Genomic DNA, 72089 nt, shown 5'->3' on the forward strand with positions numbered 1-72089 from the left:
TTTGCTGTGTCGTCTCCTGCAGAACATCTGGGCAAACTTCGTCAATTTCGAAATCGCAGAAGAGGTCGATACTTACACCTTTCTTTCTGTCTGATCTATGCCGTTTGTTCCTTGTCCACAAAATATTTAACAGAGGAGTGATCTGAATCACAATGATTGCCTTTTTTTTTTGGTTGTGCACTACGTTTCATTGAGGGGAGGAACGAGAGCACAAAGTGGTTGATTAGTTGTTTGCTACTTCAACAGCATTCAAATTCAAACTCTATGCCGTAGTCATGTTTGCAATGCATGTAGTCTGATTCTCTTGCAGTCATGCCTAGAAACCACTTCCTTGCTCGACACGTGAGCAAAGAGATTTACAAATATTTGACAGGTTGAAATGTAGAGGGGAGGGTATTGCTATAATGCTAGGCATTAGTTTTTAGCTACTAGCTGCTGAATATGTATGGTTTAGTCCTCAAACGGTACTACTCCATCCGTTCCAAATTATAAGACGTTTTGGCTTTTCTAAATTTAAAGTTTTTGCTATGCACCTAGATATATGTTATGTCTAGATACATAGCAAATGTTATGAATCTAGAAATGTCAAAATGTCTTATAATTTGGGACAAAAGAAGTATTTAATAACCGAAGAGGACCAATATGGTCCTTGTTGAAAGAGATTATCCTGGCACATTAACTTTTTCTTTAATTGGGAAAAATATGTAGTGGTAAGTAAATCTTCCGTGGAAACATGGGAACCAAATCCAAAAATTTGTATCAAAATGTCAATTTTTAGGTGCATTTGCACTACTCTTCTAGTACACATGGACCTAAAGTTTGTCATTTTCTGGTTTTTTTTTTAGATTGAGTTTGAATCTCAACTTCTACAGGTGGCTATGGCATGTTCGGCTGGTATTAAAGCCGGCTGATAAGCCGGCTGAAGTTGTGTTGTTGTGAGAGAAAAATACTGTAGATTCTAGCTAATAAGCTAGCTGATAAGTTCAAGCGAACAGGCCTACATGGACGGACTATGATTGTTTCAAGTTTTAAAATTTTTTGAGTGGCCAAAGTACACTTTTCTGAATTGGGTCCCATGTTTTCACTGAAGATATTTTCTCTCTTTAATTACACTGCATGTCTGTCTATAACGAGATGGTGTTGGCTCGTAGTGTCAAGGCTGATGTGGAAGTAAAATTGGGGTTATTGATCACAGAGGCCAAGGAAGCTACCTCGATGCATGAAATGCAGGGTTGTGAAGCTGCAGCTAAGCAAGAAATGGCTGAAAGTTCCAAGACGGCCGTGTAGAAACTCCTAAGAGTTTTAAAGGTGCCATGAACCAACATCAATGTTCTGGGTAGCAGGCATTTGATGCCTTACACAAGATGCCAAAAAAATTTAAGCATTGGCTAACATGTTACTTGAAAAATGTACTTGATTAGGTCATATTCTCTATTGTCCTGGAATGGTTCAACTTGCAATTTCTATCTCTTGAATATTTATTAGCTATATTAAATGGTGATATTGTCTTTCATACATTTAGCATTAGTTAGGTTGAAGAAAGCTGGAGTCGTGTTTGTCCATTCGTTGTTGTTGTGCCCTTTTGATCAAAGGTTATTTATCTGTTCTTTACACGATGTTTCTGAACGAATGACTATTCGTGTGTCCGGTGGCATTGTGGAATCCTAGAGATCCTTTTGCTACTACATGATATGTTATATGATGTGCATTTCCTCACGTACAGAGAAGGCAAATCTAGTATCTCACAAAATGGAGATTAGTGTCCTCAAGGTGTATTTGGGCCTGTGTTGACATGAACACATGTAGTTTCATTAGACCTATTTTTTTCCTTCACTTGTGAACTTTCAATCCAATATCCCATCACTACTGGAAACTCGAATACTCCTGTGGGTGATGAATTTTTCTGTGCGTTTTTCTCTGTACACACAGAAAAATTAGTCATTAATGTGTCGGTTTCAAAAACCCTGACAAAAAAATACAAAAACTCATAGGAAAATTCAATTATTTTTCTGTGCGTGACAATACACACAAAAAAATTATAATTATTCTGTCGATTTTGTTGGAACCTACAGAGAAAATAGCAATTATCATGTCGGTCAATATATTACGCACAGAAAAATTCAATCGCACACACCAGATTTAGGGTTGGCGTCCAAACTTTGGCCTCAGCTCCTTTTAGCCCGGTGAATAGCAAATGCATTATATATAAAAAAAACAAAAAAAAATCCTAAACCTGAACCCACGCACAGAACCACCCCGCCGCCTCTCTTTTCATTCTCACCCGCATGCCACCAGGCTACGGGCGGCCTCTCCCGTCGCCCCAGCCCTAGCCCCACCACGCCTCCCGTGCGCCGCCCCAGATCTGCCTCTTCGCGGCCGGCCCTCTCGGCGCGGCCCCTCCCGTGGCGCCGCCCAAGGTTCACCTCTCCGCGGCAGGCCCTCTCGGCGCGGACCCTCCTGTGCGCCGCCGGCCGCCACCCCAGCCCACCAACGGACATCGCCCCTTCCAGCACGTCCCCCCCCCCACGTGCGCTTCCCCAGGCCCGCTGTCGGTCGAGGCCTATGCCAGATTTGTCGGCGACGCACCTGCACGCGACCTCCCTGCGCCAGATCAGCCGGCGGTCTGCACGCGGCCTCCAGGGAGCGGCCCGTCTTGGCGCCGCCAGGTATGCTCGTCGCTTCTGTTCCCTTCCTTCGTGCAAAACTGAGCACGAACCCCAATTTAAGCTATTTGGTTATCTGTATTCAGAACGGATCTGACGTAACCCCAAGTGTAAAGTGATGTACTTTAATCCTCTACTCTAGTGTAAAAGATGATGTATTATTCATGTTTTAGCTTACTAGTAAAGTAATATATTATAAAAATTGCTTTACTCAGTCCGTTCAATTATGACTATCTATGCTTAATAGATGTCCTAGAATATGACTATCTATGATTTAATATGAGTTGCTGTCCCGCATGCCTTTCTGGATAATTTGATTTGTCTGTTTGGCTGGTATTAAAGCCGGCTGATAAGCCGGCTAAAGCTGATTTGTTGTGAGAGAAAAATACTGTAGATCCTAGCTGATAAGTCGGCTGATAAGTTCAAACGAACAGGCCCTAGAATTGATGTGTAGCTTGACCAGAAAAAGATTAATGCCTTTTAGAATAATCTGGAGTTCTTGTGTTAAGTGAAACAGAATAGCTAAAATTAATGAACAAGTCAGCATTGATGGTTTGACTCTCTGGACACATTAGTATTTGAGATTATTTCTCCTTTTTGTTATTCTGTGTAACACAAGACTTTTTGGGGCTTATTTCTGCTCATATTCTCAGTCTCCGTGCTCTGCTCCGCCACTGCTACATGTTGTTTGAGGCTCCATGTGCTCTTTACGAGTTGCTGGTAAGTCGTGCTTTCACAATAACATGTTTAACTTGCTCTCTTTGTTGCATGTATGGCATTTGAGAATAGGTTAATGTCAACATTTTAAAGCATGGTTTGGTCAGCCAGGAATCATGATCCAAGTTGATTTGGCTAGCTGAATTGCAAAACTATGTTCAATTGTGGTTGTGAAAATGTAGAATTCACTAGTTTATCAGTCTGTGGTACTTTTGGAAAAGTATTGTGGCACTATAAGTGAGGTAGCAGTAGCAACCTTCAATGTCTGTTTTCGTTTTTGTTATCCAAGAGAAAATAGCTTCATATTTCTTATTTTGGAAATTTATTATGTGTTGAAATAGATGTATTGCAATTGTGCTAATAATGATTTAGTGGTGCTTCACTGAATGGTGTGGTAGAGAAATATTAAATATAAATGATTTGCTGTCCTGCATGCATTTTTACATATATTAGAAACAGATTCTTGCCGTGTAATAGTACTGATAGTAACTTTATATTTCTTGTTGCTGGTTCCGTTTTCTTAACTCGCCAACCATTCAGATCATGCAAACAAGTGGGGGCACTACTCTTAGGCTCTAAGGGATGATGAACAAATGCAAGCTGACCATGTGAAATGAAAGTTTTGGGTGAGTATTAAGTATCAGTTTTGCATTTCCTTGGCAGTTTTTATGTATGCAATTGAAGGCTTGTAATTTTTTGGCTCGTAGTTGGACTGCCCAAGAATTGTGAGTATATATTCATTCCACTAATTAGTATATATTCATTCCACTATCAACATGTTTTGTAGCTATCAGATCCATCACTTAGAGATTAGAAGATGGAAAGGAAGTAGAAACTAATTAGTATTTTGTGGGGTACTACTCAGAATGGCCTCATGTTGATTGTTGTATAGCTACTGCATTGAAGTTGCATAGCTATGCAGTGAGGAAGTGGCCTTATGTTGTTTTGTAATGTTTCACACCTTGAAACCAGCAATTTGAACATTTTAAACCTTGTCCAATTCATGGTACCACATTCAAATGACTTTACATCTAATTCAGAGGCTTTGCTAATAGTGTTATATTGTTGGAAGACAATTCCACTTACTGATGTAACTTTATTCACATGCAGGCAACTGGTTCTTCTCATGCTGCCTCAGTCTACCAACACTGCTAATGATGTTGGCCACACCAATGGGGACCTTCATGCTGCAAATGTTGGCAACAATCAAGGTTTCAACAACAATGGAGATCAAGCATCGATGTGATGGTGGTGCTTAGTTGCAAAACATGGATGTGGTGGTGGTTTCTTTTGCAGTGTTGTCCTTTTGCACATTAACTAGTAGGAGGCTCTAATCTGTTAGCTTTGGTTTTAGCTATATGACTCAATGATGCATGCTGGTATTTTAGTTATCTTGGCTGAAACTTGAACTACTAAGATGAGATGGTAATGCTTTTGAATGTATTGATGCCGGAACATTTGGACATCATCTATGTATCCTATGAATGTGCTGAACATTTGGACCATGTTTATATGTATGCTATTGATTATGTTGTGATGTGTCATGAAATTACTGTATGGACAATATATATTTTAATATGTTGTTGCTACTGTTTTAAAATAAATTATTCTATGAGTTCACCTAGACCAACAGAAAAATGCATATTTTTTCTATGTGTTTATTTCCTTTTTTCTGTGGATATCTGCACAGAAAAATTAGTTTTAATCTGGGTGAATATAATTTTTTTGTGCGTGTAAGACCGACGAAAAAACTATTTCTGACGGTGAACCAGTAGAAAAATTTTGTTTGTGTTATTTTCTGTTGGTACATCGTCAAAAAAATATTTTTCTGTGGGTTTTTGCACACAGGAGAGTATTCGAGTTTCCAGTAGTGCATCAAAGTTACATGCCAATAATAGGTTAGCCCACTAGCTCAATAATATATGGCAGGCCGGCCCAATGTCGGAACAAAAACAATTGTTCAAGAACAAGTCCAAATAATCTTGAACAAAATTAAAATGCCGTGGTGCAAATATAATGTCAGTTCAACCAAGGTTTGGGTTGGGTAGGTGGTCTTGACTAGAATAAAATGGACAGATTTGGTCAATCTATCCACTATGGCCCATATAGTGTCATATCCCTTCGAAGCTCGCGTAATCCAAATATAAAGTCCACAACAATAATTAATGTTTCCATTTTGGAATAGGCAAGGGTTGCAGGGTTCCAACCGGTTTCAAATGATTGGCTTTGATGTGCTAACAGACATCGCATCTAGCTAGATTAGCTACCATTTCTCTTTTCATTCTAGTCCACCAGAATCTTTGCTTCAGATCGTGAAACATTTTGGTACTTCTAGGGTGAATGGTGTATCTAGACAAATGTGCCTCATCTAGAATTTGTTTCCTAAGAGAATGATCCAAGGAGACTACTAGACGATGTTTGAACCAGGGAATACCCTCAGAATCCTCTCCATTCTTAAGGCGGTTCTGAATATACTTTATAATCAAATCCTATATGTTGCGAAACTCTAGATACTCAAATCCTCATAATCCTATACTTTAAACCCGAATCCTCTCCATTCTTGAGGATGTTCCCAAGTTGTAGATATCAAAGAGTTATGCAACTTTGTAGTTAACAACTTTTTCGTTTAAAATAATTTATCCAAGGATAATTATGTTTGAATTTCTCACATTTGGAATTCAAAATTTTCAAACAACCTCGGATGGAGAAATAACCAAAACCAAAGTTGCAGTACTCTCAACGATATCTTAGTCTTTGTAGTTAAAAATTTTCATTTAAATTCGTTTAGGATCCCAAATACTTATTTCAAAATTGGGTGAAGTGAATCCGAGGGGAATGGTTGTGCCTTTTAGTCACAATTGATTTTGGAGTAGACTGGTTAGGGTAGTTACACGCGAGGCATGAGGCTGCAGGATCGAACCCCCATGTGGCTTCTTGGTGGGGGCCTCCCCGGGTTAAAAAACATTTTTGCTATTTTTAGGCCCAATTTTTGCTTTCTGTGGGAAAACAATTTATAGTTACATCCGCCTCTGGAAATTGAGTCTAGGGGCGGCTGTTGTTGCAAGACATCTCTACAAATCTTATTTCTAGGGATGGCTGAGCAACTGTCTCTACAAATCCCTTATTTCTAGCATCCTAAGTTTAGAGGTAGTTGGCCCCAACCACCTCTATGGAGCATCTACAAACATCTCTAAAATGGTTGGTTGTAGCAGTGATAGTTGCAATTTTTTCCATTTAAGATAAGATTCCTGAGAAGCCAAAATATTTACTATAAAATTTTTATGTTAATATGAAAATGATAGCATCATATACCTTTTCATGAGTGATTGTGTGGTGTGATGGTAGGGGAAGTTGTCCGTGAGGCAGGTTTAAATCTCATCGGATGCACTTGTTCAAAGTACTTCAGAGAAAGGGTTTGCCATGGCTATAATATTTGTGGCAGCCTTGAAATTTAATTTGACCTTGTCTATAATTCTTTATTTTTAGACGACCATATCCAAAAAAAATCATGGGGTAGTGACGGTGCATGCACCAACGGGCTGGGGCGTGTGGGCCTAGCATGGTTGTCCTGGCCCATGTATAGGCATGAAAAAGTGACAAATGATCACTACTACAAAAAAAACTTTTCCAAAGCGTTTTGAATTGGGCCTCATAGGCGGCATTAACCGAGGCGGTCATTTTTTATTAATCGAGGCGGTCCCAACCAACCGCCTCACAAAATCAATTTACAGAGGCTGTTAAAAAATAACCGCCTCCTAAAATCTATTAACTAAGGCGGGCCTTATGAGGCCTGCCTCAAAAAATACCCCCATTTTTGGTGGCCCGCCTCGGTTAATTGTGGCCAAGCCCACTAGCAATGAGAAAAGCCCAAACCAGCCCAATACACACCCTCAATATATATACAGGGGGAAGTTAGGGTTTCACTCACTCCCTCCGCCGCCCCGGCCCTCAGCCCGACACCACGCCTCTCTCGTCACCCCCACCCAACGCCTCTCTCACTCGCCCACCTCTCTCTCCCTCACTCGCCCTCCCTTCTCTCTCCCTCACAGCGCGGGCAGCTCCCCGGTGACGGCGGTGCCTCTCCTTCTCCCCGGCGATGGCGGCGCCTCTCCCTCTCCTCTTGTGGCGACGCGGGCGATGCTGCGGCGCCTTTCCCTCTCCTCTTGTGGCGGCGGGAGCAGCTACGGCGGCACTGGATCTGGTGGTGGAGCGCTCCTCCACCGGCGGCAGAGCGCCCTCCTCCCCCATATCCTTCGGCTACCGTGGTGGCCGGATCCGCCGCTGGTGGCTGGATCCATGAACGTGGTGACCGGATCGAGCTCCCCTAGTGGCGGGTCGAGGAACACCGGTGGCGACGGCACGCAGACCAGATCTGGGCCCAGACCCGGTTTGGGTTGCGGGCTTTTCCTTTTTTTTGTTTTTTCATTTGATTAACCGAGGTGGGCATTTCAACTGCCTCGATAAAGTTTGATTTAACGTGACCTTTGGTCCGAGGCGGTTGAGATGCCCGCCTCGGAAAATCGTTTTTGCCCGCCTCGGAAATTATTTGTGTCGTAGTGGATGCTAGTCCACATAGTAGAATGACCCGGTTGGCATGTCTTATCTACGTTAATGGAATCCTTTTTTATCACAAATGCGGGCTGCATATATTACCAAGTAAGGAAAACATACAGATACAGATACACATATGTACACATACGCAAAGGAAACATGGGAGCTCCAAACTACACAAAGGCCCTCAGCGAAAAAGAAAATGATAAGGAAGTCCTTGAGAGCCTTCGTGTCCAACGGAGTCGCCACCTTTTGCCAACTACCGGCGTCGACCATGTCGCCGGATAATGCTGAGACGAATAGCCCCCATCCACAGGCCCAGGAGAGCACCATCCCCCAGAGGCTTTGAGAAGAGCCGCAGTAGCATCCCGCAATGAACGGGAAGAAGAGCCCTAGCAAACATCAGCCCGGGATACACCCCGTGCAAACCCGGGCCTGAATCTGGCCATCCCAGCGGAGACCGGGAGAAGAGGGAGCCAGACCGTCATACCTGTCCACCGCAACCCTGACAACTTCCCCGCGAGCCTCCCTGCATAGCGCCGCCAACACCATCACTCTAGAATTCGCCGAAATCTGAAGCTGCAGATCCGGTCGACCTCCACCTCACAAGCCCATCGTCGTCTCCGGAGAAGAAGACAGCAAGGTGGATTGGGACAAGGAGGATCTTATTCCACATAAGTCGCGCCGTTTCCACCAAGCAAACGCCGCCAAGATACAAACCCCAAAAGGGACATAATCTACACCGCTAGACAAGGAGATGTAGACCCCACATATCCGAGGCCAGGAGGCCACCAAAGGCGTAGGAGATCGACGCTACGGCCCGGTAGGAGTACAGGAAGTTGGAGTCGCCCTCTTTCGCCTCTCGCGGGGAGAGGTTTCGCGAGAAACCGTTTCGCGAAATCTCGTATCCTACGTGAATGGAATCTTAACCCCCAGCAAACATTCCACACCATTACCGACAGTTAGCTGATCGAGGTCCTTTAGTGCAGAGACCTTGATTGGCGCAGATGCCGCTTTGTTGTGCTTGTGCAACTGCACAACATAGTATAGATGCCAGTTGCAGTAATTTATGAGGGTGACAACGTGCGTCCGTAAACTTTTATCGCGTAGGATTTGTTGGGCTGCGTTGTGCGGATGTATGTAGCTTTTTGCGGAAATTATTTAATAGCCTCTACCATGACAAGAAAACATTCGAAAGTTCAAAGTATAGGAAAGCTTCACTTAATTTACGAGTATAAGACAACGTGTTTACCAAAAGTTTAGGGGACATATGCCTTACCGAATAAAGTTGGAGCACATGAGCTGAGCAACTTTAGTTTCTAGTGGTTGGAGTCCTTTCGTTTGTCTATAGGCTAATTCCCATGCCCAAACACATGCATGCACGCCATTTTTTGCGCGTGCAGAGCATATTTTGGGAGCTATAGCTAGCTAGTTGCTGCACGTAGCTAGCTGAGAAGAAGTCCGAGATGGCCGCCAGTTGCAGTGAAGGCTAGGCGGCGGTGCCGCTGCTGGAGGAGGAACAGGAACAGCCCACGGCAGTCTACTTCGATGGCTGCTCTGGGTGTATCATCTACCGGGAGAAGGCGGAGAGCAGGGGGATCCGGTACTGGCGCTTCTTCCACATCTGGATCATCAACCTCGTCGTTTGTATGCATGCATATATCCCTCCTCCATGTTCTTTTTCCCTTGGATTTACAATTAATTTTTCCTTTGTTTTGATCTTGATTTGGCAGTGTGCTCAACGATTTATCATTCATCAGTTTGTTATTAGTAGGTTCCTAGTTAGTCCTAGACTCTTAGTACACAGGCCGCACATTCGGGCAACTGCATGCTATGCCAGCGTGAATTTCATAACCGTGTGTTCTTACTTTGCTTCATTACATTCTTTCTTTTCCGCTTTCTAGTTGCTCTCCTGGAGTTGGACTAGATGAAGATGGAATAAGTAATTACTACTTATTATTGTTTCCTTGAAATTAAAGGTCCTAGCCTAAAATCTAATAAGCAATACGTATAATCTATTAATTACACTATTCGGTAAAATAGTCCGATATACATATTTAAGAAGTTCAAGTAGAGAATATTATTTAAAATAACGTCTGATTATTCGACAACATATAACACAACAATAGGACAAATGGCATATTAGGCTTTGATTCGTACTAACTTGCTAAGTAATCCAATTCAGCAAATCTATTTTTTTTTAGATAATACAACCAGGTTTCAGCCGCTACATCCCACCTAGAGGATGTACACAGCCGTTCATTACAAAAACAAGCTCTTGAGCTCACGAAGTCTCAAAGAAAACAAAACAGCTGCACACAGCAAACAAAGACTAGATAAATGGAAAGAACCAAGACTAAGCCTCAATTCCGTTCCTAAACTTCTAATCAAATTTAGCAAACATTTCCTTGATCAGAGTCTCCAAAAAGTCTGCATAATCCTACTTAATATAAAAATCATTATTCTAGCTGAGACAGTGTTTAGGAGCCTGTGTTAGAACACAGGATTCTTCAATGATGAAGAACTCTGTGTTCTATGTGAACAAATATGTTAATGCCCATAGGGATGTGCAGCAAATTGATCTATAGATGACAAATACTTGTCACTTGTTTCTTTTTATTTTTCTGCATATCTCTTCATCCATTCTGCTGCTACCATTACATTCCTGTGTATATTTTTGTTAGTTAAGAATGTTGATCTCTAACTGTTTTGCCCTTTGAATTTCAGGTTTGCCAATATCATCAATATTTCCATTCATATACTTCATGGTATATATCATATATGTTCTTCAAATTTAAGTCTGCCTTTATGTCCGACACCTTGCACGTTGCATTGTCTTTCTGAGTTCTTTCTCTGTTCTAGATTTTGTAGTATCCAATATTTCTCAAAAATAAAATATAATACATTCATTCATGTGTCTTTTATGAACTGTAATAATCATCGATGTTGAAATATATTAGCATATATTCATTCTCATACTATACCTTCCAGACATCAAAGTTTAGTTTTATAGGTACCAACTACATCTGTACTAATGGAAAGATTTGTGTGGTCAAGTTTTTCTCTAAATTTTGACTCTGTAGTGTGGTGTGTGCACGACTCCACATGAACCATGTCATTTTTCTAGTCCTCCTAGTGCGAAGTATCATATGAATCCATATCTGCATGTTGACATGTTATGATATAAGTAGTGTACTAGCTCTTTTTACCAAACATTGCCCACATTGATTTTGAGTTTGTTTCGGACAACAGATAAGAGACCTGCATGTTGCCAAACGAGTAGAAGATACACTACCGGAAATAGTAGGTTTGCCGTGTGCCTCAGGCACTCGGCAAAGGCCACAAAACACTCGGCAAATGATTTGCTAAGTGTAACACTCGGCAAAGAGCACATAGCATCTACAGTACCGGCAAACAGTAGCTTTGCCGAGTGTTTTCCGTCGGGCACTCGGCAAAGACTTTGCCGAGAGCTGAAAACGACACTCGACGAAAAAAAGTACGTGACGGAGGGGAAACGGTCACGGCACGTTTGCCGAGTGTCAACGGTGAGACACTCGGCAAAGATTTACTTTTTGCCGTGTGTCAAACTTGGGGCCCTCGGAAAACTTACTGCTTTTGCCGTGTGCCACAGTATGAGCACTCGGCAAAGGCCGTTCCAATATCGACAGAATTTGACTTCTTTGCCGAGTGTCAAAGGGCTGACACTCGGCAAACATCCACTTTTAAGTCCAGAATGCACAGAATGATGCCGCGTGTCCACTTTGCCGAGTGTTTTACAGCTGACACTCGGCAAAAGAGGTCTTTGCCGAGTGTAACACTCAGCAAAGCTGCCACAAATAATCATTTTTATTGGTTCGGTCACAGCCACGTACCACATTCAAATAAACATCACATCCATCACGAATAGTTCACAATAGACATCACAGGCAATTCATATAGATATATCGACAACACATAGATGCAAATAAACATCAGAATCCACAAATAGTAATCATAGCTCATTCACAACCACAAGTGGTCACAGGTAATCCACAAATGCAAATACAAATAAAATCACAAGTACTTAGGCCACTAGTTCACTGCGACAGGGCTTCACTTGGGCCATGAGTTCCACTGCGATGGGGCTAGGGCATGAGGCTCATTCGATGCCGCCGATTGATGCTGCACAAAGGAGAAGGGATTGGCATGAAGGTCAACATCGGCAAGATTAATATCAAAGTAAACACATATTTTAAATAACTTTACTCTCTTTCAAAGGATACAAAGTAAGATTGATTCTACATAAACTAGATTATAAGGTTGTAAAGCGACTCACAGTGCCTGAAATAGTATTTGGAGCAGGAGGAGGAGGGGCTAGAAACGGTGGTGGAGGTTGACCGATTGCAGCATAAACACCCCTCATATATTCAAACATCTGTAGCTCCATCCTCTGCTGCTCTGCCACCATCTCTGCCTCCATCCTCTAGCGCTCTGCCTCCGTCCTCTGGCGCTCTACCTCCATCTTCGCCTCTAGCTCCTCCCGGTGCCTCGTTTCTTGTTCTAGCTGAGCCTACAATATTTCATCCCAATGTTACAATGCAATGCAAAAGTATGTAAAAATCAATGAACGATAAATAAAACAGAAATAACCTGGAGTGCGTTCATCTGGAACCGTGTAGAGTCTGGCCGTGGGCGTATCGCCGGACTGGAACCCTGCTCCGTGCTCGAATCTGAGAGAGAGTGGGAGTACTGGCCGTGTCGATGGTGCCGTCGCCAATCTAGAACCAGCCATGTTTCTTGCCTCCTCCCGCCCTCATGACCACTTCTCCATCAAGCTCATGGGCGCTCGGATCATACTCTGGGCCATAGACCTCCCTTGCCATCGATGTGTATCCTTCGAGACGGCTGTGGACAGACTCATTGCTGTACGCCGAGGGCGGGTCCTCTGGGTTGTAGGCGACGTCGGACGTCGCCTTCCCCTTGTGGGCCAAAGCATATGCCACGAACTGGGTGTAGGACTGGCCACCATGTGACGCCAACTGCAAAAAAAAGCAATATGATTAGAAATTATGTAGAGTTGAGCCTTAGAATAAAGAAATGAATTCGCATACCCATCTAGCCGCGTATTCTGAGAGGTTGAGGTTGCCTTGAAGGTGTGTTGGACCCGGCATCAGCAAACGCCGCTCCCAACAAGCGTTGTGATTCTCCTGCCACGCGGGGTCACACCACCTTTCCACCATCCAGGCCCAGCACTGCATATCGTAGGCGCACCAACACGGAGGCACCTACATCATCAAGTATATGACGAAGATGAAATTAAGCGCAAATAATCTCAGAAAAAATAAGTATTGATGTTCTATATTTACCTTCATGTATTGTTCCGAGATCATGCTCATGGTTCTTGCCGCCCTTTTAGTGATCCTCTTGGCAAGAAATTCCGCGTGGTATTGGATCACGGCCTGGATGCGCGCCTCGTAGTGCATGTCCTTGATGAGTTTCTTGGCGGCTTTGTCAGCCACAACATCTGCCTTAGCCTCGTATCCCTCCTCGCATCTGAAGAAATCCTGCATATGTAATGCGATGTATCCAGTCATTAATGTCCAATCAATGCGATGTATTGAGCAATGTAATGCGAGAAAGACTTACCCAAAGCTCGGCCTTGACACGCTGTGCCTTATCGGCGAAACACCTACCCTCTCGATCAGTGGTGTCGGAGACGGCGGCATAGTGGGCCCAAGTGTAGGCCGGCTCGACAGTTCCGCCGAACTACACCAGGCCAGGGAACTTGTCCTTGATCAAAAGACCAAGGATGCCGTTCACATGGCGTGCGTGATCACCCCCACCGACCTTTCTCCAACCCCTATCCAAGTGATTAAGATAAATTATTAGTTTATATTATAATTTTGAACATATCAAATGAAAAATTAGGGATAACATATAAAGTTACTTACTTCTCTCCATCAGGTCGAATCAGTGGACGTCTGTCAAGAGGTATCGGTCGCTTCGGGAGGGTCGAGGGACCTCGCAACCACACACATGTACTAGAGGAAGAGGTACACCCTGTCTCCTCCTCCATCCCTGCCTCCTCCTGCACCCCTGCCTCCTCCTCCACTTGTACCTCCTCCTCAGAGGATGAGTGAGCGGAAGGTAACTCAGACGACGACGAAGGTACAGGCGACGGTGGCCTCATCTTGCCTCCACCCTTTGCTCAACCCTTAGGTCTACCCCAAGGTCTCTTCCCGGACCCCTCAGCTGCATCGGACCCTTTACTCGCCGCTGTCGCTTTTGAATAAAGCGACGTTAACCTCCTCATACCGCCCACCATTGTTCAATCACCTGCAATTAAAAAGAGTAAACCAATTAGCACAGATAATACATCAAAATAGATGCAAAATAAACAAAACATACTTAGAAAATAATAAATCAATTAGCACAGATCATACATGTATTAGAAATAATCATCATCATCAGGATTAGCTGGATCATATGTCTCATCGTCACTATCACACATGTTGATATAGTCATCCCCGTGCTCCGAAGGAGGAATGTCGTTGCTTAGATGTAATCGCTGAAGTAATTCTAAGTCCTTCACATTCTGAACCTCGTCACCGGCGTCCTCATCAGCACCACTTTCATTGTCTACTTCCATTCCCTGAGCTTCAGTTAAGTCTATCTCAAAACTCCCTTCGAGCCCATCTTCTTGAAAGAACTCTCCATCATATGTGTTGGGGTCTATGTTGTAATCTTGATTGTTGGGGATAGGTAGTTTACCATGTGGCGATACCTTGTACACAACATCCCAACCCTTAAGACGGTCTACAGTTTGGCACGGGTATGAGAGATAATAAACTTGCGTTGCCTGTTGAGCCACAATATAGACATCGTCTCCTGGTAAGACGGATGATTGTTGAATTTTGACTAGCCCAAGATTAGGGGTCCGCCTCACTACTTCAGGATCAAACCAATGGCATTTGAATATAACGGGATTAAGAGGTTTGCAACCATGAAACATGAGTTCGTATATTTCTTCAATTCTTCCGTAATACTCAACCCCATCTAAGCCTTGTGTAAAAACTCTGGTATTTGTGGTTCTTCGATTGGGCCGACTCTGCTCGTGGCTTGTTGTGTGAAAGCGATACCCATTCACGTCATAACCAGTAAATGACTTGACCCTATAGGCACAACCATCGGCAACCTGTCTCAACTCGGCACTCATAGACGCATCGGTTTGTCCGTACAAGTTCAAGCAGGGTAGTTCATTATATTAGTCGCACATACAAGCAACTTGTAATGTCAAACTAAGTACGAGCCAAAATGGACAGTACCTTCTATTTGAACCAAGAAATAAAATCAGGCATTCCATTTCCCGCACCTTCTCTAAGAAGGGTCGATGTTTTCTGCAGGGTAGGTTCCCTTGATTCTCGCTAGAATCGTTCATAAAATTCCCTGTACCAACGAGAAACAAGGGAGTTGGACACAGAATTGTGACTACTTGAGAAAAAGTTTGTTGAGAACTTACAGCATGTATGGCTCCACTTCGGATAGGTTGGTCAAGACATATAGCATAATAGCGCGCCACTTTTCATGTTTCAAGGTCTTGTTAGTCGTACCACTTGCACTTCCTAGTTGCCCTCGGAAAATGCTAAGGTTTGATTCATCTTCGCCAGCATTGTAACGAGGAAGTGGATTATGCACGCTAGGAAGGTTGTCAGCATAGTATTTTGTTGTGAAGTTTGACACCTCCTCCAGAATGTATGCCTCTGCTATGGATGCTTCAATTTTGCATTTATTTTTACATTTAGTTCAAAGAACCTTTTGAAATCTCTCAATTGAATAGCACCAACGGCCCTGCACAGCCCCCCCCATTCGTGCCTCATATGGGAGGTGCAAAATCAAATGCTGCATCGGATTGAAGAAGCCAGGTGGAAAGATCTTCTCCAACTTACAGAGCAACACATGCGCCATTTTTTCCATGTCTGCAACCACGGTACGAGATAACTCCTTAGCACAAAGTTGGCGGAAGAAATTGCTCAACTCCGCCAGCACTATACAGACATGCTCAGGGACATAGCCTCGAACCATCACCGGCAGTAGCCGCTCAAGCCATATGTGGTAGTCATGACTCTTGAGCCTGTTGATTCGTATAGTAGCTAAGTTCACTCCCCTCTTCAGATTCGCTGCATACCCATAAGGGAACATTAACGTTTGAAACCATTCTAGTACTTCCCTCCTTTGGGCCCTCGTCAGAACGAAATCGGCCTTATGCTTTCTCCATGACTTCCCATCTCCGGGAGGCGCCATGTCTAGCTTTGGTCTATTGCATAACCTTGCCTGATCCACTCTAGCCTTAACATTATCCTTTGTCTTATCAGGAATGTCCATGATTGTACCAAAAATTGCCTTGGCGATATTCTTTTTAGTGTGCATTACATCAATGTTATGTGGAAGTAGAATGTCATCAAAATAGGGGAGGTTCCACAAGCACGACTTGTGAGTCCATGCATGTTCCTCACCATATCCGAGAAAATGATCTCCTTGGTCATTGACCTCGAGAGCGTCTAACTGGGCACGAACCGCGGCACCAATCATCATCTGGGGTGCAGGACCTTCAACTACTACATCTTTCGTAAAGTTCTTGATTTCTCATCTGAATGGATGGTCAAGAGGGAGGAATTGTCGATGTTTGTCGAATGAAGAATACTTGCCACCCTTCGTCAACCAAATGAACATTAGAGACACCTTGCATACTGGGCATGGGAACTTCCTGTGAACACACCAGCCGCAAAATATCCCATACGCCAGATAGTCATGTAGGGAGTACTGGTACCAAACATACATTTTGAAGTTTGTCTTTGTAGCTCGGTCGTATGTCCATACCCCTTCCTCCCAAGCACGGATCAAATCATCAATCAGAGGCTCCATGTACACACTCATATTATTCCCTAGGTGTTCATGAATTATCAACGACAAGAATATGTTCTGTCGTTGAAAGAGGACGCCAGGGGGGAGATTGAATGGGATAACGAACATGGGCCAACAAGTGTATGAGGCAGCCGCCATTCCATAAGGATTAAACCCATCTGTTGCCAGCGCAACACGTGCATTACGAGCCTCTAGAGCTTTCTCATGATGAATCATATCAAACCTTGTCCATGCTTCACCATCGGATGGATGCACCAGTTTCTCAGGATTGTATCGACGTCCGTATTTGTGCCATGTCATCTGTTTTGCGGATTCCTCGATCATATAAAGCTGTTGGATCCTCGGTACGAATGGAAGGTACCGTAGGATCTTTACGGGGATGGCGAGCTGCCTCTTCTGACCATTATCAGAGTCTACCTCCAGGAACCTAGACGATTTACACTTCACATAGTACTTTGCTTCCACATGTTCTTTCCTAAATAAGATGCATCCCTTCGGACAAGCATGTATCTGCTCATATGGCATCTTAAGTGCACGAAGGAGTTTCTGTGCCTCGTACATGCTCTTTGGTAGGATGTGACCATCCGGGAGCAGACTACCAACAACTGTCAGCATAACATCGAAGGCTTCTCGACTCAAGCTAAATTGGGACTTTACGGCCATTAGGCGTGTAATGGCATCCAGTTGAGAAACCTTGGCATGCCCGTGAAGGGGTTGCTGTGCCGCAGACAACATATCGTAATACGCCTTTGTGGTTGGCTCTGGCTCCTCCTCTCTACGTCCTTCATCAAAGTGTGCTTCATGATAGTCATTTAACATGTCTCCTACCCCGGCATCAGCATCATAATCCTCGATGCATTGTCTCATGACCTCGTCTCTCACACGATCGGATTCACCATGGTAGATCCACCGGGTATAGTCTGCCGTAAATCCATTCTTGCAAAGATATTTACCCATGACCACCTTTGTTTGTCGACACGTGTTTGCACAAATGCTGTAGGGACACCAAGTGCCACGCGCTCCTTTAACCCTTACAAATGCTAGTTCCAAAAAACCATCGGTCTTCGCAATCCATTCATCGGTCATCGAACCCCGACTAGAGCGGCCCGTGTATATCCACTCACGGTCATCCATCCTCTAACATATCACCAAGTAATATAAAAATCAATTACATCTACAGGCTCCTATATTGTCTAATAGGTGAAGATAGGTCCTAATCCCACCCAAGGATGTGTAGATGGGGTTAGTTTCCATGCTCTACTCCTATCTAACACAGAATTTCGGCAGCACCTCCCCGCTGTTCTCAAAATACACGTCCTGGCAGGGAGATTGTGTATCCAGAGAACAACAGGAGATGCTGCTGAAACTCTGTCTCGGATCCGAGTAGAGCATGGAAACTAACTCCATCTATACATCCTCTGGCTGTCCAAAAAACGTGGACAATTCTAAACAGATACGGTTATAGATATGCAAAGATCTGCATATTTCCAACCGTATCTCTTTCGAACGGGAGACGCCTAGGAAGGTTACATGATATACGAACATGATATGGAAAGAGGGGTGTAGGATGCCTCACCTTGCTGTCCTGCAAAGTGACGAGTCAAGGACGGTGGAGAATGATCCTTGTAATAGCCTCTCCTACAACAAATGAACATAATAGTGTCAATTGTAAATTTTGACAGCACCTCCCCTGCACGGTGAGGTAACCAAAACCTGCAACAAACCAACGGCACGATGGCCGACAACCACATACATAACAAACCAACGGTACGATGTAAATATTAGCTTCCCAAAACCAACGGTACGAACATGATATATGTAACACTGTTGGTATGACTTGGGTGAACATGACACCTTAATGACAAAATGCTGCTCTCTTCCTACCCAGCCTGCTACTGTACTTTGCCCCCCCCCCCCCACCCCAAAAAAAGGAGAAGAAGATATAATTAACCTATTTCTTCCCTAACGTTTACTAATTCGTTATTTTCCTTCCTATAGCAGGTGACGTACGGCAACCAGCAAGATGCCTGCTCCAGCGTTTTCAAGACATGTGAATGGTTATATTTCCAACAGCAAAGGCACCCGTCGTTCCCTTACCATATCCACCCTATGTATATAGGAACAGTCCCAGGCTACTTAAAAAAATGACGCTCGAACTGATCTTTGTATATCATATCGCAGCTTCAGGTACAAGTAGCCTACTATGGCTGTGTAATGGCACCGACTATGTACCAGCTGTTTACTTAACCCCTCTCCGTTCATTCTTCAAAGAACTACATACATATGTTGGGATGTGGACTACTAAGTACCATGCTCAAACCGGTATTCTTGTGTTTTTTTCATACATCCAGCATATTTCCAGGCTACTTAAAAAAACAAACTCTAAGATGTTTGTTGGGCCACAACATAGCAATACTGATCAAAGTGTAATTCCATTTGACAATCGATATAATACTGTAAGTAGGATTCAAAGGTTTCATGCACAAGTAGTCTAAATACACATCTGACAATATAAGTTTATTTTTTTCGCCAATGGGGCGACACCACCAGCAGTTCAGCAACTATAGATTGATGGGCAGCGGCGGCGTACCTCGTCGACCGGGAGCGGATGGGCGCGCTGGCTCTCGGTCTTGGTGTGGGCGGGCGCGCGGCGGCTCTCTTGGCCTTGGCCACGGGGTGCTTCGGCGGCACACTGCTCCTCGCTCAGGACTTGCTCCGGCCGCACAGCTTCCCAAGTCTGGCTGTGCCGGGTGCAGGACGCCGGGGGCGCGCAGTGAGGGACACCGGGGGAGCCCAGTGAGGGACGCCAGGGGCGGGCAGTGCGGGACGCCGGGGGCGGGCGCCGGGGGTGCGGGACGCTGGGGGCGGACGCCAACGCACCGTGCGAGACGCGGCGCTGGAGCCGGCCGCCGGGCGCGCGCAGGGCTAGAGCGGACGGCAGCGGTCGCGGCGGCGCGGGTGTGGGCGGGCGGCGTCGGTGGCTGCTGTGGGCGGGCAGCGGCGTGCGAGACCAGTGGCGCCGGGGGCTGGTGTGGGCGGGCGCCGGGGCCGACCGGCGGTGTGGTGTGCGCGAGACCAGCGGCCGGAAGGTTTGACTGCGCTCGTGTGTGCGGCCGGGTGGGGACTGGGGTGTTACAAGGGAGGTTTGCCGAGTGCCCGCGATCTAGCACTCGGCAAACCCCCGTTTTGTTTTTTTTATTTTCAATAACTAAACGTACTGCTCGGTGGGGCCGTGAACGGGTTTGCCGAGTGCCCAAGATCTAGCACTCGGCAAACCCGTTTTTTTTTTCATTTTCAATAACTAATCTTCTCGGTGGGGCCGTGAAGAGGTTTGCCGAGTGTCCCAGGTATGACACTCGGCAAAAGTGATATTTGTCGAGTGCCATTTATCGGGTACTCGGCAAAATGATTTGATTTTTCCATATGCTATTCATTATTTTATTTTATTATTTTTGTGTAATGTATTTTTTATTTCCTATGGTTACTGGACTGGATATTTAAAGTATCACATACATCACAAATCCATCAAGATTTATATTATCCTTGGCTATCAAATGCTGAAAGATACTCTTTTACTCAAGACATCGTCCATGGCGAAGGATGCATGCTATGTCTTGTAGTTCTTTGATCTCGAAGTCTAATAGCTTTTGGGGTTTTAAGTTTCTCACGCTATGATGACATCAACATGCACAAGTGTTAGACAAAATAGTAGTGTGTTTTATTGAATTAACCGATATACATAAAATGAGAAACATACACACCATTTTATTAGAATGTGCTATGTGATTAGAAAATTATATGTTACTAGCTTCACTTACTTAGCACCATGAGTAGGTCATTGATCTGAGAAAGTTCTCTTCGAGTCGCACACCTGGACATGTGATTGTGCAAGTTTGATATCTACGAGGACGTATTGGAAACTGCACTCACAAACTTCCAATGCTAATCAAGCCTAGTTAACAAATAACCTTCAAAAAAGATTAGAAGCACCTATAGCTAGGCCCATATATCGGGCACTCGGCAAACTTATTATTTCATGCAATACCACATCTTAACATGTTGTATGTACGTACCAAATGGATCCAGAAATATATCAATTCTTAACATGGAGTACCACATGTTGTATGTGGAGAGTAGAAAAAGTTTCAAGGTCAGGAGTGAAAAAAACTTATTATTTCATGCAATACCACATCTTAACATGTTGTATGTACCTACCAAATGGATCCAAAAATATAACAATTCTTAACATGGAGTACCACATGTTGTATGTGGAGAGTAGAAAAAGTTTCAAGGTCAGTAGTGAAAAAAAACTTATTATTTCATGCAGTTGTAGCTCAAATTCAATGTATAACAATTAAAATTCTATAATTGCACTTAACAAATTAAAATTATCGAACGGATCCAAAAAATTACCAAAATTACACATGGATCAATCTATGTTCTCTATTGCTTATACAAAAAGTTCTGAAGTCAAACCCCAATTCGACCGTCACTTTGAATCCAAATCTTATCGGATCATTCTCTACGCTACGATTCTTCTTCTGAGATACTTCAGATTGTAAACATCGTACGTGACAGATTGTCCGAAACCTTCTCAATTTTTTACCATAGCCTCCACATATGATATCATGAGACTTTGATAAATCTCATGTTTTCAGACTTCGTTTGCTTTTTTTAGAATTTAAAAATCATTCGGCCACACGTTCGTGGTCGGGTTTCGTGAACAAGATGTTCAAACATTCTTTTCATTTCTTGGGCAAGGCCTCAAAATGGACTCAATAACATGAATATAATTTTTCCACTCATTTTTTTCCATTATTTGAATCACTTGCAGTTCAAATTTGACTTATACCAAAAAAATTCCTCTAAACGCAATAAATTAATTAAATATATCAATCGGATTCAGAAATATACCAAATTTTAACATGTAGTAACACATGTTGTATGTGGATGGTAGAAAAAGTTTGGAGGGCAGGAGAGGAAAATAAGTTTTGTTTTTACCGAGTGTTGGGGAAAAACACTCGGCAAACTTATAATTTTACCGAGTGCTGGATTATAATACTCGGCAAACTTATTATTTTGAGTGCTTTGTCAAAACACTCGGCAGAGTTGCATTTTTGCTAACGCCCGGCACGCCGTCAGACGGCCGTCGCACATGCCGGACACGTGATACGATTTTGCCGAGTGTTAATTTATTGCCGAGTGTCGTATTGTAGGTTGCCGAGTGTCTTATAGTATACACTCGGCAAATGTTGTTTTTTACCGAGTGTAATATGTAGGCCGAGTGTCTGACGTCATACACTCGGTAAATTAGCTGTCTGCCGAGTGCCCGATTAATTGCACTCGGCAAATAGGTAAACACTCGGCATATTTACTGTTTCCGGTAGTGATATTGGATTCTATGCTGGTTTTGTAGGTAAGGACTTCCCTAGTGATTTAACTGACTTTAGTCCTAAAATATTCTATAAAGAATACTTTCTTTCTTATGTATTTCAATGACCCACATATTCTTAATTTTTGCAGGTGCTTCATTAATGCTCGGTAGAGCATTAACTTCTACCTTTTGGGGAATGGTAGCAGATCGTATTGGGAGGAAGCCGGTTATTGTGTTTGGAATTTTCACTACGTCAGTATTTTTTATTAGTATCATACTAAATAAAGCTGGTTGTAGTGAGGAATCTTGAATTGTCCTTTTTGTGTTGTATCTTTGCTTATTTCTGGCCTATTACTTCTTTATCAGGCTTGTCTTCAATACTTTGTTTGGACTGAGTGTCCACTACTGGATGGCACTAGCTACCAGATTTCTTCTTGGTTCTTTGAATGGATTACTTGGAACCTTAAGAGTATGATATATATTGATAACCAATTTACTTAAAGTTCTTCACTGAACCCAACAATGGTATATAGTTATTAACATGACATCTGATATTTACAGTCTTACGCTGTTGAAGTTTCTCGACCTGAGCATCATGCTATTGGATTGTCACTTGTAAGAACTAAACATATCATAGCTGTATGGTTAATTTCCAATATATTTTAAAAGGGAACATTTGATACTTGCTTTATATGATTAGATTAGCACTTCATGGGCAATAGGTCTTATTCTTGGGCCATCCATTGGTGGATATCTTGCACAGGTATCCGTTAAATCCTTAGAAATTTGGAGTTTTATTCATATCCCACATAATCTTGCATCCATGCTACTCTTATTCTTTTCTATCAATTGACAGCCAACAGAGAAATATCCAAAATTGTTTCCTGCCAACTCATTGTTTGGAAGGTAATCGTGTAACATATGCCTATATATACTTCAATTAATTTAATATAACTTTACTTCAGCTTACAAATTCTTAAACTTTAATAGGTTTCCATATTTCTTACCTTGTTTATGCATAACGATCTTTTGCCTTGGTATTCTGTTGAGCTGTGTTTGTCTCCAGGTACGTGTGTGGTTAACAAGTGCTATTATTTTCTTATATATTCGCCAAATGATCAGTTTTACTTATTTTATAATACTTCATCAGTTAATACATTGAGAACTAGCATATAATGGAAAATGGCAAATAAGCCTCGACTTGGAAGTTGGAACCCATGTAATTTTATAGTAACTCTATAGGAAAAAGATCAATCCATTCTCATATCAAGATAACTTTGCTACATTCTGAGCTGTCTGAGCATGTATGTGTAGTGAATGAGGTTTTGTGTATCGTGTACATCTCCAATATTCTTTCCTAGCACATCATTTACATATAGTAGTGCAAGAATGAGTGTGCTCTCCATTGCTTTAAAACTACAAGCACACGGTCTACCATAGATGATACACAATGATGGACCATATTGTTTATGAAAAGTCACCAAAGTAGCTCAGAGCTATGGATAGCACACTTGGGTAGTTTATCACCGCCAGGTCTTATTAATAACTAGCACAAATATATTTTCTCTGCACCAGTTCCAAGTCTAATGTGTAGGAACTAGTGTTATTCCACTACCACAATCTTTTTTGGCCTACTAGGATGGCTAGGTGGATAAGATAATCATTAAGAATGGAAGGAGCTGTGGAGACCGCTTCTTCTATTAGATGTTTTTTAGTCCTATAAATTTTTGTGTTATGTTCTACTTTTATGACCCATCAGCTAATGATGCTAAGAGACTGATTTCTATTAAAAGGACTATTCGCCTAAACGGCCGTTTACCATTTACACACCATTTCCGTTAAATCAACCATTTATCTTGTTTAAATGATTGTTTTGTCTATTTAAGTAGTCGTTTAACCCGAATAATGGCTAAACAACAAGTGACCGACTGTTGACCATTTAATGTTAGGATAACATCGATTAAAGGTAGTGTTACAAATTTGTTTCAGGAGACATTGCATATACACAAATTTGAGAAAGAAGAAGATCAAGCAACAAAGACTATTAATGGCTATTTGGCTGGTGCTGAAGAGAATGCTGAGCAACCTATCATTTTGACTATGAATAAGAACTTGTTTTAAAAATTGGCCATTAATGTCTTCTATTGTTCCCTTTTGTATAGCTGGCTTTGATGACATGACATATATGGTGGTATAATATTACAGTTTTATATAGATTTGCCATTTTCATTGATATACCTTCAATATTGGTATTTTATATGAAAAAGATATCATTTAAGCATGAGATAGTTATCTTCTCTACTAAACACATTTTAATAACCCTTTTTGTGGATACAACTTTTTTACTTACATAAGTATATACATAAGGAGATTTTATTCACTAGTTTTACTGAACCTTTCTTGAAGGAAGATAGTGATTAGCCGATGGCAAAAGCTATTTAATGAGAAAATAATTTATCTCTAGTTTCTATTCCATGTTTGGAAGCATCTGCCATCCTATTTTATTTCCAGCATGCACATTCGTTCTAATTCATTTTTCTTATATATACTACAAACAATATCATGTTTCAGAAATAAAGTGTTTTCTTGAAAACTGTAGTACCATACAAAAATTTGAAGATATCATAATAATTGTCAACTTCTAGAGGTTTCAATATATATGTAAAAATAGAGATAATACAATAGTTCTCTATTTTTTAGATTAAAATAAGTTAAACTCTAATTAAAATGGGTTGTTGTTCAGTTGTGTGAATCAGTTAAATATATACGAATAATATTTAGCTATTTTATTATACATATTACCACTGATATTCACAAATTATACTCATTGACTTTGTCCTAAGTGAAATTCCTTTAACTTTGACCAAGTTTATGAAAAAATCACCATTATCTCCAACATTATATTAGTTTCATTAAGTTCACCATGAAATATGTTTTGATAGTGCATTTATTTTTAACTTGTACATGTTACTCTATTTTTTCTAAAAACTTGGTCAAAACTGGAGAAGTTTGACTTAGGACAAAACTAAAGTGTACTATAATTTGAAATGGAGGGGTTGCCTTAACATTGAGAGGATTGAAGAATGCGTCCCAACATTGTGAGAATTCCTTATTTTATCCTTTTTCCCTTTCTCATCATTGTTTACTTTTATCATTTTGTGCAGATTGCTATTATGTGAAACCAAAAATGGAGTTTTGATTTTTTTCTTAATATTATGACATTTTTAAAAGAGCTATAAGCTATTTTACCACGAAATTAGCATCTGTCCACTAATAATTTAAATAACATTGCAGTTGTTTCCTCTATGGGCTGAAAGTGACAAAAGTTATGGTGGACTAAGTCTACTATCTGAGGATGTTGGTCAAGTATTTGCAATTACAGGTATATAAATATTGTTTTGAGATAAGGTATATTAAAAATTATTATCAACCATACCATGTTATTAATAAATTTGCTATTCTTGATAAAATCTTAGTATATTTGGTATAACGCGCGTGATATATTTGTGATGAGCCTCTCCGGCAGTATATATAGAGGATGGGGACTTAGAGGGCAAGGTGCCTCTTGGATACATATTTGTGTAACAGATTACAATATTTTAACTACTAAATGTATTATAATTTCACATCCCCACACTCGTAGCATGAGCATCACAAATGGTCTGAATAGAGAAGTCAAAGACCGGCATCTCTCACAGCCGTATTATAGATGCTACGACTAGAATATGAATTGAGAATTAGCTCATGCAGATGATAGCCCATTTTATTGCAAGAGTAACCGAGGTTGAGGTGGACATGTTGAACCTGTGCAGAGAGGGTCAAAATCATCAACAGAGGCACACAAGTACACACAATCAACAGCTTCTCACTGACAATTGCAGCACGCCATTGAAAAGGATCTAGAAGGCTAGAGGAGGGGGTTGAATATCCTATCAAAAAAGTTGTACAAAAGCACGAACTAAAGCAAAGTGGTTAGATAAAAACGCAATCCTAATAGCCACTACTTTACCTAGCCTACTCATAGCAAAGCAAGCCTCCTAAACAATTCTAGTAGCAAGGCGAACTACCACTAAGCACGTCAACCACACAAGATGCTGGCAACCACTACTAGTTGAGCTGAGCAAGAAAACAACTAAAGTAGCTACATTACTCAACTAGAGAGCTACTATAAACTAGGAGCTACACAAGAAACAACACAACAAGCTAAGTACAATAAGTGTAGATGATTAAACCACCAAGGGCAAGAGGGACATAAGATTTATCCCTAAGGTTTAGTTGCTTGCCGGCAACCTACGTCCTCATCTCGAGGTGAATCTTTTGGTGATCTATTCACAAGCCAACAAGCCTCTCAAGCTTGACCCAAACATGAGTGCCTCAAGAAGTCAATCAACCAAGAGCACACCAACTAGCCTTGAGCATTCCACTATAGTTGTTTTTCATGATCTCTCGTGGAGTGAGCACAATACCCCTCACAATCAACTCAACCAGAGACACCAAACAAGCACCATAAGGTGCTCAACGATCCACTTCTACTCCAAGCCATCTCTGTGGCCGCAACCACCAAGAGTAAAAAGAAACCCACAACCCATGATGAACTAATGCCACTAAATGCAAACTCTCTAAGAAAATGCATTATATCATCTTCCAATCTCACTTTTGATCAATCTCTAAGGGAGTGAGTAGGAAGTGTTCTTGAGCTATCAAGGGAGGTGTCTTATCAGTTAGAATGCCAAGAGAGCCTCTAGTCCCGAGCAAACCCCATATATGTAACACCCTAAAATTTGCAATATTTTAAAATAGGAGAATTTGATTTATTATGCATTTTTGTGGGCATATGAATTTAGGAAAATAATAATTTTGTTAAAAATAAAATCAAATATAAGGTTACAATTATGTATGTGCATTCATGTTGCTGCATATTGTTTTCTTGTAATGTGTGGTTTGAAATTACATTTCAAACTGATTTGAATTTGCATTCAAAATTTGGGTGGAAATTAGAAAAGAAAAAAAAGACTTTTCTTCCCTCTCTCCCTATTTGGCCTGCTGGCCCGCTTCTCAGCGTCGGCCCAGGTTCGTTTCCCCTCCCCTTCACTACCCGTGTGGCCTGCCTCCCTTCTACCTGTGCGGCCCGTCTTTCCCACGCCGCGGACCATTCCAGCCCCTCCGCAGCAGTCGGCCCAGCAGCGCGCGCCCCGACCCAGCACGCCGCCGCTGCACCACGTTTTCCCTTCTCTCTCGCTGACATCGTGGGCCACGCCTTTTCTTTCACCGATAGACTGGCCCACATGTCAGAGCCATCTTCTCCATCTCATGTTCGGCACGGACACCATCACCGCCAAGTCCGCCTCCGCTACTCCCACATGTTGTCGTGCCACCCAAGCCGTCTCCGCCTCATAAATACCGATGTCGTGCCTGCGCTGCCTCCCTATCCCGCCCCACAGCTAGCTTTTGTCTCTGCCCTCGCACACAGCCACTGTAGCCCTAGCGTCGCCGTCGACGTCGTCTGCTTCACCGAGCCGCACGCCGCCGCAGTTCCTCATATGTTCGTGTTTTCGGGTTCGGTGAGTCTGCCTCGAGCTCCTCTCTCTCCTGGGCTTTATCCATTCGAAGAACCATGCACCGTAGGCTCCTAACCATCTTCTCCGGTGACCTCATCCATGGCGCCACCACAGACACCTCATCGTCGGTCCTGTTCCGGCAGCGAGTTCTATCTCTTACCTGGCCGATCAAATCTGCGTCGTTGATTTGAGATCCAATGGTCCAGATGCAACCATACCCTTTCGATTGTACTTTTGCATATAGGCCATTACAACTAATCCAGTCTCAACCCACAATCCTTGTTTCTTTCAAACTAACCCCTGCCTTTTCTGTAAATCATGGCCGTAGTCCTCGGTTAGATTTAAAACTCAGGTTTTATTTATTTTAATTCAAAAATCAAGATCCACTTATTTACAGGATTGCCACTATCTTCTATAGGCCCTAAAATCTCCGTTTTAACTCCGACTTGATCCGTTATACTTGCGTTAGGTTCATAATCCCATAATCTACATGTTCATACTACTATTCCATATGTTTTCAACTTTTAAAATTCAAGGTTAGATTTAATCTATTATTTTATTAAAGGAAATCTTGTTTAAATCATAACTTCTTCGTTTTAGCTCCAATTTTTGTGATCTTCGTGTTTGGGTGTTCGTAGCGAGACGTAGATTTGTTTTCCAAACTTTTTATCTTGATTTTATGTTGTTGGTGTACTATTATAATCTATAGCCCTTGTTTGCTATGCATGATTGCTCCTGGATGCTTGTATGTTGCTGTGATTATCGAGTATAGATGGTAAGCAATTCGTGGGTGACCAAGAGTATTACTTTGACAAGCAGGATCAGTAGGAGCAGTTTGTTCAAGGCAAGTATAGCATGGGATCATCCTTGTTTCCTATTCACTTTAATACATTAAATTCATGTTGCATGTGTCACCTTGATAGGGATTCCCTAGAATTAAACTTGTACCTTGTCACCTATGGGATATGCATTGGGTAGCTTTGCTAGTGCTCAATTAAACCATGATCTTGTAACTTGACTAATAGTATATGCAATAAGCATTAAAATATTACTTTTTAGCAACTTGGAAACAGGGGGCTGGAGTATTTAGCTACTTTCTAAATGCTTGAGATTCCTCTCCCTAAGGACTTATCTATAAGTGATCATCTGGAACATATAGTACAGCTGTGAGGGCTATATGACTCTGGCTTTAGCTCAGTATGAGGACATTTTCTAGCTTGTTAGTGGTTACCTTTATTAGCGTAAGAATAGTATGACGAATCGGGTATAGTACGGCCTTTGTCCCCTTGAGTATAGGCTGCGCTCATTGTGCCATCGGGAAGGGGGGCTCTATATCTGTTTGCCGAGTGAATCTAATGGTCCTAACTTGTTAGATGAACCTTTGAAAGGCTTCATAGTGAACTTTGTCGACCTTCCTTGGTAGTGGGTTAAGAGGCTTGTGACCTCGGGCGGAAGGGTAAATCACGGCTCACAGTGAAAGTGTACAACCTATGCAGAGTGTAAAACTGGTATATCAGCCATGCTCACGGTCATGAGCGGCCTTGGAACATTTACGGAATAGATGAACACTAAGTAATATCTGTTTATGCTATTCATTATTCATGTTTACATTGATCATGTGTTTTGCATTGGGAATTGAAAGACCTTGTTGCTACTCTTAAGCTAAAACTGTGACAACTAAAAGCTGAACGCTGTTAAACCTGTGTCAAGCCTGTTGAGCCTCATGAACCCCCATGTTACACTTGTTGAGTATAACATGTACTTACGCTTGTTTATTTTCATTATTTGGATAATAATCCCGGATGGGTAACAGATGGCTATGGTAATGATGATTTTCCTAAGGACTACTAGACTTGTGGTCAACCAGTCGACGTCCCTGTGAAATGGAGCTTCCACGAGAGATCTTTTCTTTGATACTTCTGCTACATTTATGTGAAGACTCTGTCTTATTATTTGTGATGTAATAAACACTTGTGATGATACTATTGATAATTTGTCGGCTTATGTGTGTGACTGATCTCTGGGCGCACATAAGATTATGCATCCCATTTTATCCTTAAAATCAGGTGTGACAATATATATGCTCCCGAAATAGAGCCATTGGAGCTAGCTAGAAATAGCTTTTGCGGGGTCACTAGAAATCTAATGGCTTAGATTGAATAGATCTAGCCATTACCAGATGAAAGGTCCTAATGGCTAGAGGGGGGGTGAATAGCCTATTAAAAACTTCTACAACAATACTTAGCAAACCGGTTAGACAAATATGAGGCGAAGCGAGTGTTGCACTAGCCTACTAAAAATGCAAGCCACCTACCATAATTCTAGTTTCTATAGTCTATCCACACAATGGCTATGTTGCTACACTAAGTTAGTGTGCTCTCAAAGGCTAACTAAAGAGCCTCACTAACCAAACTAATAAGCTCTCATGACTACCTACACTAAAGAGCTTGACAACTAGTTTGCGGTAATGTAAAGAGATAGAGCAAGATGGTTATACCACTGAGTCAAGGAATGAACCAATCAATCACAAGAATGAATACCAATGAATACCAATCACCTTGGAATCAAATGATGACACAATGATTTTTACCGAGGTTCACTTGCTTGCCGGCAAGCTACTCCTTGTTGTGGTGATTCACTCACTTGGAGGTTCACGCGCTAATTGGCATCACACGCCGAACCCTCAATAGGGTGCCGCACAACCAACACAAGATGAGGATCACACAAGCCATGAGCAATTTACTAGAGTACCTTTTGGCTCTCCACCGGGGAAAGGTCAAGAACCCCTCACAATCACCATGATCGGAGCCAGAGACAATCACCAACCTCCGCTCAACGATCCTCGCTGCTCCAAGCCATCTAGGCGGCGGCAGCCGCCAAGAGTAACAAACGAATCTCGTAGCAAAACACGAATACCAAGTGCCTCTAGATGCAAACACTCAAGCAATGCACTTGGATTCACTCCTGATCTCACAAAGATGATGAATCAATGATGGAGATGAGTGGGAGGGCTTTGGCTAAGCTCATAAGGTTGCTATGTTAATGCAAATGGCCAAGAGAGTGAGCTTGAGCCGGCCATGACGCTTAAATAGAGAACCCCCATGAATAGAGTCATTGGCTCTCTGTTCACTGAAAAATCAGGGCGACCGGACGCGCCGGTCAGATTGACCGGACGCAGGACCCCAGTGTCCGATCACGCGATGCACGCCACATGGCCCCTGCTTCAAATGCTGATCGCTCGATCTCAACGGTCATCAGTGCACTTAAGTTGTGACCAGATGCTCTATAGTGTAGGACTGGACACATGACCCCAGTGTCCGGTCACTTCCAGTAAGGTTCCAGTCGTGACCAGACGCGTCCGGTCATGCCCGGCCGGACTCGCCTAGCATCCGATCACTCACCTTCTTCTCTATGCGCCGCAACATCAGTAGGACCGGACACTGAACAGTGTTCAGCCAGAGTCTGGTCGCCTGCGTTCGGTCATAGGCCGAGAGTACCACCTTCTTTTATAATTGACCGGACGCTGCTCCCCCTGAGTCCGGTCACCCCGTGACCAGCGTCTGGTGCACTCTGTGAAACCCTGCCTTTTCTATACAGGGTGCCGGTGGCACCGTTGAACTGTCCGCACTCCGCCGGTGAAGTTTCAAACCCTTGCTCCCAAGTGCTAAACACAATGTGTATCACCTTTTCTGCATGTGTGTTAGCATATTTTCACAAATGTTTTCAAGGGTGTTAGCACTCCACTAGATCCTAAATGCATATGTAATGAGTTAGAGCATCTAGTGGTACTTTGATAACCGCATTTTGATACGAGTTTCACCCCTCTTAATAGTTCGGCTATCAATCCTAAATGTGATCACACTCTCTAAGTGTCTCGATCACTAAACTGAAAAGCTCCTAACAATTTTCACCTTTGCCTTGAACTTTTTGTTTTTCTCTTTCTTCTTTTCCAAGTCCAAGCACTTGATCATCACCATGGCATCACCATCATTATGTCATGATCTTTATTTGCTTCACCACTTGGAGTAGTGCTACCTATCTCATACTCACTTTGATAAACTAGGTTAGCACTTAGGGTTTCATCAATTCACCAAAATCAAACTAGAGCTTTCACCAGCGCGCTTTCTCCGATGCACTAGTGGAGTCACCACTGGAGAATTCAAGTGGCCTCCCCTAGGCTTGGTTTGAGACTAGCTGATGGTCCAATGGTCCACTAAACATTCCTTTAGAGGTCCTCGGGTGGCCATCACTGGAGAAATTCAACGGGGTCTGGAACTTTCTATTCCCCCAATCCAAGAGCTCTAGGGGTCATCGTAAAACTTTGGTGGCCCCCCACTAGGAAGTCTGGTGGTCTTTTAAATCTCCCGCGCACTACCCCTATGCGGGCTTTTCTCCGATGCCCCAGGCACTCCACCACCGGGCAATTCCGGTTGCTTCCTAATAGCGTGAACCAATTAGCTCACACTTAGAGAGAAGAAGGAGATGAAAACAAGCCGAATGCAAGGGAATAATTGCTAGATAGAGTAACGCAACATGATATCTAATTGATAAAAACAACAATAGCATCTACATAGCGCACCGAACCACAATGTGACCATACCGATAGTGCGGCCAAGTGAGCACTACTACACAAATGATTTTGTGAGGCACTGCCCAAACATTAACCGAGGCATTTGCATAATCCAACCGCATCAGTAATTCCTGGCGATTAACCGAGACGATTGTTTTATTTACCAAGGCACAAAAAATTGACCGCCTCGCAAAATCGATTAAGCGAGGTGGCTGTTTTGTTTACAGAGGTGGTTGGAAAATGCCCACATCCAAAAATGTATATATGGAGGCAGTTGCCTTAAAAGAATCACCTCCAAAAGTACTCTATTTTCAGAGGTTCGAAGGCGGGCACCTATACGGCACGCCGCCGAAAAAGGTTGAGGCCCAATAGGCCCAAGAGAGGCCCGATAGCTTCTTGGAGTATATAAACATAAACTTAGGGTTTCTTAGCCAACTCTTCTCCACTCCTTCTCAAGCCCAGGCGGCGCCCTCCATCCCTCCCCCATCCTCCCTCTCTCCCTCCCCGTGTGGATCTGGATCTCTCCCTCTCCCACCCTCCCTCCCTCCCTCCCTCTCAGCTCAGATCCAGCGGCCTCCCTCCTTCCCTATCCCTCATCACACGATGGGCTCCCTCCCTCCCTCTCCCTCAGCAGTGGGCTCCCCCTCGACATTGGGCTCGCCGTGCCTCCTCTGCTCAGATCCAGCGCAGGTACGACGACCTCCCACCCTCCCTCACTCTCTCTCTCGGCGGTGCGTCGATAGGAGCGCACGGGTAGGTAGATCCAGCGACTCCCTCCCTCCCTCCCTCATTTTGTCTCCTCTCCATCTCGCTCACCCTCTCTTCATGTCAGGGTGGCACGTCCAGTAGGAGGAGCAGCGGCATGCGTTCGTAGGAGGAGGAGCGGCGGCAGCACATTCGCAGGAGGAGCAGCGGTGACGATACACAGGAGCTCGGTGCGTTCACCAAAGCACGACGCGGCGGGGTGGTGCGGATCGACGACACGGTGGGTAGGTGCATTTCGACGGCGCAATGGCGTGGTGTGGATGCTAGCGGCCTAGATCTAGGCCCAGACCTGGGTTGCCGGGTCTAGGCTTTCTTTTTTTGTTTTTTTTATTTTGATTAACCAAGGCGGGCAATCTCAACTGCCTGTGTAAATCATGATTAACCGTGACCTTTGCACCGAGGCGGTTGTGATGCCTACCTCAGTAAATCCATTTTGCCCGCCTAAAAAATGTTTACAGTAGTAGTGGACACATGACACAGCACGGTTGATGGTGGCACCAGGGCTCGGCCCCGCCACTACAACGATATAACACAACATGGCATGTGATGGTTGTGTTGCCTGATGATGCACATGTGACAATGTCGTCCCATGCTACTCGGTGATGATACATAGAGCAGATAAACTAGATCAGCCCTGCCTAAAAAAACTTCGAATGGATTGGAATCTCCTCTTGAGAGGCACAATAAGAGGGAGAAGTACTACTAGTCTTTAATTTCCAGAGTTGAATAAATCAAAATTATGGAGGTGGGGTGCTCACCCTCCTCAACTACAAGGTCCATGTAAATCACACATGATTTCAGAGGTTGGGCCATATACTGACAATGAAATTGGTATCTCAAGAGGAGCTAAGGGTGCCACTCAATTCATCTATAAGAATTGTTTAAAAAACAGCTCTGATGTCGTCCAACAGTTGTTGTTGTGTTGGCGGTGGCACCACAACATGTCAACATTTGATGCCTTCACCAGCACTGAGGTGGCTGCATTGGAGGAGCTCGCTAGGGCATTGTTGATCATCAACCAGCACATATGTTCTTTTCTCCTGCTACCAAAAGATTCGGATAGATCAGGCGCGCCTCATGCACCATCAACAGATACGTGAGAGAATGAGCACCTGACCTAGGCTTCGCTTTGTTATGTGGACTTTAGTATTTTTAGAAGTGGGCCATATATATACACCTGCCTCTCAAAATCAGATTTATAGAGGTTGTTGCCTATGCCTCTAAAAATTTGCTAATCTTTATATATGTGGACCTCTGTAGCTCCCCTCTAAAATTAGATTTATAGAAGAAAGTGTTGGACAAGTGGTCCTATAGTGTGCTTTAGAGGCGACATTTTTAGACCACCTCTGAAAATAAAATAAGGCATCGGTAGGAAGTCTGAGGTTCATGAACAAAACACTAACTCAATATTGGAAACGAAGGTATCCAAAGTATTCTTCAACTGCGGGCATTTTTATATAGCTCCAACTACCATATAAATCTTGTTTGATGTCCGGAATAACGAGGTAACTATCATGTCCTGTTTCCATATGAACAGAAGAATTTAAATGTCTTACCATATGGCAGGTTTGGAGAGTGTGTCAAGCTAAGTAGTGTAAAATTCATGATTAACATAATTATTCTCGTGTTGCAGGCAATGATGAAATTTTATTGCCATGCTTTTTTAAGATGAAACCATTTAGATTTGACTTGGAAACATGTTTAACAATGGTTGTTTTTAATTTATAGCATTGCACCACTTATAATTATGAAATATTCCATCTTCAATTGCAGGTGGCTGCATTCTTCTGTATCAAACTTTTTTTTTCCTCGTATTGTGAAAATTTTGGGACCTGTCACTACATCCCGTGTCATGGCTGTGAGTACAAATTAACGTGCCTTTATACTTTCTGTTGATAATTAAAATTCCATTTCAATAATTTCACATGCTATGATGATCTTGCAGTTTTCGTCTATGGTGCTTCTATTTAGTTATCCATCCATGACAAATCTCTCAGGATTTTGATTGTCTATAGTGCTAAATGTTGCATCAGCACTAAAAGCCAATTTTGTCGTAAGTGCCCTGATTTAATAAACATGCTATTTTCCTTGTATTAGAATATTTAAATGTGGATGCTAAGATACCTGTGTAGTGTAACGTTCCACAGGTTTCGACTCTCTCCCATCCATAATAAGTGTCCTATTTTTATAATTGTAGTGTATATGATAAATCATAATGAAATGGAACTTTAATAAGTTATGTATAGTTAGAATGTAAAGATTTAATGAAGTATCCAACTTTTTCTTTTCCCATAGTAAGAGTTGGTTCAGTTGAATTCTATCTTTTCTGTATCAAGCTTTGTGTTGATCAGTGTCTTACTAACACCATTCCTTCTTGCACACATATGCTAGGTTACAATTATTACATGCTCTTTAATTCTTCAAAATAATTCCGTGGTATGTGCCTTTACATCCTTTTGCATTTATACCAGTTTCGCATACATAATTCCTATGGATTCAACACAGACTCAAGATCAAAGAGCAACAGCAAATGGCTTAGCAACTACTTTATGGTCGTTTTCAAAAGCACTTGCTCCAATTGGAGGGGGTATTGTGTAAGTGAAATTTTAAATATTTTCATTTGCTAACATTAAGTGTTCATCTCTGTTATCAAGCTGACTGGGAGTATTCCTTTTATAAAATTTAGCAAATACATGACAAGTTTTGCTTAAAAGGGAATACAATAATATAAAATATGAACATGGTGTGTGAATACCATATGACCCAAATTTAACTTATATTGAAAAAGAAAATATGATGATTTTTTTTATGTTTGTTTTAGTTTAGCTTTAGTGTAGTAGCTAACAATTTTTGTCCATTTTGAATAACCGTTATAATTTTTTTTATGTTGTGACACAGACTTTTAGTATAGTTCGTTAGTGTGAACGCATATATATAAAGCATGGTTGGCATTGATGTATATGTCCTCTTTTACAATTACTATATAGTTCCATAGTAGATATGTTCAGTGAGAAAATTTATGCAATCCAGTGTGTGTCTTTTCTATCTACATATTTTCCTGAAGTGAGATGCATTGACAAGAGTTTAATTTGTACTGAAATATTTATCTACCTGCAATATTAAATATAATGATTCAATTGATTCTTCTCATGGGTTTAAATTATAGTTATTTGTCAATGCAGGTTTTCATGGGTGCAGAAACGTCAACATGCTTTCTTCTTTCCAGGTATGTGCAGACAATATATTTTGTTATATAAATGACTAAGAAGTAAGATTCTTGAATTTGCACATCAATAAAGTAGGCACAAAAATGAGTTCACCATGGCAATACTTTTCCATGAAATTACTACAAAAAATACTGTTTTATAGAAGAATTTTTAGTAACCAGATTACCCTTCCACAAATTATTCAAAAAAATACTGTTTGAATCATTTCCAAAAATGATGTTTTACCACAGGTGTACAGCATGAAAAAGATTCTTATTGACAAACGTAACTTGATATGCAGGTGACCAAATGTTGTTCTTCCTTATGGACCTAATAATGTTCATCGCACTGATTTGGACATTCAAGCCATTTCTATCCTTGCCGGAGCAACTCTCTTCAAGTTAATTAGCCAATTCAGTCCTGACTTCTCCAAGAGGCCCGCGACAAAACAAAGCTGGAGAACCAATGATTGAATGCTAAGCTTATTTCAATTGCAAAAGTCAATACTGTCTGGCAAAGAAAAAAGTTGCATGGCAATATTCGTTACACATTGTTCTTGTATCATTTTTCACTTCCAGATAAGTACTCTCTGCAGATATGTTACCGCGAAGAAAAAATATGTATAGAATGAGCTGTATCTCAATCACCCAGATTGAATTCCATCTCTTGCCTGTATCTGTGAGCTTGATGTTTCACCCTCTATTGAGCTCTGAGAAGATACTATGGGCCCGTTTGGCACGGCTCCGGCTTCCCCCCTGCAATTCCACTGTTCATTCACTACATGTTCCTACAGTGAGAGAAGAAAGCAAGAGAGAAAAATCGGCCTCGAGCTACAGTGTTCCTATAGTGATCAGCGCATCGATCAGCTACAGTGATCGTCTAGCGGAGCCGGAGCTGCTCGGAGCCATGCCAAACGGGCTCTATATGTCACCAATTCGTCAAGATCAGGGACCGTACACTGAGAATAAACTAAAAAAAATGGGTACATTACTACAAAATCATCAAACTACTGCCGGTTCCAAATCCCCTAGCACCGCAGGTTTTGGCAGCCAGTTGCTTAATTGGTAGTGCTGCCATTTCCACAAAACAAAGGAGGAGCTAATCCCGCTCGAACAGCATTCTCGCCCTTCCTGTCCTGTGGCTCACTCTCCAAGCCATCTACGCGCTATAAAAATAGATGGGGAATTTTCACACTGATTGTTCAAAAAAAGTTACCTACCATCCACGCGCTATAAAAATTTGTATCTTATAGCAGACTGGTGAGGTGGATAACTTGCACGTTCAAATTGAACTCTTGTGGGGTTTGGGATTATAAGATATAAATATAGATATGGATATAAATATAGATATACTCCATCTATCCCAAATTATAAGTCGTTCTAACTTTCTTCGAGAGTCAAAGCTTCTCAAGTTTGACCAAAATTATAGACAGAATTAGAAAGATTTATGACATCAAATAGGTATATTATGAAAATATAATTAATGAAGAATCAAACTAACATACCGCACCGCCAGCACCACCACCGGCTATAAAGGCATGGACTCGACGCTCCATTTATATTCGAGGACAAGAGCGAGGTTGGAAGGAGATCTAGTTTGGTCCCCCACACACAAAGAGCCCAAAGGACGGAGATGATCCCATACGGCACGATGCAGGAGGCGGAGGTGGTGCTGGGGCGCACCATGATGTGGGCTGAAGCCGCATGGTTCCGCTACTCAACGGTGATGCTGGACACGTGGCTCCTGCGTCACAGCACCTTGGTCTTCGCCATGAGCTTCTTGGTCGTGCCACTGCCACTCTTTCTTCTGGAGCAGTTGGCACCTGCGGTAGCCTTGCGGTACAAGCTACAGCCCCCATCACCAACCGCTCACCTCCACATCATCATCGGGGACAGTGCGCGTAGCACGCTGCTCGTCTACACCCCCCATCAACTCATCTACCTCATTGCATTTAACGTATGTATACATTTTATTATATTTACTCTTGCATTGCATTATTGGGAGTATTTTTTTTATTTTTCTTTGCTTGGGAAGTTCACTGGAAACACAACATAAATAAACTCATATAAAGACCAAAACAATAAAAACCTATATATATAAAAGTACATTTTTTAGTAAACAAATTAAGGTTCCTTTATAAGAAAATTAACTACATTTTTTTTCTAGAACAAAATGGAGTAAAACAAGTTTCACATAATCAGATTGCCATTTTTTGTCACCGTACCGCACCAACGATGATCTACGACCTAGCAAAATTAAAAGGTACCGATCGTGTATAATTAATTAATCAAATAAATAAAAAGAAAAGAAATGACAAATAATATCCTGGACAAAACTAATTTACTAGTTTATGCAATAATCTTATTAAGAACAAACTAGCTAGTTTGCAATTAATTAATGTCATTGAAATGGATCAGAGACCAACATATATAGTAGAACTAACCTTAATTAATTTTGTATTCTACACAATGCATGTTCACGGATAGCTGGGATCTGGACAGGGATTCCATTGCCCTCTGCGGGTGAGATAGTAGCAAAGCTGGTGGTTTACGCTTTGTTGGAAGACTCTCTCCTATTGGATCCACCGCTTTCTGCACACAGCGTGGAGCTACGGCAACATCATGTCCACCACGAGGTCACAATGCCCACCGGCTTTGCCGCAGCTTACACTCACAGATTTTTTTGTTTTGTAGCCCTTTTTTTTAAAAAAAATTCACAAATATGCCCCTAGAGGTATGCTTTCAAAATCTAGACCCTTAACTCGGCATCATCGATGGTGGCACCGAGCTTACACGTCTCGGCACCATAGATTTTGGCGCATATGTCTTGGGCTCGACGCAAACGTGGCGGTGATTTGGCAGGCACCTTGGCGCCGTAGATCTTGGCGCCGTGGTTATTGGCGTCAAGCCCTGTCTTACGTATGAGCTCTCCCTTCCTTTCTCTCTTCCTCTCTCTCTACCGCTCCTAAGCCAGGGCGCCACCAGCGCTACCGCACAGCCACGCCCGCCGCCGCGTGTAGCCTCGGCCGTCCGCGGCCCCCACGCCCGCGCCGGCCCCCGCCGTGCCGGCCGCCTGCGGCCCTAGCCCGCTCGCGCCACCTCACCGCACGGAGCGCCGGCCGTCCCGCGCCCGCCGCGCGCCGCCTCATCCGTCCCGGCTCGCCGCGTCCGCCGCGCGCATAGGCGCTCCCTCCGGCGACCCCGGCCGCAACACGGCCCCTGCTCCCAGCGCGTCGCGACCTCATCGTCGATCCCGTCCTCCGCGTCCCCGTCCTGCTCTAGTCCCAGCGTCCGCGTCGCATCGTTGCATTGACTTGGATAGGTAAAATTTTTGAATATGCAATGTAGGTACTTAGTTAGCTTGAATTGTAGTGCTACTTTGATTATTTGGTAGTTTCTAGTAAATTTGATGATGTAGGTAGTTGATTTAGTTAGTGAGATAGATATAGTTAGATAAATATTGTTAGATAGCTAGCGACATAGGTACATAGATATAGTTATTAGATAGCTAGTTGATTTAGTTAGTGAGATAAATATAGTTAGATAGCTAGTGACATAGTTATTTAGGGTGTAGTTGGTTAGTATCTATTAGAGAGGTACTATATAGCAGCTACTTTGGACTAAACAAACCATATTTCAATTTTTGTTTGAACTACTAGATGGACAACCTAGTGAGCATATATCATGGAGGCACCGTGGAAAGAGATCGCTATGGATATGTTGAGTTTGTTGGGATGCAAAGCGTGCATGTGTTATTCAATGAGAAGCCTTCATTTAGTGAGTTGGTTGCAAGGGCTCGGGAGGAGCTACATTGCCATGGAGTTGATGATGATGGCATCGCAGTGGAGGGTGTACTTCACCTAGGTTCCCCTCCCAACATCCTAAGGAAGATGATCCCAATTGGGTGTGCAGACCAGTAGGAGAACTATGTGAGATCGGCTATGAAGTGCCAATTCTAAAGTTTGGACGTGGTTGTGCGTCGGGTGTTAGTTGATCCCATCCCTCATGGGTTTCCCTACCAATGGGTCAGAAGGCACACTTCGACCCTCCCACCTCAGAAGCTGATATGGATGTGGAGGTTGCACCTACAGTTCCCGATGTTCAATCTGTTCCCAATGAGCTAGTTGGAGATGCTTGTCAGACTCATGATGTTGTGGCAGATCCTCCTTATGAAATCCCTTTGACACAGAATCATCCCAGTGCTTTCCTCAGTGTGTCGAGGCCTTTAGGCACTGTCGTCCCGTCTTTTCTATTTATGGTACGTTCTTGATTGGCAAATACCAGGGCACTCTTCTTATAGCCATATCCTGTGACGCGAACAACAAGTTGGTTCCTTTCGTATTTGCTTTGGTTGAGAAGGAGAACAATGAAAATTGGGGATGATTATTGAGGCTAGTTCGGATACATGTGGTTGGGCCTAGCAGGGATGTTGGCGTCATATCTGATAGGCACCAGGGCATATTTAATGTCGTGCGAGAGCAGATAGAGGGGTATGCACCTTTGCACCATCGTTGGTGTACTCGGCACCTTGCCGAGAATCTACTCCGAAAGGATGGTGTGAAGGATAACTTTGATCTATTCTAGGAGGCTGCTCGACAGCTTGAGGACAAGTACTTTCAGAAAAAGTTAGAGCAGGTCAGAACCGCATCAAATGCAGAAGATAGACAATGGCTCACAGGTTTGATGAGGTATTTGGAGAAATGGACAAGAACTCACAACGCCGGTGGATACGTGGTATGCCCGTGAATGCAATCGTTCAATTCACCTTCTACAAGCTTGTTACCTGGTTCAACGATAGACATGCCAATGCATTGAAGTTGCGAAGTGATGGAGAGATATGGGCTCCGAAACCAAAGGCACACCTAAAGAAGGCAAATGAAAGGGCTGACACACATGAGGTTACATGTTTTGACCACGCCACAGGGACTTATTAGGTTGAGCATAGGGGCGGTACAACATCCGACGGCGAGGTCCGAGAGTCGAGGATGCATGTGGTAATCCTCCAAGATTTCACATGCACTTGTGGTAAACCAAGGCAGTACCACTTTTATGTTCTTATTTGGTGGTAGCAGCTAAGCATCACAACTTTAATATCGAGAGTAGGATACCTCACGAGTTCAGTGTCGACACGCTTGTGCACACATGGAGCCCCCGCTTCGTGCCTTTCCGAGACCCTAGAGAGTGACCTCCATATGATGGGCTAAAGTACATTGCGGATCCAGCTTACCATTGGAACAAGCGTGGATCAAGGAAGAGGATGAGACACAGGATGGTTATGGATCAGATACCTAGGAGAACGAGGCGTGGGAGAGGAATCTCATTTCTTACTGACCCCGAGCAGTACAAGTGCGGCAAGTGCAGTAGACTGGGCCACAATTCACGCACTTGCCATTGGCAGATTAGTGAGGTGCGACTATTGGTTGTTTTTATTATTTTATATTTGTCGTATTCATTCAATTAATTATGCATGTCTAAATTTATACTTGTAATTGTGTCAATTACTTGTACATTTCTAAGGTTATGTTTCATTGTATATTGAATTTCTATTTCATTGACTTTTTTTTGTAGGATGGCGCAATTCCACCTGCTCGACCCGACGTACGAGGAGAACCACCGAGGACGTCTCATAGCGGAGGGGCAAGTAATAATCTATACGTCTTGTTCAATTTTTTATGAGCGTACATGTGTTCGTGAAGTAACGGGAGACTATGTTTTATTCCATGCAGGACCTTCCGCTCTTTCATCCTAGAACCAACAATGGAATCTTGGACATGCAGTACGACAATAGGTACACTCCTTTCCTGCAAAGAGCTGGCCTAGATGTCATCTCTTTTCAGGTTCATCGAAGGGAACTCCCATTGTGTGGGAGGGGTCTCTTGGGCCTGATTTCATTGAGGAACCAGTGCATCAGTTTCCCCCCGAGAGCAAGAGTGATTTCACTAAAGAGTGCCCTCTCAGAGGATACGATAACAGGAAAGAAGATTGGCCAAAATGCATGCACGGTGAGGACTGCTTAGTGCAGATGTTCACCGAGGGGATCAACGGAGGTCGTCACTTTTTCAAATGCCCACGAGCATGGGTAATTGCTATTACATTTCATTTGTTAAATATGTTTCTCGAATACCCTTACAACTCATAGGACATCTACTACCTGCAGGACCAAATCTTCGATCTATAAAGGGAAGTTAGCAGCGGGTACAAGGAAGACGAAGACGACGACAACAATAACAATGGTGCAAGTTCACAGGAGGCACTCTGCAATGATCCATATTGCACCTGCCCTAATCACAAGAACAAGGGGCCTCCGTCGTCACCCCCGCCACCACCATCACCAATAATGGGAGACTACTGTGGAGAAGATGCAACACAATTTGCTATGTGGCCACACTACTAGGACAATCCTATCTTATTCACATGGCACATCCATGTGTTTATTGTTTGGTTTAATTACCTAAGGCATGTTAGGTTTAGTCGAAAGAACTATGTACCCTTGTTTGGTACATGTTCTCACATGCATTTCTTGTGCTTGTTGTTCGCTTCAATTACCTAAGGCATGTTAGGTTTGGTTCAGGACCTCTATACCCTAGTTCGGTACATGTTCTCACATGCCATTTTATGTGTTTTGTGTGTTGAATTATATAATGCCCTACTTCATTAGGTTTTGTTTACAGCACGTGATCATATTTCACTACGTCTGCAATATTAAACTGAATATTATGACCACAAATAATAAAAGCAACTACATAATGAAAAGTCCAATACTATGACACATTAAACAACACAATAATACTAGAAGTACATGCCGACAAACTAAATAACGCAGTACATGACCTAAGCATGCCCATACTTAAAGTGCATTACATGACAATACAATGAAAAGTCCAACAGTAAACAACATTGTTCATGAATAAAACCATAGAACTAGCAAGTAATGGAGACTACTGAGTGCAACGAGGCCACTTTCCCTTCCTCAGGGCATCGGGATTCTCCTCCATCGCTGCTTTCGCTCGGCATGCACGCTCAAGCTTCTTCTCCCTCTCCTCCCTGTACGTAGCAACACGCCTCCTTTCCTCCTCTTCCTTGTGCTCTTTTTTTGTAGCCTCCTCTCCGCGTCTCTTCTCCATCATCTCCTTGTCCTCTGTCTCCCACCGCAACAGTTTCTGCCTCCATTCTTATGTTCAGGCTTGATCTCAGTGTCGATCCCCTGCTCAAAATCACAGAGTGGTGGAGGGGTCTGTAAAAAATGCAATTGTTACAAAACAAAAAAATCATGCAAGATGTCATATGACACAAACATCAATTCCTCACCATCTTGTTAATGCGGCGTTGACAAAGTGTAGGATCAAACGCAAAATTGGAACACATCCAATACCTCTGCCTATACATGTCCTCTTCATCGGACTTGGCTACCTTGCAAGGATCGCCGCAAAAGCACATGGGCATTGGAACACCACTAGGCAGAGGCAATGGGTCGAAGGCATTTCCGGTCATCTGGCCATAACTACAATTTAGCCATTTTTGTTCTAAGAACCGAAAGCAATTAACATTAAACCCTACACCTAGGGTTTCCCATTTGATCCACAACAATGAACACATATCATAACATCGTGCGCTGAGGTTACCTTGGTTTGGTAGCTTTTCCACGCCTTGGCATCCTACGGTTGTATAATATAAATATTAAAATAGCATGAAATCGTAAGTAATGACGATTCTTAAGTTGAAAAATCCGACTAATATACACCGAATCGATTTGACAAAAAACTAGGAGGGAGCGAGGATACCTTGCTCTCAAAGATCTATAGATCAAATCAAAGTTTCGAAGGTCCAATATGCCGATTTGTGAGGTAGGGTGAAGTGGGGAGAGAAAAAAACCTGAGAGGAAGGATAAAGGAGAGGAAGAAGGCTCGGGCAGGAAGGTTGGGCGCTGGGTTAAAACACCACCTCGGCGTCATAAATCTTGGCGCCGTTCTCGACGCCAAGATCTACAGCGCTAAGCTCGATGCCAAGATCTACGGTGCCAAGGTGCCTGCCAAGTCACCGCCACGTCTGCACCGAACCCAAGACCTAGGCGCCAAAATTTATTGCGCCGAGACATGTAAGCTCGGCGCTACCAACGATGGCACCGAGCTAAGGGTCTAAATTTTGAAAGCATACCTCCAGAGACATATTTATGAAAAAAAAGTTCAAAAAAAAGAGCTAAAAAAACAAAAAAATCGGCTTACGCTCACTTGGCTGAGTTGACCTTCGGAGGCATGGCTACAATCGTTGGCCCCGTCATCCTTCCATGTCACGTCACCACACATTGGCTGTGGTATGCAATCCGCGCCATGAAGCAATTGAAACACACAGCGGGTAATTACATATTGCCTTCATGCGTTTAAAGTGCGGTTTTTACCATCTGTTCTATCACTAACAGAAACTAGAGATTTCATGAGAAGGATAGTTTTTCGTGAGAGTGGCAAAAACACTCTCATGGAAATAATTGTTTTCATGAGGGTGATGTAAATTCCGCCATAAAAACTTATTTTCATAAGAGTGCTGCACACAAGGTCATAAAAATCAGCTGTTTTTATGAGAGTATTTAAATCCCCCATGAAAATGACTATCCCGCCACGAAATTGTCTATTTTCATGAGAGTGATCAATTTCATGAGAGTCAAATTCCACCGCCACGAAATATGTGTTGCTGGTTTTTAGTAGAAAAATAATTGCTTAAATACTAGAAATTGAACAACACCAACAAAAGTTTTCTCCTTTTAATCGGCAGCGAAATTTTGTAACTTGTCTTTCTCCGTCATGTTGACTCCAAATGTGGTGATTCTTTTTCCTAAATATTTCTAAAATCATGCTCTATCAATTCATGGCGTTCTTGTTGCTTTTTTATTGTTGTTTATTGGTCATTTTATTTCTCAAGCAAATGTAGAATGATCATAAAAATTAAGTACTAAAATTCGAATTTTTTCAAACGACCTCGGATGGAGAAATGATCAAAATAAAAGTTGTAGATCTCCAAAAGTTATAGAACTTTGATGTTTATAACTTTTCCATTTGAAATCATTTACTACTTTAAAATATTGTTTGAAATTCAATTTTTAAATTATTGAAGAACTCTGATTTCTGTTTTTAATCTCTGGCTAAACCTTGTAAATAGTCTTTCTCCCTCGTACTAACTTCAAATTTAATGACTTTTCCCCTAAAATTTTCTAAAATCATACTCTATCAATTTATTGTGTTCTTTCAGCTAATATTTTTGTCATCTTTTCATGCGACTTTGTTCTATCAATTTAAAATTTGAATTTCAAAAAATGGCAACTTCAAACAATATTTTGTAGCAGTAAATGATTTCAGCTGAAAATGTCATGCACATAAAACTTGTAGAACTGATCAAGATCTACAACTTTTATTTTGATCATTTGTTCACAATGTTACTATCACTTTGTCGGATGAACAAATGACCGAAACAAAAGTTGTAGATCTTGATGAGTTGTACAACTTGTATGTTCATGACTTTTTCAACTAAAATCATTTACTCTTTGAAAATGTTGTTTCAAGTTTATATTTTTTGAAATTCAAATTTTGAATTGATAAAACGAAGTCACATGAAAAGATGGCCAAAATGAAAGTTGTAGATCTAAAAAAGTTATAGAACATTGTAGTTGACAATTTTTTTCATTTGAAATCATTTTGTCATGGAAAACTACGTTTGAATGAAGTTGGAATATATTGGGATTGGAATCAGGTGCGTATATACATGTATTTGAATTTATTTTATTTGTGTGGTGAATTGACATTTGGACAATATGTGTGCATTTGGAATTTGGTTGGCTCCTGTTAGGTAATTTTCATGGTGGTTTGTACTCTCACGAAATAACTTGTTTCGTAGTGGTGTTTTCTCACGAAATACTATATTTTGTATGTGTTTGTGATACTCTCACGAAATCAATTTCATGAGGGTGACTCACGAAATACCAAACTCTCACGAAATCAGTTCACGAAGGTGACCTCTCACGAAATACCAAAAAAAGCCATCATGAAAACACCGATGCAAACCTAGCGACACGTTATTTTCATGAGGGTGGTCGCCACTGACTTCCCATCATGAAAATAATCCATGGCGGTGAACTCTCACGAAAATGTGATTTTCGTGTGTCTATTATCGTGAGAGTTGATGCGTGATGGTGTACCCTCACGCATTATTTTCGTGAGAGTAAAACCATATTTCGTGACGTGTTTTGCACTCTCACGAAATCTCTGAATTCTGGTAGTGTTTCTATCGATCTGTGTATGAATATGAATGAACTCTTGTGAAAATAACGAATCTATCGTAAATTTATCTACACGTGCAGTTACGACTTCCCGTTCAACCCGACAAAGCTCATCCCGTTCTATGGAGGTGCTAAATTCCATGATTTCCATCACCGAGTAGGAGGGCGCCACGGCAACTACGCTCCTTTCTTCACATACTGCGATTATATATATGGGACAGACAAAGTAAGATTAAAATTGTTCGCCCTGCCAATTGCGCACTTATTACATCACATCTAAGGTTCTGTCCTCGTGCACTCACTCATTTTTGTTCATTTTTCTAATGTTTCTTGTTTCAGGGATACAGGTATCACAAGGCAAGCTTAGCAGAGGTATATCTTTACACCTCCAATATAATTTTCTAGTATATATATACTAGAGAAAATAATTCACTAATTTTTAAATAGTTACAAAAATCTGCAAGGATAAGCAGCATAAGTTCTTTAACTTAACAAAACAATAGAAATTGCAGTGCACGGCATACATGCGTACACCTGACCTGCCTGTTATTTCAATTTCATGCCTCTCAGTCTTCCTTTTTTTTTCTTTTTAATATACTGCGCAGCGGAAGAAGTTGGCTGGTGAAGACAATATGGAGAAAAGAGGCAGCGACCAGAAGAAACAGGAATAGTTCAGATAAGCCTCCAAAAGTGCCGGTCTGAATACCCATTGCCATTGCGTGTTCCGTTGTCAAATGAATTGAAAAGTAAATAATACCTTAATCCAATTAGAATTCCCCGCGCGTTGCTGCAGGAATTTAGAGACAATATTAGATGAGCGCAAGTGATGAATGAACAAAAGATGTGTGACAGAATAAAGGTGTTTTGTTATTGAAATTTTGAGGCAGCCTAAAGGACACATGCGAGTTTCACCATAGTAAAATATACAAATATGGTTATATACATAGAAAGAAAATTTGTTGAAAAAACAATCGCCCTGTTCGTTTAGGCTTATTTGGCTTATAAGCCGTACTTTTTCAGCCAACGAACAATATTTTTCTCTCACACCAAATCAGTCAACGTACTTTCAGCCATGGCTTATCAGCCAAACAAGCCCAAACGAACAGGGCGAATGATGGAGCCATTGAGCGAGTGAACTAATTTATTCTTTTTACCGGAATACTTCCCTGTAGCAGCCTCATGATAAGAGTAGTTCACCGAAACAGCCTGGAGTTGCACCATAGTAGAATACAAAGATGGCAGTTGCTTGGTAATGTGAATATGTGATGCCCTGGCAGAACTGATGGAACATTGAAGAAGAGAACATGAGGATCGGATTTTGGTTGTACAGTACTCGTACATATGAATACTCTGACCTCAATAGTCTAAACTGCAGCTAATAATATGAGAGAGACACGTATGAATACTCTCACCTCAATCGTCTAGACTGCAGCAAATGAGAGAGACAAAGATTGAAGCGCAGAGAGCCAGAGAGAGAGAGAGAGCACGCCAGGGCAGCAAATGTGGCCATGTCGCCATCTGATGAATTTGCTGCTACCTCCTCATATCCTCTCCCCCTACCATGGCATTAATACTTAATGACTTTCTGATTCTTGAATATAAAACGAAGTGCACTGTTTCAAGAGCCACTACCATGGCATTAATACTTAATGACTTTTTGATTCTTGAAACGAAGTGCGCCATTTGAGAACCTGTACACGGCAAAAGGAGATAGAGGATGTGCGGCTGTTCAGCTAGGTGATGACCTGGAACACTGTGGAGCTAGATAAAACTTGTAGTGGGGTTTTTCTTTATAAGAGAATATAGATATAGATATATATTAATGGTCTGTTTGGTTCTATGGAAAGCATAATATCTTCTCTGGAAAGCATAAACGTAAACGTGGCTGTTCGGGGAGCCGTTAAGGCAAAAGTGTATGTCATTTTTAAGATGGTATACATGGAGGAAAGTCGTTTGTAGAATAATCATGGAGAGAACGGTGTGGAGAAACATCATGGCGAAAATTTTATTTAATACTGAAACATACAAGGTACATATCTTTGTATGAAATGTTTCAAGGATAGAAACGCCTAAGTAGGTCGATCATCCAGATCGCACAGTCTGTAAGACCGTGACCGCCTTAACGATGTAGGGGCCTTCCTAGGGTGATGAAAGCTTGTGCATCCTATCAGTCTTCTGTTTTCTGCGGAGAACTAGGTCGCCGACCACGAAGAACCTGTCTTGGACATTACGGTTGTAGTACTTTCGCAGGCCTTCTAGGTATTTGGCCGTCCAAACACATGTGACCAGACACTCTTCTTCTAAGCGATCAACATCAACAAGCCGGGCTTGGTCGGAGTTCTTTTCATCGTAGTGCTCCACCATGGGTGCTTGGAAAGCGACATCAGCAGGTAATACAGCCTCGGAGCCAAAAACCATGAAATAAGGGGAGACGCCGGTGTTGCGACTGGGTTGGGTCCTTAGTCCCCAGACCACAGCCAGCAATTCTTTAAGCCATTTGCCTAGGTGCTTCTGCTCTTTCTCGTAGAGTCTCTTCTTCAATGCGTCTAGAACCATACCGTTAGCGCATTCTACCTGACCGTTAGGCCTAGGGTGTGCGACCGAGACATACTTGACTGAGATGCATCGCTCATCGCAAAAATCCCAAAAGTCGCTGCCGGTAAATGTAGACCCCAGGTCGGTGATGATGCTATTCGGCAGGCTGAACCTGTGAATGATATCGTCGAGTAGCTCCGTGGCCTTCTTTGCCGTGGCCAGAACGAGGGGCTTGTACTCGATCCATTTGGAGAATTTGTCGATGGCGACATAAACCCAGTGGAAACCTTCTGGCGCGGGCTTGAATGACTCGATCATATCCAGTCCCCAGCATGCAAATGGCCATAAAGCAGGGATCGTCTGTAGAGCCTGAGCTAGAACATGGATTTGCTTCACACTAGCAAACATGTGTTTCTGCGAACAAGTGTTTCTACGTCAACAACGGCTGACAACCTTCATACCGGCGAACAACCTTCACACCAGCGAACAAGTGTTTCTGCGTCAAAAACGGCTGAAGGCCAATAGAAACCTGCTCGGAAAGCTTTGCCGACCAGTTTTCTAGAGGCTACATGGTTGCCACAGGTGCCGGCGTGGATTTCTTTGAGTATCTTCTCTCCTACTTCCTTGGAGACGCACTTTTGGAGCAATTCTTCCTTGGCGTTCTTGCGCATCAACTTCCCATCGACTATGTCGCGCCCCGAGACTGAGGCCGATGGGGGTCGTCGCATTTCCACCGTGAGGCCCCTAGGAGCGCACTCGGCAACTCCTCTTCAAGATCAGGTTGAGTGGCATACAGTGGCCCAAATAATAAACCAACACATGACTGACGAATAACACCCAATTATTACATCTAAGATCATTATATTCTAAGTAAGTTACAAGATTTCACTATATGGTCCAACCCATGGACAAGAGTACCCATTCCAACTAAAGTTGACACTCATGGTCGCTCATACATGAACTTCGGAGTTAACTTGTAGCACAATCGGAATACCCATTCCAAATGCTACTATACAATGGTGGTTAGAGTCGTGGCTCTACCCGTTCTATCATGTACCTGCAAAACAACTTAACAGCAGCACCGTGAGTACATTGCGTACTCGTAGGGCTTAATTCCAACATATAGATATTTGGTGGATGCAAAGTAATTGTCAGGCATTTGTACATTTGCAGAAAGGCAATGGCATTTCTTAAGGATATGACATGCTATGTTCGATTGCTAGAACGGAAGTATTTGCATAGTATATATATATCAACAAAGCACATAGTCCATCAATGAAGCTACCATGGGTATAGAATGTAGGAACAACCTAATGGTTCCGTCCCGAAGGACTTTAGGCTTTCGAACTCTGCAAAGGTGTACAACTGTACCCACACGGAGACCAGGATGAACCACCATACTCGTGCCCGGGTAAGGGTTGCCTCACATTCTCCAACCTTTCCCTAATCTAGCACGAATGTCACATGAAAGGTTCGACTGGTTCCCGGTCAATGTCCTGGACATTCCCAACCGGCGCACCCCCATGCTAGTTTCACGAATAAACCGGTCGTAATTAGTTACTTGTCTTGTCGACCCCATCCATGACATGTGATCTGTACGGGTGGTTACTCAGACTCACATATCCTAATAAACGGTCCTTAACTGCTCCACGAGCTACGTCGCTTGAGATCCCACACTCACAACGAACTACCCTCGCATGAGCGAAGTTATCAAGGCGGTGTCCAAGTTTATAACCTTTAGTGAAGTGAATCATATCCAGATTAGGAAAGCAAGTCAAGTTGTACCCTCATTGTTTTTAGTAATTAATTATCCAAGTGTAGCATCCTACACGCACGAGTATGAGTTCCCTTCTCATGCTCGACTTCTACCGTTGCTAAGCAACTAAGCAATAAGCAATTAAGCGTTCCCATTCCCATTGTCTAGGTGAGAGGCTTCTAATTGATTCCATGAGTGACTCTAAGTGTAAGGTGAACAAGATTACTATCCAAACCTACATGAAATGCATAACTCATAATGAAACTCGATAAGTATCCAAAATAGGGTTTATAGTAGTGGGGTGCATGCCTGATAATGCTGTCGATTCCAGAAGATCCGATTAGTGGTGATGACTCACACATGATCCTCACAAGGCTAGATAACCGAACATGAAAAGAGAGGATCCGAGAATTGGAGACGGTTGCGTGATAGATAGAGATTCGGAATTGATTGGAAACTTGGGGAAAGACATCTAACTATGGCTCTACTATTGCATTATTTGGTAGCTAAGCTATTTAGGTGGTGGTCGGTTACTTGGGTAGATTACTCGAACCAACTCACACTCTCTATGACTAGTGAACACTCCGTCCTAGGCAATGGACGCTCTGCTGTGCAGGGCTCTAAGATGTAATGTCTCTGCTTGGCTTTGTATAGGTTGGCGGATACTCCATGGGAAGTCACGGAGACTCCAGTAGGTTCAGGACTTAGTCGATTCTAAGGTTCGCTGCAACCATCTTATGGTCTGATGGACTGACGAACGATCCGGTATGAACTAGGCTCTCGGTTACTAGGTAACTATTCTTTATAATTCATCGGACGCTCCGCCGTGAGTGATAGACACTCTGCTGTGTCGCTATGAAGGGAACTTAGGCTGTTGGTGGCTAGACTCGGGATCAACGGACACTCCATCCTAATGATGGACACTCCGTTAGTTGGGCGACAGAATCTATGCTCTTGGGTTCTTGGGTGAAAACTTTAGGATTCATGTCTAGATCTTGGGTTGAGGCCTTCATACATGTGCCAGATATTCCAAGTGTAGCTTAGGTAGGTAACTAGGCTTAGGATACTTATGGTTTGGCTTGGGTTAACTAGTGTAACTAATGATTCCTTAAATAAGAGAAAAATCCTTAGGATATAGAGAGATCGAGCATGGCAACTTAGCTTGGGCTCTTGACGAGTTCCTTGTCATCAAGGTTGAAGATCCAACGAGATCAAAAAAAAGGTTGAAGATCCAACACTTGTCATCTTTGCTTCCAAGCTAAAGGGAGAGACTTCTTCTTGTCCTTGGATTGCTTCCCATCAAGTAATCCTCATGATCCAACCATGCAAGAGAAAAGACTTGAGTTAGGGTTTAGGGATTGATCTCAAGATGATGAGAAGAGAGAGTTCTTGAGCTAACCACGAGATGAGAGATTGTGGAAGCTAAAGTGCTTGATCTAGGTGTTGATCTTGCTACCCTTTGCAATCTTGGTTCTCTCCTCCACTTTCTCACTCTAGTTCATCTTTTCCTTCTCTTGTTCTTCCTTCTAGAGAGAGAGTGTGTGAGGGAAATGAGGGGAGAGTGAGTGGAGCTAAGGTTCAGGTGTTGGGAAATATCTCCAACTCGTGCTGACATGTGGGCCATGCCCTTTAATGGATGACAGCTCGTTTCCACTCAATCTGCAGTCCCTACACTTTTACTGGATGGTCCGATAGATGTGGTAGACTATCTGATAGACTTTGGTTACACCTATCCAAGCTTAAGAACCTGATCTCATTGACCTTTGAGTCCATGTTAAGGCTTGCAATGGCCTTGCTCATTCTTTTGGTGAACATAAATGTCTTGAGTTGGGTTCTTCGATTGGCGTCCTCCTTTGATGGTCGCTTGGTTGACCTAGTTGATCGGAAGTTAACTCTGTGCGTTGTCGGGTAGTTGGTTGCTAGGACGTAGCATTTCTTTGGTTTGGGCTGTAAAGGATGTCCATGGAGTTCGATGGGTTGTGTCTCGGATATCCAAAAATGATAGCCTATGGTGTAACGAACTCGGGTCGTTACAACTCTCCCCCACTTGAATTCAAGCTCGTCCTCGAGCTGGCCAAGTGGTTGCTCTGGATTTACTTGAGGATCTTTTCCAAAAACTTTCCTTCTTTTCTCGGGAATCGTTAATCACTAGAGAATTTGCAAATTTGTTAATTCTAACGGATGGTTTGAAATCCTTCACGGATTCTCCGGTGTATGTTTGAATCTAACCCTAACTATCGGGCTTAGCAATCTGGCGGACGCTCCACTGTCCTCATGAACTGTCCGATAAAATCAGGCTATATATAGGCCGACAGCCCCCTGGACATGTCTTTTTCTTTTCTCCACCCGCTGGTCCCCCACGCCCATGCGCCCACGCCGCCGCCTACTCCATGACGCCGGCTTTTGGATGGTTCTTCCTCAATTCCTTCGGTCACGTGCCCAACCACTTGCTTCTCCAAAATGTGGGCCATTGAGTAAGCTCCTTTTTCCTTTTGCTTTTACCTTTTCCTCCATGGTTGAAAAGCTAGGGTTGGTCCAATCTATGCAATGGGTAGGGTTACTCCAAATTCCTCTTGGGGGTCTTGTAGAGTATGTTTGGATGTGCCTCTATGCAAGTTTTGATGCATTGGTGTTTGTGGTAGAACCACCCAAATTATGTGCCCCACATGTGCCCGTCATTGTCTCACATACCTCTGACTGCTGCACACGAGAGCCAGATAACTTTGGTAGTCTATCGGGTGTCCTCGGGGAACCCCGAATCATCCATATTTTACAACTCATACAGGATCAACATGGAGTTACCACACCATTACAACATTGGGTACAAAAATAACTTACATCAGAGTGTGGAAGAATTATGATAGTAGATTACAAAACATGTTCAAGACAAATTTATCTTCGGTTCCAAAAGATGAGTAGAACTACAAAAGCAACTTAAGTGTAGCATCTAAGGAAGAAGAGACGACCAGATCATGTCGAGCCCACTAACACGACCTTGATCAGCGGCACAAGTCAGCTCCTGCAACAGGGGTCAACAAACCCTGAGTACTTGAGGGTACTCAACAAGTCTTACCCGACTAAAAGAAAAGACTCCAAGGGCATGCAGGTTTAAAGGTAAGGTAGAAGCAAGAATAACTTTTGCAGAAAAGCTTACTACAAGTGGATCCTTACTTTCAACATTTTAGTTGTGTATTAAGTTATCATCGGTATCTAGTTAGCACCTAGTCTAAATCAATCACTTCATTAAGCATCTCATCCCATCTCAACTTATATCATCTCATATCCATCAGTAACTATGTTTTATTGATTAACTATGATGCAGGTCTGAGGATCGAGTCTTCATCTCTGAGAAGCAATGGCGATTTGAATTGGTTTGGCCTAGCTGGGGTTTCCTTACCACATGACATATGCAGGTCCAAGACCTACATATATCAACCTTCACTCAGATCCTCGAAAATGTGAACCAGTCTGCTCTACCTGTGAGCATATTACTCTACCTCCTTGTGCCAATCTTGGTGGATCCATAGGATGTGTATACGCTACTCTCACCATCTCCCATGTCCGATGCGCAGTTGTCTTTTCACATAATGGAATAGCCGGGGTATCAGGTTTACCAGAGTATGTGGCTAGTACTGCAAAGTCTCGACCACATGGTGGCCTACAACGGTACGGTCCTCAATCAACATAGGTGGGACAATGCACAATAGGCTCTCCCCGTCGGCCTACCCACCAGAGACATATCTCAGGTTCTGTACCAGGACATTACCAATATCCTATACGAAGACATAACCATGTCCTACCCCTGTCTCAATTTAGATATTTAACATTATCGGGGTAATCTCATGAGCCATCAGTAGAGCTGAGATGATCAAGGTAAAACCTATTTCTCACGAATGATGAAACCATCATTCAACTTTTACCGAAATATATGCCTTACTAAGCATAAGAGGTATCGACCTATCCATACTAGCAGGGTATAACTAAGGATACCTGTATATCAAGGTAATCATGTAGCAACGGTATTCGATAAACTCCTAATTACTTAATGCACATCTCACAAGACGTAAAGTGTAATAAATATTTGTAAATACTAGAGAAAGGTTTATGCTCTAGGGCTTGCCTGCATTGTAGAGAATGTTAGAATCCATGGTGGATCAAGGAGTTAGACTACGCACTAACACCACGGGTAGATGGACCTTCTCCGAAACTTGATCAACACGGGTCTTCTCACTCTCGTATGTACTACATGTAATAAATGATGCTTGCTTAACATGATGGAATGCATGACATGATGCATGATGAGAGACATTCTAGTGCACGACATAAGTTAAACAAAGTTAAGAAAGTTCACTAATACAGAGATGGGCTTTACTCCCGGTGGGGAACCCCCTCTAGTCCTGGTTCCCCACCCGGGAGTAAGCATCCGGGACTAAAGGGTCTACCTTTAGTCCCGGGTCAGAAACCGGGACTAAAGGGGACCTTTAGTCCCGGTGCGTAACATCAACCGGGACTAAAGGTCCTCCCAGCTTTAAAAAAATAATGCCTCCCACCGTTGCGTCCCGTGAGATTCGAACCCAAGACCTCATGCATTGCCTCGCGCGTAGCTTACCACCCCACCTACACAACACATTTAACAATGGATGTGATGCTTCCCTTTTGAACTAACCCATCGGGGGACCTTTAGTCCCGGTGCGTAACACCAACCGGGACTAAAGGTCCTTTAGTCCGGGTTGGTGTTACCAACCGGGACTAAAGGTTTGAGGACTTTTAGCCGTTGGGCAGGGACCTTTAGTCCCGGTTGGAGACACCAACCGGGACTAAAGGTCTCTCTAATCCCAGGCGCAAAAAATGCCGGGACTAGAGCCCATTTTTGCCTCGGATAAAAGGTCTGTTTTCTACTAGTGGTTGAGTATAACCTTCACCAAAGAACCAGGTTCATTATCATAAAAGTATTTCAATTAGTTAACTTATCAAGTATATTAGTTGTTTATTATGAAAGGAATTATACTATCATGGACCAGCAAGTGATTAACATGAAAAGCATCTACATAGCATAACCACTTACTCAAACTATTGCATACAAGGAGCAATCAAGGCTTATATACATGCATCTACTAATTAAATATTTAATTAAGCCATTTTCATTACTAACCAAAAGTTGATTATGAGCACACCAAGAATATAATTAAGTTGCCAAGGAACAGCATAAGTGTTTGTGTCCCATGGTCTACAATCAACTCCAAAATACACCAAAGTCATATAAGCATATATATAAATCATTTTGGCATTTATTAATTAAGGAAAAGGCATTTAAACACACTTAAATTAATTAACCAAGTTAGAATTATGAAAACAGTATGAAACTTTTTGTGAAGGCAGATATGAACATGATAAACTTACACAAAAAGTTTTAGCATCACAGGATTAATATTTTTGTCTACAAAAATCATACAACAAGCATTTTTCTATTAAAAGAGGTAATTTTTAAGCATACCAAAACCATTGATTATGGCAATTTCATTGTTTTCCATGGTAGAGCATGTCCTAACAAGGATACAGAAAAAGTTTCACATTTTTATCATGTTTCTATATTTACTTATGAAATTCACAAGTTTTAGCTGAAAACATAAAAAGAAAAGGAATAACCCTGTAGTGCACTGTTCATATGAGTCACAGTCTGTGCACTTAGCCCCCTAGAAAAGCTTCTATTGCTGCGCGAGGTCCCTTTTCATGATTTGAAGAACAGAGGACGCCGGAGAAGACCGATTCCGACTAGGAAAGGTGCTCGCCGGCGTCGAGGGAGAGGCGGCGTGCCACTGACACGTCGGACCTCGCCTGCGCGTGGTCCTGGACCAACCAGAGGCAGTCCGTGGCTCCCTGGCCACCCATGCGGGTGGACCAGAGGAGGCCATGCCGGCGGCGGCTGCTGCAGGCAGTGCTGACCCTGGAGGGGTGCCAGAGGTGCGACGGCCGAGGGCCCATGGGAGCACTGGCGGAGCCAAGGGGGGGCTGGCAGGGGCCATGGCCCCCCCCCCAATGTTTGACAAAAAAAAAATTAGTAGTATGACTTAATATTTTTTTATTTATATTAAGAGGGAGATTATATAAAATTCTTGTCATATATACCTATTAATATCTTCTAGATAATATAATCATACAAAACACAACTAGATAATAAAATTATCGCAATGAAAAAGATCGAGCCGGCCCCCCTAAGTATAATTCCTGCCGGCCGGCCCCCCTGACTATAAATCCTGGCTCCGCCATTGCATGGGAGTGAGGGGCCTAGGCCCAGGTATACGATACCCCTAGCCCTTAGTACGTAGAATACTGCGTACATGAGCACGGTGCGCCGCAGTAGCCGAATGCGAAGAGGCAGAGGAGTCACAGAGGGACGGAGCCGCCGCGAACTCGACTCACCTCTCACGGAGTCACAGAGACACGGAACAGATCACAAATCAGGACCGTGCACGTCCTGGCGGCGATCAGGGGATTAGACCAGCAACCAGCAGAGCACTCTAGGGCCCAGGCTGGCAGGCTCGACTCAATCAGCCGATCACTGCAGTTTGCAGCCGATCATCACTTCATGAATCATTAGTTCATCAATCGCCGATCAGGCCCTAGCCTCTAGGTATTTTTTTCCTTGATCGTGTAGATGCAGTGTTGTGCCTGATGATAATCGTGTATATTGAAGAACAAAGGGCAACAATAAGTTAATGATAATTTAAGAGAAGAAGTTGATGCCAATGATGATGCTATAGAGAATAAAAATTTACAGCCTTCCCCTCAACCTGAAAATTCAATTGATGATGTGCAATAAGCTTCTATTCATGATGTCTTTGATCCTAGAACTTGGAGAAATCTTGATAATAAGGGTAAAGATATATTGATTAAAAAGGCACCGGCGAGAGAATTGAATGTTGAGTTCCCTGTAGATGCTCTTAATAGATGTTTTTTATATGTTTACTACTCCAGAAAGTTAACCAATGGTTAGGTGGTTGATAGAAAATGGTTGGTTTACTCTAAACATGTGGATAAAGTTTTTTTTTGTTATTGCTGTAAATTGTTCAAATCAAGTCAAAGCAAAAGTTTACTAGCACATGATAGATTTATATATAGTTTAGAGGGGCAGTTATATTATATAAGATTTATAAATAGTCTATAGCCGTCACGATGAGTTCACCATAGGGCTCTCAAAATACAGGACCGGCACTGGCTGCAGGCGGTGCTCTGGTGGCGGTGGCGGTCAGAGGAGGGGCTGAGGAGGTACAGCATGAGCTTAGGAAGGTTTCGGCTCAGTGTGCTTGGGCGGAGGAAGCTCGGAGGTAATGGACAAGCGGTGGCAGGAGTGGGCGGCCACGGCGGGAGCTCAGCGCACGGCCGCGGCAGTTGCCAGCGTTGGGGGCGACTCCGGCCACAAAGCTCAACGCGAATAGGTCAGGGATGAGCGCAAGGACGAGGTGAAACTTCTTGCAAGAGGAAACGGACTAAGGCAGCAAGGCGACGGCGAACGAAAATGGCTGGCGAGCGGAGCTGCTCGGTGGCGGCGCAGAAGAAGGAAAGAAGACGGCGGCCAGCGTCTGGCGTTTTAAAACGACGCGGGCGACACTTCTGGATGCGCCAGCACCTGCTTGAGATCGTCCACGCGAGCAGCTACGTGTCCAAGTGCGAGAAACGGCGAGCGAGGGCGGCGGGCGGCCACCGACGGCCAAGCAGAGGAGCAGGCTGCTGCCGGTGTGCACTGTTCACCGACTGACAGTCCATCTTCTTCCCTCCTTTTCTCTTGATTACATAAAGAAACTCGATCAACTCCATTAATAAAACTTGTTCATCTACACGAGCTCTCCAACTTTGATTTAAGAATCATCCTCAAAAGATCAACGGTTTGAACGATTTTTAATTTTGAACACAGGCACTTTGAAACTCAAAACTGAATTCATTTTTAGATTTTCAGAAACAGTTTTGGTTAAGCAACTTTGGGAATTAATTAGTGAACAACCACTAGTTACACATCACAACTAATAACACATCATCAAAGATTAATCATCACACCAACCAATGAAACAAAAGTTGGACAAATTTTATTCATGGAAATATATTTAATAATCCTCCCAAAATTGAACTTAAGAACTGTTTTTCAAGGACAGTAAAAAAATTGGCTGTGTAGATTCCAATGCTTAATTCACTTTTGGAGCTCAAATTAAACATGTTTCATATGCTAATAGTGCCCAACTTGACACTAGTGTAAAGTATAAACTTATTACTTCAAAGTTTATTAAAGCAAAATTTTAATTGTTTAGGCAAATTCACATATATAAAATCATAAAGAACCTTAAACACTAATGTTGTTAACATTTCATGCAGCATAAGAAACACTATAGATGCAACATATGAAACATCACATTTGCAACATATGAATGCTATACTTGAAACATAAATTGCATGTATGCCATGATACTTGGTGATTATGCTTGATGATGCTCAGATCAAGTTTTAAGTGCTTTTTAACATCTGGGATGTTACAGTGTTCGTTGAGTCACGAGATTATTTTGTGGATTGAACATCGCTTGGTTACTATGGAGACGCTGTTCTGTTCACTCCTTGACGGATGGTCCGTGAACCCTGCGGACAATCCGTTAGTCAGTCTATAGCGTGTCCTTGCTCTCTGTGTAAAATCTATCCGTTGACGGAAGGTTCCGATAATCTGGCAGAATACTCTGGTAGTGTCTGGTTGGTCTATGCCGTGGTTATTTCTGCTTGCTGTTGAACTGACTGATGGTCCACGGACCTTGACGGACGCTCTGTTAGTCTTTGTCCAGTTCTGACTTAGTTTAGATTTATTCAACTTGTTGTAGCAACTTTGTAGATACCCTTCAGATGTACTAGTCAGCTTGTGTATACGCTGTATATGGCATTACTACCTTGTTCTCGTATCCCTACTCGTATTCGCCCCAAATCTTTATCTTTACTTTCTTTAATCCAATCTTTGTCAATCATTGCTCACTCTTATCCAGTTTGCTAACCCTTGTTGTCTTCTTCTTATTCGTAGGCGTACTCCGGTTCTCCATCTCTGTGGTAGTGGCAGGGAGAAAAGGAGACCAAGGAGGGATGTTGGTGGTAGCAGACATTCGGTTCCTGATGGCGATGATCCAATGGACAGTGACTATGATGCCGAGGAGGAGATGGGGAGCAAGAAGATAGTTCCACACAGGGCAAGGTCCAAGAGTGCCTCAAATGCTCCACCAAGGCGTCAGCCAGCTCCACCATGACGATAGCCTTCGCCTTCGTCGTCACCTTTGAGTTCACCTTCACAATCTCTGTCACCGTCTAGGAGTGGTGGAGATGACTAATGATGAGGAGGAGAAACAAGGGAGTGATGGTGGTGGTGAGAGTGATGAGGACAAGGGCAGTGAGGGTGAGGAGGGTGCTGAGGAAGAGGAAGAGTCTAGTGATGAGGGGTTGGAATACAACCCAAGGATAGTTGTATCCCCCATCAAAGTATTAGGTCCGCCCACTCATCCGAGGAGGTGGAAAGAGGATCACTTCAAAGCCTTCCACGATGCCTATGAACTGAAGTAGTTCAGCCAGCCACAATCCTACCCAAATGCTTTCTTTCATACTCGTGACTAGTATGACCTCTTCTAGGGCAGGTTCGAGCAGGCTGTCATGTGCACGAATCAGAAGTAGGTGGATTGGGACTTCATGAGCAAGTACGAGCCTCTTTAGGATTTACTGTCCAAAGTTGAGGAGGCTGGGTTGAAGAACATCATGATATTCTGTCACAATTGGAATAAAGCCATGGTCCGACAGTTCTATTCCACACTGGAGGTGAACTATGAGAAGGAAACAATTAAGTGGATGACTAGGAAGGGAAAGTACAAGGCCTCTTTCGGGGAATTCGTAGATGTGTGCGGGCTTGATTATCATACCATGAAGGAGGGAGAGCAGATGAACAAGCTTCCTAAGGCGAAGAAGAGGAGTGAGGTGGCTCAGCTCTATGTGACTCCAAACTTCGAGTATGGAAAGATCAAGGATCTGGCAATGGAACCAAGTGTACTGAACATGATGCTTTGCTGTACTCTGCTGCCCAAGGTCGGTAACACTGATGCTATTCGCGAAAAGTACTACATGGCAATCAAGAGCATCCTAGTGGCACAAAGGTGAACTGGGTTGATTTCCTTGTTGAGGAGCTGATGTGGTGCAAGCATGAGGTGCGGGGTTCCTTGGGTCACCAACCCAACATCATGGCACTGGTCAAATCTAAGGCAGCCTTCTAGGGTGTTGAAGAAATAGTGCACAAGTCCTTCCGCCAACGCGTCAACGACAAGGATTTCTTCACCAAGGGCTTGCCTCAGCCTTAGGCTTTATCAACTGAGGGAGGTGAGTCTTCAGCTCAAGGTGCTGCTCGTGGTTGCAGGAGGGATGCAGGTGCTGGGGGTCATGGTGGTTGGGTGCCTCCATCTGGTTTCTTTAATACATATTTTGAGGACATCTATGCTCATGTGCACAACATGATAGCGCCAATGGAGGGGAGCCTTGACCAGAGGTTCGAGCATGAACAAGGCTACTTGCAGGAACACCTCATTAATCCACTACAAACCTCAGTGCGCAACTTGGCGGAGAGGATGGAGTTGCTCGTCTCCAGGGAAGAGCTACAGGGGTCCGTAATGACCTAACGGCCAAAGCTAGAACATTACGCAGCTTAGGCAATCACATGACAAACTTGATGCCCATATCTGCCAGGTTTTCCAGCCGGCGACTCCAGTTTATTCCATATTACTCACTTCTCATGTTTTTACCCATTTGACTTGAACTCACTTTTCTTGCAAGTATAACTCCAGTGCCCCATCCAGCGCCATACCCTCAGGGAGTTACTGCATCAGGCTCTGCCCCGACCAGTATAAACTTAAATCCCTTTAATTTTTAGATTTGTACCTCACATACTCCAACCCATTGAGTCTAGAATTGATGCTTAACCTTTGATGTAGGAGTGCCCCTGAATATACCTACCATTGTCATCTTTCCTCCGACGTATCAGCCGATTCCTCCACCGTCGCACACCTAGCAGCCATCGTAGTAGCCGATCCCACCGCCGCCTCCACTGCAGTGATGCTCATCCTTGCCTCCCGGCTACCTTCTAGTAATGGTTTGAAAACATGATCTGGTCATTGGTTTGTCGCCTAGTCACATTGGGCGTGATACTTGTTTTGCTACACTTAATACTTGGTTGGTGGTGTGGTCACCCATCGAGGTGGCCATCTCGCTACATTTGTCATGGTTGAATGGTTAAGGACTTGATAAACCCTTTATGTCATGCTCGTGGACTATATCTATGAATCTCTTGTAATGTGGGTGATGTCTCTTGAATATCTTGTATATATATACTTGCATGCTTGTTCTATGATTAGGAGATAAGGGCAAGATAGAGGGGAGACTCTGCCAAAATTTCTGACGAGATAAGGGATAAAGATTGCCTCTGGATGACGAGGAGATTCGGATTGCTACCGATGTCTCGACTATCCTATCGCCGTGACACACTACGCGTAGGGCGACTACAGAAGACAACTCCTCACTTGGGTTATCCTATCATTCCCGTCCCGAGTCAGTATTTGCAATTCTATCAAGCTTGTTTTGTTTCCAAAACCCTTTAAATGATTAGCCTCTAGTTGACCTAGGTGAGAGGCTAGAATGGACTAACTAGGAAGGAGTTACTATCACCTTTAGTGTTTAGTTCTATATAGTAGAATTCCAACATTTTACCCAATTTCTTGAGTGTCATACATTAGTCAATGAGGGTTTAATGCAAGGATCTTATATGTGAGTCAACCTTTGCTCCGATACCCCACCCTTGTCTCGCCCCGAGACCGAGGCTGACGGTGGTTGTCACATTTCCACCGCGAGGCCCCCAAGAGCGCACTCGGCAACTCCTCTTCAGGATCAGGGTGAGTGGCATACAGTGGTCCAAATAATAAACCACCACATGACTGACGGATAACACCCAATTATTACATCTAAGATCATTATATTCTAACTAGTGTAACTAATGATTCCTTAATTAACAGAAAAATCCTTAGGATATAGAGAGATTGAGCATGTCAACTTAGCTTGGGCTATTGATGAGTTCCTTATCATCAAGGTTGAATATCCAACACTTGACATCCTTGCTTCCAAGCTAAAGGGAGAGACTTCTTCTTGTCCTTGGATTGCTTCCCATCAAATAATCCTCATGATCCAACCATGCAAGAGAGAAGACATGAGTTAGGGTTTAGGGATTGATCTCAAGATGATGAGAAGAGAGAGTTCTTGAGCTAACCATGAGATGAGAGATTGTGGAAGCTCAAGTGCTTGATCTAGGTGCTGATCTTGCTACCCTTTGCAATCTTGGTTCTCTCCTCCACTTTCTTACTCTAGTTCATCCTTCCCTTCTCTTGGTCTTCCTTCTAGAGAGAGAGTGCGTGTGAGGGAAATGAGGGGAGATTGAGTGGAGCTGAGGTTCAGGTGTTGGGAAATATCTCCCATTCGTGATGACATGTGAGCCATGCCCTTTAATGGAGGACAACTCGTTTCCACTCAATCTGTAGTCCCTGCACTTTTATCAGATGGTCTGATATATGTGGCGGACTGTCTGGTAGAATCTAGTTACACCTATCCAAGCTTAAGAACCTGATCTCATTGACCTTTGAGTCCATGTTGAGGCTTGCAATGGCCTTGCTCATTCTTTTGGTGAACATAAATGTCTTGAGTTGGGTTCTTCGATTGGCGTCCTCCTTTGATGGTCGCTTGGTTGACCTAGTTGACCGGTAGTTAACTCTGTGTGTCGTCGGGTAGTTGGTTGCTAGGACATAGCATTTCTTTGGTTTGGGCTATTAAGGATGTCCATGGAGTTCGATGGGTTGTGTCTCGGATATCCAAAAATGATAGCCTATGGTGTAACGAACTCGGGTCATTATAGACTAGGACGTAATGCTTGCTATGGCGTATAAGGTGCTCCATCTCTGTCTTGTCAGTCGGGACATCTGTAGTGGTTAGGTACTTGATGAAAAGCTCTCTCCAATCACTGCTCGGCCCAGGGACCGCTGCAACTATCTGCTTGGTAGGTGGCGCTTCTTCAACGACTTCTTGCCCCTGCTTAATGGATGGAGGCATGAGGCCCTAGACGAATACTCTGGCTAGAACTTTGGCTTGGGTGGACCCTTGCTTAGACAACTCATCGGCTACTTGATTATCTGCCTGAGCCATGTGATGGTACTCGATACCGTAGAATTTGCCTTCAAGTTTCCTTATCTCGGCGTAGTAGGCATCCATCTTCTCATTGGTGCAATTCCAATCCTTGTTGAGTTGATTGATTACGAGCGTGGAGTCACCGTATACCATGAGGCGTTTAACGCCGAGCTCTATGGCTATACAGAGACCGTGTAGTGCTGCCTCATACTCTGTGGCGTTATTGGAGGCCAGGAAGTGGATCCGAAGGACATATCAAAGCTTATCCCCAGATGGAGAAATAAAATATACACCTACCCCAGCACCATTGAGGTTAAGGGAACCATCAAAGTACAAGGTCCAGTGCTCGGGGTGATTGACTAGGACAGGGGTCTGCTTGTCAGTCCATTCAACGATGAAATCGGCGAGCACCTGCGACTTGATTGTCTGGCGGCTTCAGAAGTCAATAGTGTATGTGCCTAGCTCGATCGCCCATTTAATCATATGGCCATTGGCTTCCTTGTCATGGAGGATATCACCAAGTGGGTACTTAGTCACCACTACTATGGGGAACATCTCAAAGTAATGATGGAGCTTCCAGGATGTGATCAGGATGGCGTATAGCAGCTTCTGGACCTGAGGGTAGCGAGTCTTAGACTTGTTCAGGACCTCATTGATGAAATAGACTAGGCGCTAGACTTTGTAGGCATGCCTGGCCTCTTCGCGTTCGACGACGATAGCCGTGCTGACCACCTGGTTGGTCGCCACGATATAGACTAGCAGGGTTTCACCGTTTGGAGCACAGTCATGATCGGAGGTAGGGTAAGGAAATGCTTGAGCTCAGTGAACACCTTGTCTACATCCTCTAACCAAGTGAACTTCTCTTTGGCCTTGAGCAACTTGAAGAAAGGGAGTCTCTTTTCACCTAGCCGAGATATGAAACAACTTAAAGCTGCCATGCACCTCGTTAGCTTTTGGACGTCTTTAACATAGGTCGGCGGTTTCATCTTGGTCACCTCTTCTATTTTCTTCGAATTGGCCTCGATGCCATGGTGGCTAACGATGTTGCCTAAGAGAATACCGGACGGAATGCCAAAAATGCACTTAGTGGGATTTAGCTTCCATCAGTACTTCTTCTGGGCTTTGAATGTCTCTTCGAGGTCGGCGATGAGGTTATCGACAGTCTTAGACTTAACCACCACATCGTCAATATAGGCTTCAATGTTCTTCCCGATCTGGTCCTTAAGACAACGCTAGATGGCTCTCTGATATGTAGCGGTAGCGTTCTTAAGTCCGAAAGACATGGTGGTGTAGCAATAGGCGCCGAAGGGTGTGATAAACAAAGTCTTGATCTGGTCTTCCTTCTTTAAGAAGATCTAGTGATAACCATAATAGCAATCTAAAAAGCACAAAAGCTCACAACTGACTGTGGAATCAACGACCTCGTCTATGCGAGGTAAGTCAAAGGGGTCTTTAGGGCAGTGTTTGTTGAGATCGGTGTAATCAATGCATATTCTTCATTCTTTATTCTTCTTTCTTACAAGAACCAGGTTGGCTAGCCACTCCGGGTGATACACCTCTTTAATAAAATCGGCTGCTAAGAGTTGTGTTATTTCTACCCTAATAGCCTCCTTTTTGTCCTGCATGAATCATCAAAGCTTCTGCTTGATAGGCTTGGCGGTCTCCGAGATGTTTAAGGAGTGCTCGATCATCTCTTGAGGTACGCCAGGCATGTCTACAGGTTTCCATGCAAATACGTCGATGAGCTCCCGTAGGAAGCTGACGAGCGTGTCTTCCTATTTGGGGTCTAGATTGGCCTCGATCCAAGTCGTCTTGCTCCAATCATCGGGGACAAGGACCACCTCCTTGACCTTCTTGGACTCGATGGATACTCGGGGGACTCCATGGTGGAGATCTCCTACTCCTCTGGTGGCATTTGCTGTAAAGCGACGAGGCAGTCCTGCATGCGGATGGAGATGTTGGTAGCCTTGGTGTGCACGAACCTTTCCCTCTCGTAGGCGTAGGCGGTGTTGAGGTTGGCACGTAGGGTGAGAATTCCCTGCTCCATTGACATCTTTAGGACCAGGTACACATAATGTGGTATGTCCATTAATTTGGTGAGAGCTGGTCGGCCCAGGATGGCATGATACGCTGTATCGAAGTCTATGACCAGGAAGTTGACGTAGTTGGTATGGAAGTGGTCGGCACTGCCGAACTGTACTGGCAGAGTGATATGTCCTAGAGGTTGGGATGCCTTCCTGAGAACAATTCCCTAGAATGGAGAGTCCATGGGGGTGGGGTCCTCCTTGGTGAGCCCTAACTCATTTAGGGATCCGGCGAAAAGAATGTTGAGGGCGCTCCCCCATCGATGAGGACCTTCTTGAAGTGCATGCTCTTGATGATGGGATAGGACAAGCGGAAAGCGGCCTGGGTATGGGATATCTACCCACTAGTCAGCCCTGGAGAAGGTAATAGGGTGCTCCGACCAGTCCAGGTACTTGGGGTCGTCAATGGTGTCGTCGTAAGTGGTGACCGACATGATCTACTAGGTGGTGAGCTTCTGCTATTGCTTGGTCTTGGTGGCAGCCTTCTCGCTGAAGATCGAGGTGATGGTCTTGGTGGGATCCTAGTAGGCAGGGCGAGCATCCTTGCCATGATCCTCCTCCTGGTCGTCGTCAATTTTGTCGTCCTTGCGCCACGGCCTCTTCCTATCTTCTTCACAGAATGCTTTGTTCAAGCCTTTGCACTCACCCATGGTATGCTTACTGCCTTTATGGATGGGGCATGGGCCATCCATGAGTTTTGCGTAGTCAGCGTAGTAGCTGCGCTTAGCGCAAGCGTTGACAACGTTGATAGAGTTGTCTGGTCTGCGTCGGTGGGACTGTCTCCCTCTTGAGACTTCCATCCTATCATCATGTCGGTGGTCGTGATCATTGTAGTGACAGTCATGCTCGTCATGGCGGTGCTCACAATCGTCGTGGCGCCTCTCTTTGCGATGGTCGTCATTGCGATGCTAGTGCCGCTCGGGGCGGGAGGCCCGATCGGCTTCCTTGGTGTTGGCATAAGTGTTTGCTGTCTACAGCAGCTCACCGATGGTTGCTGGCCGCTTACGATATAGCTTGGAGCGAAGCTGCTCGTGGTAGTGGAGTCCTTTGGTGAACGTAGAGATGGCCTCGTTGTCGTTGATGTTGGGGATGGAGTTGCTTGTCTCTGAGAAACGCCTAATGAAACTGCACAGAGGTTCCCCATAGGTTTGATGAAGCTTCTCCACGTCATACTTGGTGCCCGGTTACTGGCATGTGGCCATGTAGTTCGTGATGAAAACCTTCTTGAGGTCATCCCAAGATTCAATGGAGTCTGCCCTAAGGTCGAGGAGCCAGTTATTCGTGGATTGGTTGAGCATGACGAGCAAATAATTTGCCATCACATCGTTGCTTCCGCCGACAGCGCGCACGGCGATCTCATACAGCGTCAGCCACTGCTTGGGATTGGCCTTGCCATCGTATGTCTCCACCCCAAAGATCTTGAAACTCGTGGGCCACCGGACGGCCCATAGTCTTGCAGTCAAGGGACAAAGTCTAGAGGTATTGACGACAGGTGGTGCTCGGGCTGCGCTAGGTGTGCCGTGCTTGGCATCATACTGCTACCGGCGTTGGATTTCCGCGTCGTGGTTTGTGGATCAGCTATTCTCAATGTGGTCGCGGACATCGAGATTGGTGTTGATGCGCTCATAAACGTCATACGGCAGGGGTTGATTAACCTCCTGGTTGGCGGTCAGCATTCTTCGCCAGGCGAGCATTGCGCTCATCAGCGGTTTCACCATCCTTGGTGATGCTGTCGTGGCTGATATGGAAAAGCTCACCCCTGAACCCTAGGAGAAAGGGGGGCAACTAGAGGTGGTCTTGGTCGAGCCCTCGGAGTAGGCGTCGGGGCTCTCCTCCAAGATGGTGTGGAGGGACTCGTCAGAAATCTGGCAAATAGCCACCATGTTCACCACGGGCGTAGGCTGATCAGCCTTAGGCAGATGAATCATGTAGAGGTCATCGATGTGGTCGCGCTCAGCGTGGTCGATGAAAATGTGGTGGACGGCATTTTGATACGCAGATCCCGCACCCACTAGCCCAAAAGGATAGGGCCTCAGCATGTTCTCTGTCGGGGCTTCATAGTCAGCGAGGCGCAAGCCGGTAGTAGGAAGTGGTCGGCGTTGCATCGTACGCCCTTCTGGAGTAGCCGTGATCACCAGATCAGAATCTTGCAACCTTGGACGATGCAGCCGAGCAGATCGCTCGGTTGCAGCGGCTTGCCGACCTTGGAGTACAGGAACTTCGTCACTTGTAGTAGACGATCTAAGACCGAGTCCACGAGAGACAGGCATTCGGCTAAGCCGTCTGTGACCCGATCAATGGATGTGATCAGATCATCTTGGTCAATGGATCTCTTAACCTAGCGGCGGGGTGCCGAGGTTGGAGATGTTGTTGAAGATGTTGGCACGATTGGCGTAGGGTGATCCTGCACCGCCTCCATGATCTCCTCGACGCCATTGGCGTCGATCACCTAGGTGATGGATCCAACTGTGAACGATTGGCCTGGCTCGAGAAGGACCATGGAGCTCGGGAAGTGGACCATCTGGCTCGCCATGGAATCAGCACGCACACCCCCTACCTAGCACGCCACTATCGACGAAATATGGTGGCGCTTCTTCAACGACTTCTTGCCCCTGCTTAATGGATGGAGGCATGAGGCCCTAGACGAATACTCTGGCTAGAACTTTGGCTTGGGTGGACCCTTGCTTAGACAACTCATCGGCTACTTGATTATCTGCCTGAGCCATGTGATGGTACTCGATACCGTAGAATTTGCCTTCAAGTTTCCTTATCTCGGCGTAGTAGGCATCCATCTTCTCATTGGTGCAATTCCAATCCTTGTTGAGTTGATTGATTACGAGCGTGGAGTCACCGTATACCATGAGGCGTTTAACGCCGAGCTCTATGGCTATACAGAGACCGTGTAGTGCTGCCTCATACTCTGTGGCGTTATTGGAGGCCAGGAAGTGGATCCGAAGGACATATCAAAGCTTATCCCCAGATGGAGAAATAAAATATACACCTACCCCAGCACCATTGAGGTTAAGGGAACCATCAAAGTACAAGGTCCAGTGCTCGGGGTGATTGACTAGGACAGGGGTCTGCTTGTCAGTCCATTCAACGATGAAATCGGCGAGCACCTGCGACTTGATTGTCTGGCGGCTTCAGAAGTCAATAGTGTATGTGCCTAGCTCGATCGCCCATTTAATCATATGGCCATTGGCTTCCTTGTCATGGAGGATATCACCAAGTGGGTACTTAGTCACCACTACTATGGGGAACATCTCAAAGTAATGATGGAGCTTCCAGGATGTGATCAGGATGGCGTATAGCAGCTTCTGGACCTGAGGGTAGCGAGTCTTAGACTTGTTCAGGACCTCATTGATGAAATAGACTAGGCGCTAGACTTTGTAGGCATGCCTGGCCTCTTCGCGTTCGACGACGATAGCCGTGCTGACCACCTGGTTGGTCGCCACGATATAGACTAGCAGGGTTTCACCGTTTGGAGCACAGTCATGATCGGAGGTAGGGTAAGGAAATGCTTGAGCTCAGTGAACACCTTGTCTACATCCTCTAACCAAGTGAACTTCTCTTTGGCCTTGAGCAACTTGAAGAAAGGGAGTCTCTTTTCACCTAGCCGAGATATGAAACAACTTAAAGCTGCCATGCACCTCGTTAGCTTTTGGACGTCTTTAACATAGGTCGGCGGTTTCATCTTGGTCACCTCTTCTATTTTCTTCGAATTGGCCTCGATGCCATGGTGGCTAACGATGTTGCCTAAGAGAATACCGGACGGAATGCCAAAAATGCACTTAGTGGGATTTAGCTTCCATCAGTACTTCTTCTGGGCTTTGAATGTCTCTTCGAGGTCGGCGATGAGGTTATCGACAGTCTTAGACTTAACCACCACATCGTCAATATAGGCTTCAATGTTCTTCCCGATCTGGTCCTTAAGACAACGCTAGATGGCTCTCTGATATGTAGCGGTAGCGTTCTTAAGTCCGAAAGACATGGTGGTGTAGCAATAGGCGCCGAAGGGTGTGATAAACAAAGTCTTGATCTGGTCTTCCTTCTTTAAGAAGATCTAGTGATAACCATAATAGCAATCTAAAAAGCACAAAAGCTCACAACTGACTGTGGAATCAACGACCTCGTCTATGCGAGGTAAGTCAAAGGGGTCTTTAGGGCAGTGTTTGTTGAGATCGGTGTAATCAATGCATATTCTTCATTCTTTATTCTTCTTTCTTACAAGAACCAGGTTGGCTAGCCACTCCGGGTGATACACCTCTTTAATAAAATCGGCTGCTAAGAGTTGTGTTATTTCTACCCTAATAGCCTCCTTTTTGTCCTGCATGAATCATCAAAGCTTCTGCTTGATAGGCTTGGCGGTCTCCGAGATGTTTAAGGAGTGCTCGATCATCTCTTGAGGTACGCCAGGCATGTCTACAGGTTTCCATGCAAATACGTCGATGAGCTCCCGTAGGAAGCTGACGAGCGTGTCTTCCTATTTGGGGTCTAGATTGGCCTCGATCCAAGTCGTCTTGCTCCAATCATCGGGGACAAGGACCACCTCCTTGACCTTCTTGGACTCGATGGATACTCGGGGGACTCCATGGTGGAGATCTCCTACTCCTCTGGTGGCATTTGCTGTAAAGCGACGAGGCAGTCCTGCATGCGGATGGAGATGTTGGTAGCCTTGGTGTGCACGAACCTTTCCCTCTCGTAGGCGTAGGCGGTGTTGAGGTTGGCACGTAGGGTGAGAATTCCCTGCTCCATTGACATCTTTAGGACCAGGTACACATAATGTGGTATGTCCATTAATTTGGTGAGAGCTGGTCGGCCCAGGATGGCATGATACGCTGTATCGAAGTCTATGACCAGGAAGTTGACGTAGTTGGTATGGAAGTGGTCGGCACTGCCGAACTGTACTGGCAGAGTGATATGTCCTAGAGGTTGGGATGCCTTCCTGAGAACAATTCCCTAGAATGGAGAGTCCATGGGGGTGGGGTCCTCCTTGGTGAGCCCTAACTCATTTAGGGATCCGGCGAAAAGAATGTTGAGGGCGCTCCCCCATCGATGAGGACCTTCTTGAAGTGCATGCTCTTGATGATGGGATAGGACAAGCGGAAAGCGGCCTGGGTATGGGATATCTACCCACTAGTCAGCCCTGGAGAAGGTAATAGGGTGCTCCGACCAGTCCAGGTACTTGGGGTCGTCAATGGTGTCGTCGTAAGTGGTGACCGACATGATCTACTAGGTGGTGAGCTTCTGCTATTGCTTGGTCTTGGTGGCAGCCTTCTCGCTGAAGATCGAGGTGATGGTCTTGGTGGGATCCTAGTAGGCAGGGCGAGCATCCTTGCCATGATCCTCCTCCTGGTCGTCGTCAATTTTGTCGTCCTTGCGCCACGGCCTCTTCCTATCTTCTTCACAGAATGCTTTGTTCAAGCCTTTGCACTCACCCATGGTATGCTTACTGCCTTTATGGATGGGGCATGGGCCATCCATGAGTTTTGCGTAGTCAGCATCGTAGCTGCGCTTAGCGCGAGCGTTGACAACGTTGATAGAGTTGTCTGGTCTTCATCGGTGGGACTGTCTCCCTCTTGAGCCTTCCGGCCTATCATCACTCTGGTGGTCGCGATCATCATAGTGACAGTCATGCTCATCATGGCAGCGCTCGCAATCGTCGTGGCCCCTCTATTCGTGATGGTCGTCATTAAGGTGCTGGTGCCGCTCAGGGCGGGTTGCCCAATCGGCTTCCTTGGCGTCGGCATAAGTGTTTGCTGTCTACAGCAGCTCGCCGTTGGTTGCTGGCCGCTTGCAATATAGCTTGGAGCGAAGCTACTCGTGGTAGTGGAGTCCTTTGGTGAACATAGAGATGGCCTCGTTGTCGCTAATGTTGGGGATGGAGTTCCTTATCTCTGAGAAACACTTGATGAAACTACACAG

General features: G+C 43.8%; 1 protein-coding gene and 2 pseudogenes across 1 annotated transcript; 2 read left to right on the top strand and 1 right to left on the bottom strand.

Moving 5' to 3' along the window:
• The first annotated feature begins 9397 nt into the window (after positions 1-9397).
• LOC136484784 (protein ZINC INDUCED FACILITATOR-LIKE 1-like) lies at positions 9398-36710 on the top strand (annotated as a pseudogene).
• A 1227-nt stretch (positions 36711-37937) lies between these two features.
• Positions 37938-47239, top strand: LOC136488758 (very-long-chain aldehyde decarbonylase GL1-10-like; annotated as a pseudogene).
• A 1468-nt stretch (positions 47240-48707) lies between these two features.
• LOC136488759 (uncharacterized) lies at positions 48708-49831 on the bottom strand. Its single transcript, XM_066485584.1, has 2 exons — positions 49673-49831; positions 48708-49517 (listed from the first exon to the last, which is right to left on the bottom strand). The coding sequence occupies exons 1-2, from the start codon at positions 49829-49831 to the stop codon at positions 48708-48710; spliced, it is 969 nt and encodes a 322-aa protein (XP_066341681.1).
• Positions 49832-72089: the final 22258 nt, after the last annotated feature.

This window comes from Miscanthus floridulus, chromosome 10, assembly GCF_019320115.1.
Source record: "Miscanthus floridulus cultivar M001 chromosome 10, ASM1932011v1, whole genome shotgun sequence".
NCBI classification, from domain to species: Eukaryota; Viridiplantae; Streptophyta; class Magnoliopsida; order Poales; family Poaceae; genus Miscanthus; species Miscanthus floridulus.

Bases quoted from the DNA above. Each gene is read 5' to 3' on its own strand.
- LOC136488759 (XM_066485584.1), bottom strand. From the start codon at position 49,831: ATGCGACGACCCCCATCGGCCTCAGTCTCGGGGCGCGACATAGTCGAT. The intron at 49,518-49,672 runs GTAGCCTCTAGA...ACTTGTTCGCAG, and splicing joins CCGGCACCTGTGGCAACCAT to AAACACATGTTTGCTAGTGT.